The 72089-nt window shown below is 39.1% G+C and overlaps 1 protein-coding gene across 4 annotated transcripts; it reads left to right on the top strand.

Moving 5' to 3' along the window:
* The first annotated feature begins 19056 nt into the window (after nt 1-19056).
* AREG (amphiregulin) lies at nt 19057-28729 on the top strand. 4 transcript variants are annotated; one of them, XM_042251881.2, is made up of 7 exons: nt 19057-19342; nt 20617-20847; nt 21821-21871; nt 23498-23699; nt 24427-24582; nt 26532-26643; nt 28471-28729. In XM_042251881.2, the coding sequence occupies exons 1-6, from the start codon at nt 19060-19062 to the stop codon at nt 26623-26625; spliced, it is 1017 nt and encodes a 338-aa protein (XP_042107815.1). In that variant the 5' UTR covers nt 19057-19059; the 3' UTR covers nt 26626-26643; nt 28471-28729. The 4 variants fall into 4 exon arrangements, with proteins under 4 accessions (XP_042107815.1, XP_042107814.1, XP_012035554.3 ...); XM_042251880.2 differs by having other exon boundaries at nt 26532-26631; XM_012180164.5 differs by lacking the exon at nt 21821-21871.
* The last annotated feature ends 43360 nt before the right edge of the window (nt 28730-72089 follow it).

The raw sequence follows: 72089 nt of genomic DNA on the forward strand, positions 1-72089 counted from the left end.
GTATTTGTCTTTCTCTGTCTGATTTTTTCTACTTAGCATTATGCCCTCAACGTTCATTTATGTTGTTGCAAATGGCAGGATTTCCTTCTTTTTTGTTGGTGAGTAATATCCCATTGGGCTTGAGTATGTCTGTGTGCACAGAATTCTCTGGTGGCTCAGACTATAAAGAATCCGAGCACAATACAAGAGACCTGGGTTTGGTCCCTGGGTTGGGAAGATCTCCTGGAGGAGGGCATGGCAACCCACTCCAGTATTCTTGCCTGGAGAATTATAGACACAAGGAGCCTTGCAGGCTACAGTCTGTGGGGTCGCAAAAATTGGACACGAAATGGCAACCCACTCCAGTGTTCTTGCCTAGAGAATCCCAGGGACGGGGGAGCCTGGTGGGCTGCCGTCTATGGGGTCACACAGAGTCGGACACGACTGAAGTGACTTAGCAGCAGCAGAGTTACTAAGCACAGTGTACATGTGTATGTGATACACATATGCACACACAAACACACACACACATACCACATTTTTATCTACTCAGCCATCAAAAAATGGGCACTTAAGTTGTTTCTGCATCTTGGCTATTGTGAGTAATGCTGCATTGAACATGAAAAAGAGATTTTTTTTTTTTGTAAAATGGTGATTCTATTTCCTTCATATATATATACCCAGCAGTGGGAGTGTCAAGTCATATGGCAGTTTTACTTTTAATTTCTTGAGGAACCTCCATGCTATTTTCCATAGTGCCCTACCAATTTACATTCCCACCAGTAGTGCAAAATTGATCCCTTTCCTTCACATCCTTGATGACACTTATTGCTTGTGGTTTTTATACTGGGCATTCTAACCTGTGAAGCAATAGCTTGTTGCAGTTTTAAGTTGCATTTCACTGATTAACTATATTCTGTATTAGATGAATGTACATTAAAGAAATGTAAAGAGTATCAGTTCAGCTCAGTTCAGTTCAGTCGCTCAGTCGTGTCCGACTCTTTGTGACCGCATGAATCGCAGCACGCCAGGCCTCCCTGTCCATCACCATCTCCCGGAGTTCACTCAAACTTATGTCCATCGAGTCAGTGATGTCATCCAGCCATCTCATCCTCTGTAGTCCCCTTCTCCTCCTGCCCCTAGTCCCTTCCAGCATCAGAGTCTTTTCCAACGAGTCAAGTCTTTACCTGAGGTGGCCAAAGTATTACAGTTTCAGCTTTAGCATCATTCCTTCCAAAGAACATCCAGGGCTGATCTTTAGAATGGACTGGTTGGATCTCCTTGTCCCCTCTAAATTGTTAGATTCTCCTTTAAGAATCAAGATACCCCTTTTAAAACTAATTATTGTCTTCATCAACACTTTAGTAAAAACCTAAAGCTACACTCTAATAACATCAAAGAATTTTAAGAGAAAGTACCAGAGGCCACAGAATTCTAAGCCCACTGAAGACTGATCAAGTTTTTAAACCTGTGTTAAACATTACAATTGTCCACTGAATTTTGTCTTTCTTCATTTCCCTTATTTACATTTTGACACTGGGATAAAAGTCCTGGTTTTAAAAAGGTCTAATGCTCCAGCACAAGGCCATTTCCAGGCCACATAAGGAAAAGAAGCCAGTTCACAGAGTACTTAATGAGTCCCCAAGTTATTAAGAGCTGATTGTAATAAACTAAGAATAGCGTGTAACTCACTTCCAAGCCGTTGGTGTTAGCTCTATTGTGCTGACAACAGGGAAAGTAAACAGTCAACAAAATGATTATGACTCAGACGTAGTACACAGTAGGTTTATAGAAAGCTAAGTCTGGCTCTTTGTATCCCACATAGTTCCTCCTTATCTTGAGTTGCTTTTGAAGTCAGTTAAAGCCCTGAGATGGAAAGATATTAAGAGACATGTAGAAAGAAACCATAATATGATGGTCATTGGTTTAAATAACAATCATTTGTGGAAAAAAATCATTGCATCTAATCAGGAATGCATCTCAAATCATCTCCTAACGTCACACAGGTGACACTCAACTATATCAAAACTAGAAAATGGATACAATACCAAAGTGTTAACAATTCCTGTTAAAAGAGAATGCTGATCTTCTTTTTGATTTATAAACAATATCTCAAGTCTATAACAAAATGTCCTAAGAGAAAAATCCTGACAGCCACAGAGACAAACAAAAGGTGTCCTAAAAGGCATGAGAGTCAGACTGATGATGGTGACCCTCTCGGCAGCAGCACGGGGCATAGGAAGGCAATGGGCAGCATCTATAATGTTCAGAATAGAATTATTTTGAAATTGGAATTTGATACACAGCTAACAGCCAAATGGAAAAGAAAATACATTTTAAGATGTATAAGAATGTGGACAACTAACAGCTCACACACCCATCAGAAAGTTTGAGTTGAAAGAGACTCACAGACTTATAAAATGAACTTAAGGTTACCGAAGGGAAGGGACAGTTAGGGAGTTTGGGATGGTCATGTACACACTGCTATATTAAAATGGATAACCAACAAGGACCTACTGTATAGCACACGGACCTCTGCTCATTGTTATGTGGCAGCCTGGTGGGGGGGGGCGTGGATTTAGGGGAGAATGGAGGTACGTGTATGGTTGAGTCCCTTCAATGTTCACCTGAAACTGTTGCAGCATTGTTAATTGGCTATAGCACAGTATGAAATAAAAAGTTCAAAAGAAAAAATGCAGAAGTTTAGTTGAAAAGATATTTCAGGGAAAGAAAAAGCTAAATAAGGAGAACATGAAAGAGGATGATATGCCACTCAAGAAAGAGTAACAGCTGATTGTAACCTATAAGAAGAGAAGAAAACTGAAGACTGCTTTTTTTTTTTTTTTTTTGGTGGGTAAACATATTTTTTTAAACTTTATTTTACTTTACAATACTATACTGGTTTTGCCATACATCAACATGAATCCACCACAGGTGTATACGTGTTCCCAATCCTGAAACCCCCCTCCCAGCTCCCTCCCCATACCATCTTTCTGGGTCATCCCGGTGCACCAGCCCCAAGCATCCTGTACTCTGCATCGAACCTAGACTGGCAATTCATTTCTTATATGATATTATACATGTTTCAATGCCATTCTCAAATCATCCCACCCTCTCCCTCTCCCACAGAGCCCAAAAGACTGTTCTATACATCTGTGTCTCTTTTGCTGTCTTGCATACAGGGTTATCGTTACCATCTTTCTAAATTCCATATATATGCGTTAGTATACTGTATTGGTGTTTTTCTTTCTGGCTTACTTCACTCTGTATAATAAGCTCCAGTTTCATCCACCTCATTAGAACTGATTCAAATGTATTCTTTTTAATGGCTGAGTAATACTCCATTGTATATATATACCACAGCTTTCTTATCCATTCATCTGCTGATGGGCATCTAGGTTGCTTCCATGTCCTGGCTATTATAAACAGTGCTGCGATGAACATTGGGGTACATGTGTCTCTTTCTATTCTGGTTTCCTCAGTGTGTATGCCCAGGAGTGGGATTGCTGGGTCATAAGTTGCCAGGGTCCTGCCCCGGTGGATCCAGGGTAATTCGAAGGGGGGACAGAGTCGGCGAGGAGAGATTTATTTATCTATAAATTTAAAGAGAGATTAGGGAAGAATAATGTAGTGAAAAAAGAGGAGAAAAGAGGCTGATATTCCTTGGTTTACAAGGAAAGCTAATAAAGTTTCAAGACAAGAAACTTGCACCGTCTACATTAGGTCACAGGCGCCCACTTGAATAGCAGAGGGTGCCCCGCCTTGGGCTCCCTCTCACATGGGTCTTAGAAGCCCGGGCAAATAAGTAGACACGGGGAATCTCCGCATTCCAAGGGATCAGCCTGAAAAAGAGAGGGAGGGAGAGGGAGAAAGAGAGAGAGAGTCGACACGGGGGAGGCCAAGCTTGTGCAAAAACCTCCATAACTTTATTTTCAAAAGGTGCTTATATACCCTAAGTTTTACATAATGGAAGAAACTGAGTCATGCAGGGGCAGCAGTCCTGACCCTTTCTGTATATCTTTTTGTGTACAAAAGCTCTCAGGTGATTTACATTATCTTTTGGCCAAGAGGCCTGTTAACAATTTATGGCTCTCTTCCTTAATAAATGTTAATCTCATTTCCCCGGAAGTGTTTTTCTTTAATCTGCATCATCCTCAAAGCACTAAAGTTACATCCCCACAGAACAAAGGTGCAGTGGGTTAAAACAAAGAAGGTACTTAACTCAGTTGCTACTTGCTTTTTTTCTATATACCAACTATATCAACAAATAAAAGATATGAAAATTTGGCAGCAAATATTGGCTCAACAAATGAAACCCTTAATGAGTCCTATTCTAATGATTTTGACTCCTCGGAAGCCCCTACACTCCTAGGATGTTTTGAGCTTCCTGTGCCTCTTGCGGGAGGCCGCAAACAATCACATGTGCAGCTGTAAGAGTCCGGCGGGCAGGCTAGAAAGCCATCAGAGGGGTTTTTGGATTGAAACACTCTTATTATGCCCAGGAGACTTATTATCTAAAAGCTCTAAATTAACTTTTTCCAGAAAAAGGTGGTGGGGGGACAGCCCCTGTTAATGTCAGAAGCATAAGCAAAAAGCATAATGCAGCATGGCAGGCAGACTCTGGTTTTGGGGGTAGATGCTCGAGAAAATCTAGCAAGCCTTCCTTAAGGCCAGACTCACCTTTGCCTGTCGGACCCCTTAACCTCATGACCTTATCCACGGGCGGGACTCCTTGTGCTGGCTCCTGGCAATAAGGCAGTTCTATCTCCAGCTTTTTAAGGAATCTCCACACTGTTCTCCATCGTGGCTGTACTAGTTTGCATTCTCACCAACAGTGTAAGAGGGTTCCTTTTCTCCACACCCTCTCCAGCATTTATTGCTTGTAGACTTTTGGATTGCAGCCATTCTGACTGGTGTGAAATGGTACCTCATTGTGGCTTTGATTTGCATTTCTCTGATGAGTGATGTTGAGCATCTTTTCATGTGTTTGTTAGCCATCTATAAGTCTTCTTTGGAGAAATGTCTATTTAGTTCTTTGGCCCATTTTATGATTGGTTCATTTATTTTTCTAGGATTGAGCTGCAGGAGTTGCTTGTATATTTTTGAGATTAGTTGTTTGTCAGTTGCTTCATTTGCTATTATTTTCTCCCATTCAGAAGGCTGTCTTTTCACCTTGCTTATAGTTTCCTTCTTCAAGAAGCTTTTAATTTTAATTAGATCCCATTTGTTTATGTTTGCTTTTATCTCCAATATTCTGGGAGGTGGGTCATAGAGGATCCTGCTGTGATTTATGTCAAAGACACTTTGAGATAGACTGACAGATGCTAGGAAAGTCCTCTTTGGAGAGGCGAAATTCAAACGACATCTCTTCCTCTGTAGATGTAACATATTGCTCAGTTCAATAATGTCCCAAATACTATGTATTTATTTTCAGTTTTAAGTCATCTATATAAACATTCAAAATGACACTAACTATAGTAACAGAATAGGACCTCAAATTTATAAAATGGGGTAAGCTTAAACAATGATCATTGGAAGGAGCCTAAGAAGTGAAAAGTGAAAAAAGAGTAAAGTGAGCACATTTCAATTTTTTACTTGAAAGGAGTCAGTATTCTCTATGTAAAGTCAAATCCTAAACAGTGTTTTAAGAATGTTGTAAAGTCATGAAGGCAACTGATAAAGTACAACTACAATGTAACTTAAAAGAATTGAGGGCCAAATGGGCTTGGGAGATAGTGTGAAATATTACATTTCTTTTCCTTCGCTGGAGAACTAAACAATACCTAAAACTAACAAGTCAAGAATAGAGCGAATACTGTAATACATAAAGCTATAAAAACCACCAGCAGAGCCAAAAACCAAGACACTAGTAATATCAGAGACATGGCATGAGGAATTGGTAGTGGAGACAGAAGGCCTTTCTGAATTATTTTATTCACATTTTTATTCTTGATTTGATCTAGCCACCTCCCATAATTACTTTGAAAATTTAGCAGTGAGATGAATGAGACAACTTGTTTTAAATTCTGTCATTGTCAGTTATTTTTAATTCATTGACATTCCAAAAAAAAATTAAGATGGCTCACTCAGTTCTGTGTGTGGTTTTTTTTTTTGTTTTATTTTATTAAAATGTGTTTTTTCTTTCATACATAAATTTATTTTTTTTCCCCAAGATACAGTCTGGACATCTTGAGTATATAAGAGGTTGAATGAAATATTCTTAAAACAAATCCATGAAGACATGTTACAGATTTAGGAGACAATCACAGAATCTCATTCTCATTATCCACCACTCTGCTCCTTGTGTTGAGAAGAACACAGGTCAATATAAAATAGCACAGAAGTAAGCTTTCATAGGTAGGGTATGTCGATATTCCCTATTTGCTGTACTATTTTCAATACTATTCTATGCTAAAATTCACCTTTATCATGTTGAAATCCTAAAGAATGCACTGTGAAAGCCAATGTTTGATCCCTCCTCCATTTTACAGAACCATATCTGAGGCTTCCAAGAGCAGGTTCCAAACCCCTGAACTCTGTGTTGTTTGCAAACAGGACACAAACTGAGATCTCTTCAATGAAGAGTGCTGCACTTGTGAAGGTGTCCAGAATGACTCATGTTTAATAGAACTGCCACGGCAACGGTTCCACAGTCTGTCTCTAAACACGAGGAAACAAAGCCAGATGATGTCATAGAGGATCAAGTCCAGAGGAGTGCCGCTGACTTCTGGGCTTTGGCTTCCTGTCTGTTTATGTAGCTGGGGTAAAAGAAAAGAGGTCAGAGAAGAAGCGTATTTGTTGTTATAAGGATGAAACATCAAATATGTCTCAGGTGATCTATTTCATCTCATGTCGTAAGGCTGCTGACACGGGCCCAGGCAGATAGAGCTGTCAGTACCTAATGCCTGGGTCCCAGTGAGACACTGGCTTTTGAGAGTGCTGTGACCTTTGCCTGGAACACTAGCATTCTTCTCACCCTCACCCTCATTCCCACAACAGACTTAATCTACACAATCACCTACTCTTCAGTTAACGAGGCCAATTCATTCTTCCCAGATATCATTTCTCCCAGGATGCCTTGCTACAGCTCTTAAGTCTAGGCTACCTTCCCATACTTCCTAGGTCTCAGAGTGCCATGTCTTTTCCTTAGTATCATGCCACTTACCACAATGCATTATAGTCATCTCCTTCTCATCTGTATCCATCTGCTGCACTGTAAACTCTTTAGAAGAATCGTTTTTCATTTTTACATTCCTATCACAGTTCTTGGGATATAGGCAATGCAGAATAACACATAATAGGTAATAATACATAATAGGCAATATATAATATGTAACAGGTAATACATAATAGGTTGAATGAATGAATGACTTACACATTCAGAACACCATCATGGCCATTTTTGAAGGATAAATCTGACTTTCAGAGGTAGTGTAACCAGACTTGCACAGAGTGAAGTAGAAATCCAGATGTCAAGTTAATAATTTCCAGTGAGAATTGTGATTGCTGATCTTCTGACCTGCAATGACCTTGGACAACCTACGAAGACAAATTCTAATCAGAGATCACTCAGGCATTAGACTGAGTGAAATAGATATATCTATTTTTTCAGTAATGATGTGTCAGCTGTCAGAATGAAAGAGATGAACTCCTTGGGCCAGAAAAAATCCTTCCTGGAAATGTGTTCCAATGGAGAGAGCCAACTTTAACGTTCTTATGTCACCCTTCTGATTGGCACATTTGTCTTTCAGTTTTACTAAAACAGTAAATGTAGTCCTAAGAGGTTTTTTGGATTTTTTAGATTTTTGTGGGCCTTTGGGTTTTTTTTAGTTATTTTTAGTTATTTTAGAGTTATTTTATATGTTTTCTCTCTGCTCTATCAGTTAGAAAAATTTTAAAGTCAATTTATTTCTAGGTTCTTTTACACTATGATATCACCAGTGTTTGGTTTACCAAGCAAGTCACTTTAAAAACATTTGTTGAGGACTTCTCTCATGGTTCAGTGGTGAAGTAGGAATCCACCTGCCAGTGCAGGGGACATGGGTTTGATCCCTGGTCTGGGAAGATTCCGTATGCTGTGGGCCAACTAAATCTGTGTGCGCAACTACTGAGCCCATGCACTGCAACTAGCAAAGCCCACACTCTAGAACCTGTGAGAGTGTTCTGTAATAGGAGGGGCCACTGCACCGAGAGGCCCATACACTGTAACTAGAGAGAACCCCCTGCTCACCACAACTAAAGAACGTCCATGCGTGGCAATGAAGACCAAGCACAGCCAAAAATAAAAACTGATTTAAAAAAAAGGAAACGATCATCTACCATATGCCTAGTGCTATGCTGACCGTGATATATAATAATGATTAAATGCATGAGCTTTAAGTCAAAGAGATCTTGGTTGGAATCCCACTTCTATCAAATAAAAGTGCAACCTTCTAGCAAGTTATTTGAAACTTTGATTTTCTCAGCTGTTGTGTGGGGATGATAACACACACTTTAAAGGATTTTATGAAGACCAAATGGCATGAAATCTAAAATGTACTTAAGAGTATAAACACTCAATACTTGTTATCTAAATTATATGATAATATTTACAGCTTAAATGTACTCTTTCCTGTCAGAGGCACCTATAAAGGAAATGGAAACCTAAACTGAGAGTTTCAGTTTTTTAGCATAGGAAACACCTAATGGATTCTGTTCTTATCTCAAGACCTCTATATAATGTTAAATATTTGCTGAGAACATACAATGCATATAAACTTGTGCTAGGATTTAAGAGTGGTGAACAGATGGGGAGAATACATCCCTGCCCCTGTCCTCACATATTACCCGTGTTGGATATGGTAATTCTCATTCTTGGTATCTTTTCAAGTGTCTCTCATTTAGCTTTAGTAACCGTGTTGATCTAGTCCTTATGCAGCTTTCTTATGTGAAAAAATTTATTTAAAAAATGATGTAAATGTATCCAAATGTTACCTAAGTCACTGTAAAATAAAAATAGTAACTGGAGGTTCTTAATTTGTTTACTAAACACTTGTTGGAGAAGGCGATGGCACCCCACTCCAGTACTCTTGCCTGGAAAATCCCATGGATGGAGGAGCCTGGTAGGCTGCAGTCCATTGGGTCACCAAGAGTCGGACACGACTGAAGCGACTTAGCAGCAGCAGTACACACTTGTTAATTCACTCAGTTCATTCAACCAACAGTTGAGACCTTAACCCACACCAACTATTATTACAGGTGACAAAGAAAAAGGCAGCCCCTGACATCCAGGAGCTGGCCTGGTACTCTCACCTTGGCCTTGATGTTCTCCTGAACATTAAAAATTTCACACAACAGCAACATCAAATAAGGTCACTGTATGACTATCATGGATTATGGCAAAATCAAGACCATCTCATAATCACACCTGAACATAGACAAGACATGAACGTGGTTCAAGCCACAGCAGTGACCACACATCCTCTTATCCTGATTACTATGGGTGACTGTGGATGCCTTCACAATTAACAGATTTAGCCTTGCTGCTTCTATGGAAGACCAAGATATCCAACCATAGAATTATGCCCACTTCCTGACAGCTTCCAATTCAGAGAAAAATGTCCTCCCCTAAATTACTTAACACAAGCCCAGATCCTCTCTGTTCTTTCTAAAACTTACTCGACACCATCTCTTACTGATATACCCACATACCCGGGTGCACATTCCCGCTCCCTTCAGCTGTGCTCCTGTGGTCTTTAGCTTGAGGACATTGCGATGGAAGGGAATACTGCTATAAATATGAGAGTGTCTGATTACCAAATCATTTCATATTGGGCTCAGAAAACCACACACCAGAAAACCTTAAATAACAGCAACTTAATCAAGATAGAAGGTTTTCTCTTCTAAGGTAAAGAGTACAGAGGTGGTGCAGCAGCTCCAAATCAGGGATTCAGGCTCTTTCTGTCTTTCCCACCACTCTAGCACATGCCTTCCAATTCAGGGTCAGTTCATGGTTCCGTACAATTCTGGGGGATGCTGCCAAGAGTCCATATTCCAGGCAACGGAAGGAATAAAGAAAGACCAATAAAAGTGTGGTTCCTAACTTCACCAAATTCCTTCAAGAAGCCTTCCCAGAAATTCTACCCATACTTCTGCTTACAGTTCACCAGACATGACTTGCAGAACCTAGTCGCATCATCAGCACTGTTTTCAAGGAAACCTGGGAAATGTTCTATTTAAGTGGTACATATTGCCATCTGAATAACATTAGGGTTCTATTACTAAGGAAAGAGATAGGAATGGATACTGAGTAATGTCTAGGACAAAATTATTGATGTGGTAGTCAGTATTGAAAAATTGCTCAGTTGGGTTAGTTTATGTGAAAAAAGAAATTTCACCAACAAACAATGTACTCAGCAGAAATGGCCTGATTTTGCTGTGAAATCATGGTATCGTGGTATGAAGACTTCATATAGTAGGAAAATATTGCACAGCTGAAAAACAGAGTTTGCATGTTTAAAAACAAGTAATGCTCTGGAAAGGGCTTCCCAGTTGGCGTTAGTGGTAAGCAATTCACTTTCCAAATGCAGGAGACACAAGAAACAAGGGTTCAATCCCTGGGTTGGAAGATGCCCTGGAGTAGGAACTGGCAACCCACTCCAGTATCCTTGCCTGGACAATTCCATGAACAGAGGAGCCTTGTGGGCTACAGTCCATGGGGTCTCACAGAGTCAGACACGACAGCACACACATTCATTCTTCCAATGCTCTGGAATGTCACACATCTGAAGTCAGCAGTGCAAGCTATTTGCAATAGGACCTTAATAACAGGGCTCACTCATGTTGCTTTCATCATTCTAAAAAAGTTTTGAATCCTTAAAGACTTATCTGTCACAATAAGCAGAGGTTCTCAAGTTATGAAATCAGTTAGAACAGTGTTTAGTTATTTATCCCCATCCACAAATAGGCGTTGAAATTTTTTCACTGGATTCTCCAGTACATTTTTCATTTGTATCAATATTAATCATAAGAAAAATACAAAAGATCTTTGAGAAATTATGAAAGGTCAGATACTGTTCCAAGTGTCTTACGTGCATTATCACATTTAAACATCACAACAATCCTATGATTAAGGTGTGGTTATCATCATCTCCTTTTTTAGAGATTAGAAAGCTAAATCCACAAAAGCATTTAAATCATTTGACCCATTGGTAAGAAATAGATGTAGAGCAGCGAAACATATACATCATCGTGTGTAAAACAGCTAGCTAGTGGGAATTTGCTGTATGATACATGGAGCTCAACTTGATGCTCTGTGACAGCCTAGAGGGATGGGAGGAGGAAGGCAGATTCAAGAGAGAGGGGACATATGTATACCTATGGCTGATTCATGTTGATGTAGGGCAGAAACCAAAACAACATTGTACAGCAATTATCTTTCAATTAAACATAAATTTTAAAAAGAAGATAGTACTTAAATCCAGTAGTTTCAGCTTCAAACGTTACAGTCCTAACCTCTTCACTCTGCCTCCTGGATTCCACCCAGCAAAGGACAGCACAAATGTAGGAGCAACTGTTTAAGGGTAAGGAAGAATGGGGAAAAGCAGCCAGCTTCAGTGCTCACTGTCTTTCAAAACTGACATCCTAACTGGAGAAAACAAAATAATTGATCATAGAAATCATGTCAAACCTGTTTGCTTGGACAATCATTCTCTTGCCTTGGGTTGGAGTTTTTAATTTAAAAAACAAAAAAGAAGTAATATTTGATCTTTGCACACATATTTATAACATACAGAGAAGCAATCAATTCCTTAACCAGACTAACATTGTTGACATTCTTTCTATATCCTTTCAGAATGTTTCTGTTCATGTATATCTACATGTACTTATTTATATAGGATATGTACATTAATATTTGTAAATATATTATTAAATGTTTCATACTGAACACGCTGCTTTATTAATGTTTTATATAAAAATGTTAATATATCTATAAAACTTTTTCTTGGTTTTACTCTTATAAGTAATGGACTTTTAAAAAAATGTAGACTTACACTCTTCTTTTCTCTTTCCTCTTATATGTGCTACCTCCCCAAATCTATGAATGCAGAAATAAAGCCACAATACTTGTTTAGTTTTTTCCCAGTAAAATACCATTATAGTAATCCTTTTGTGCAGATTGTAATATTGTAAGAAAAAAAATGAAGCAAATTTTATAAACATATATAGACGTATTTTCAAATCTCCAAATTAGCAAAACTGAGAAACATAAAATTTTACATAGTTAATTTTTAAGTTATTATATCCTTAACTATCTGGCAGTTAAAGTAACTTTTAAAAGTGCAGACTACATGCGTTTCTTCAAATAAGTAATTTTAGGCAAAACATATCTTCAAAGTCTTGGTTTTTTTTTTGTTTCTATTTCAATAAATGTAAGAATTTTAGTAAATACCTATTTTTAAGATGGAAACATTTGATCACATTTATATTTCTTAAAAACATTCTTAAAAAATTTTTGCTGTCATGTAACATTTCCCCACTATTATATTAGCTTTGCTCAGGCCAATTGTACTGTTGGAACGTCAAATATATTTTTTATAGTCACATAAGATAGTGCTTGAGAATCTCAAAATTGTCTAGAAATTTGATATTAAAAGTATCTTCTTGGAATGTCTGCTACTGCTACCTTAAGAAGTAACCAAAACTAATGATTTTTAGAGTTTCTGTGGAAGAAAAGAAATCTAGGAGTGAAATTGTATTGTATCCTCTGCAAATGGCAAAATCACCTGGGAGTACATAAATCCAGGCGTGCTCAGTCATGTCCAGCTCTTTGCAGTCCCACGGACTATAGCCACCAAGCTCCTCTGTCCATGGAATTTTCTAGGCAAGAATACTGGAGTGGGGTGCCATTTGCTACTCCAGGGACTCTTCCCTGCCCAGGGATCAAAGCCACTTCTATCGCCTCACTTGCTTTGGCAGGAGGATTCTTTACCACTAGTGCCACCTGGGAAGCCCAAAATCCAGATTTAGGATGAAGATATTGATTTCAGGAAGATTACTAAAAATGCACTTAATGTTTATAAAATGTATGGCTATATTTTCAATTCTTCCTTATCCATGAGTTCCACGCGTGTATGTATTTTTCCATATTACCTTCTTCTTATTCTGGTCACATAAATTCAGGGCATACATTCAGAAAGCTTTGGGAAGTATGACATACAAAGGTCATTTTATTTGTGATTTAATCTGTCTCTGCCTAGGACAGACTGTACATGAGTGGTCTACTCAACAAAATAGTCTTTTCTTCACTTATGATCTTTAAAAACTGCTATTGTTACTGAACTCAGGGGAAAAAAAGCCTGTTGTGATCATGGGAAAATACAACAAAATCTACATGTAATATAACATAGCTTTGCTAAAAATGCATGACTGCTTAGAGAGACTATCTAAAGTGGTAAAAGAAACATCAAATATGTATCATTAATAATATTGCCATTGAGTTGCTAAATGTATGCATATGTTGTCAATTTTTAAGTAAAAGAAGGCAAGTAACAGTCAATCATAAAGGAAATCAACCTTTCTAATCAATATTCATTGGAAGGACAGATGCTGAAGCTGAAGCTCCAATACTTTGACCACCTGATGTGAAGAGCTACTCATTAAGACCCTGATGCTGGGAAAGTTTGAAGGCAGGAGCAGAAGGGGATGACAGAGGATGAGATGGTTGGATGACATCACTGACTCAATGGACATGAGTTTGAGCAAGCTTGGGGAGATGGTTCTGAGCAAGCTTGGGGAGATGGTGAAGGACAGGCAAGCCTGGCGTGCTGCAGTCCATGGGGCTGCAAAGAGTTGGACACGACTAAGCAACTGAACAACAACAACAAGAGTTTCACATCTATGAAAAAGTGGTCAGCATACAATATTGAATTTTTGATAACTGGAATAATAATATCTAAAATAAAATGCAAGAAGCTAAGGAAAGTAGATGCATTAAAGGAAGATTAAGCACACACAACATTTTTTAATTTTGGAAAAAATGAATTAAGGATATCATTATTTATTGACTAAAATTGGTAAATTATAAAAATCTTCTATAGGACTCTAATATACTTCGACCATTTGACCTCAATATATTTTTAAGAAATAATAAAATGTCAAATCTTGTCCTAAAATCCTAAATTCATAAAGGAATAACAGCACACTGAAATTATACATGCTTCTTAACTCAGTGTATGATGATGGTTATGGACATCTAGTTTTCTGATCTTACAATCAGAATTGAGTTAGTGAGAACCCATAATAATTTGGTGTAGATGTGACTCCATTCTTGTGAGAAACTGAGTCTTGAAGGACTATATGCAAAGTGGATTTTTTCTTTTTCATATATTCAGACATATTTTGTTACATTAAAATAGTTCCCTATTTATTACTAAATTAAAAGTATCTAAATCAATTAGTAGGATGAGTTTCTTCGATATAAGATAAATGTCTTCATCACACTTACATGCTTCCTGTTGAAATTCATTTCTCCATCCTTCATGTTTCAAACAAATCTTCCATCTCTATGAATATGCAGCCTTACTGTTTTATAATCTCTCTGAATGTACCTTGATTTTTTTTGCCTATATTCCCTAGCAGAGTAGTTCTTAATCAGAGGTACACACCAGAATTTTCCTGCAAGTTTTTTTTTTTTAATACACAGGCCAGGTACTCACATCAGACATACTGAATCAAGAGAGGAAAATGGAGAGTACATTTTGTAAAGGTTCTCAGATGATTCCGATCAGCTAACCTTTGCTTAAGAACTAAAGACAGCTCTTGTCTAGCACTGATAAGAAAGGTGTTTAAGAAATGATTAGTGGAATAGACTCTTCTACAATGTCCTAAAATAGTCTACGTTTGAGGTCCAATTTAAGGCCTCTGTATTCCTCATTCTTCTTGTATACGCCTGTGTCTGTTGTTCACTGCTGCTTATGTCTATCTATCTCTGTGTGTGTATGCGCTAAGTCGCTTCAGTGGTGTCCGACTCTTTGCAGCTCCATGGACTATGGCCCTCCAGGCTCCTCTGTCCATGGGGTTCTCCAGGTAAGAATACTGGAATGGGCTGCCATTTCCTTCTCCATAGGGTTTTCCTGACCCAGAGATCGAACCTGCGTCTCTTAGGTCTCCCGCATCGGCAGGTAGGTTCTTTACCACTAGCGCCACCTGGGAAGCCTGCTGCTCTATCTCTGCTCTTGGATACTGTTATTATCATTCTATAGGATAATCCTCCCCCTTTTATCCTGCCATGTTTCCTCTAGGGAGAAAATATAAAATACTTAAATGTAGGCGCTACCTTGTATTTCTTCATATTATCTTCTTCCACCATTCAAGTTCTCTATATTATACATTCTATTTCCTTTCTAGCACTTTTCTCTACCTAAATTTATTTGGTGTATCGTTTCCTTGGTTACTATGTGTTTCTCTTTAATAGAATGTAAAGACTTTAAAAATAAGGACACTATGACTAATTTAAAGTTCTAACCTAATATCTAGTTCTCAAAATATACTTGATGAATAAATGAACTACCTAGAGGACTGATTTTTGCACAAATAGTAATGTATATTGTGTTTACTTAGTTCCCACTGTATCAAATCATTTATGACTTTCAGTCCCATCTTCTGATCCTTGCTCTGGAAGAGTCATCATGTGAAGGATACAAAGAACAAGAAATTTTATTTCATTCTGTCAAATTAAAACAATCAAGTTCATTTAAGGTCTCTTTTTGAAAGAACTAGAAATTACATACTCTTTAGAGTGGATATTTCCAAGATGAAAAGTAGAAAATTATAGACATCTAAGTGGAGCTAATGCATCTGTTAATAATATGTGAACTGTTGCTTATATTTTAGAGAATTTCTTAATCTTAGTTTGAGAGTTCATATGTTGACTCATAAAAATGACCATGATGTAATATTTACTCAGACCCTGACGCTATTTGTAAAATTTCAAGATCAGCTATATGAACAGAAACTAAGTCTACTGTGGGTTCTATAGAATATCTTTTAGCAGAGTCAAAGTGACTTTCTTTCCACCCTACATATAAAATGTCATCAGGCTCTAGAGACTAGGCACCAAGAGAGTGTGTGACTGGCTAGGAACATTTGCCTTTGGGGCTGCCTTTAATATCAAACCAATGAGGGAATTGTGAATTTATTAGGATAAAAAGAGTTGCTTCTCTACTTGAATTTTTTTGAAATTGCTCCTCCTGGTCTCAACTTAGCAATCAGAATGTAAAGAATCCCACACTTATATGGGGCTGATTTCCCTCTCATGCATGTATTCCTGAACGCCATGAGTCATCTAGGGGTGCTGCCTTTGTGATGCAACTATTATGACACCCCATGATATCCTGTGATGCACCATAATGCCAAAATGCTTAATCTTAATGTGAAGTGGGTACAAAGTTCATTGCTTGAAAGTATTGGAAGAGATTACTGATCACTTACTCTGTGAGTAGCTACATTTCTAAGGGTCACTTAGTTCTTCAGTGTAATTAATATAATGTAACTATCACAATGTTAAGGTTAATAATATTTAATAACAGTCAAGTTTATTAATTTATTGTGTACTCACTACAAGTAGGATCTGTGCTATTGTTTATGTATCTTACCTAATCTGCTTTACAGCACGTGGGTATCTTTATTCTTATTTTCAGATGAGGAATCCAGAGTCTTTCAGATATTAAGTAATTTTCTATATGGTGGAATTTGTATATGAAAACTCAATTGGTTTGAATCTCAAGTTCATACTAAGCACTCAGTCCCTATGATGCTATGTTATGTTCCACACCAATGTAAATTATCACCCTCTAAATTTCCAACTGGAGAAAAGACAAAACAACTTCCAATGTAAAGAGCCCACTTTCACTTAAATGTGAAACACTTTCAATGATAGGTGTGCACAACTTGCCTTCACCTCAATAAGAAGAAGGGCTTCCCTGGTGGCTCAGCTGGTAAAGAATCCGCCTGCAATGCAGGAGACCTGAGTTTGATCCCTGGGTTGGGAAGATCCCTGGGTTGGGAAGATCCCCTGGAGAAGGGAAAGGCTACCCACTCCAGCGTTCTGGCCTGGAGAATTCCATGGACTGTAGAGTCCATGGGGTCACAAAGAGTCAGACGTGACTGAGCTACTTCCACTTTCACTTTCAATAAGAAGAAAGAGGAAGAAGGAAAAGAAGGATGAGAACAGAATCAAAACCTATGACAGCAGAAAGATATACCAGCCTAGGCAACAATCTGCACACTAAACAAAATCTCCACCATCTTTTGAAATCTGCTGGTAAGAATGTGAGTCTGTCTGAATCACAGTCACCTCATCCACCAAAAGAGATGACCATGCAGGCCCCTGCTTCACCCTGGAATGGGCAGGGTCATCTTTCTCATCTGATTTTCCACTCTCGGTCACACCTTGTCTTCAGGTATTCTTTTCATTTACACTTGCTTCGGGGAAGACCATTGAGTGACCTCTCCATCTTTCCACAATGCTTTCCATGATACACAGAACAAAACTAAACTGCATCCTGGTTTTTCATGGCACTGAATCCTTCTTATCTGATATAACAGACCTACTTTACTCTGTATCTGACTTTCACCTCCTTGAGCTACTGGCAACTGGTCATCATTTAATTATCTCCCTGCATAAAATGGAAAACAGGTGAAATATACAAAATATTGTCTCAACAAACGTCCAATAGGAGCAAAGACATGAGTCATGACTGTTTATTTTATCCTACTAAATGTAAGGTACTATTTAGCCTCCATTATTATGACATGTCATTAAAAAACACGCAACTTTAAAAAAAGTTTCCCAGAATTAGGACACATGCCACTGTGACCCACATTCCTAAAAAGAACTGTTTTACTGGAACAGTCACGGAAGAGACAGATACCTTCAGGACAAAGAAATACTTAGAACAATGCTTTTTTCTCTTCTTCAAGTCATGAAAAATCAAGTTATGGAGTTGTCTCCACATCGAAGTTAGTCAAATTAATCAACTCTCTCCCTCTCTCTGCACTTTATCTACTTGTCATGATTAAAATGCTCTACTAGGTTCTAAATGGACTCTCAAAGCTGGCCCATTCTGTCTTGGGATTCCAGAAGCAAAATTTTGGTCACCACTCTTCATCCAATGCCAATATGCTATCAGCAGAGATTATTCCTTTAGGTTAAATATTATTTAACCTAGAAATTCTCTTTTCAAAGAGAAGTTTAGTCTAAATCCTTTTATCAGAGTGGGAAGAGAGTTTAAGAGTGAGATGAGGTTGAAGATGAATCTATCTGGCTCCTGCCATGACCAGCTGTGTGAAGTCCTCCCTGCCTTGTAAAGCTGACATTTGTCCCTCTTGTAAAACAGGGGAAATGATACTTAGACCTCCCTAGGTTTTGAGTGAGGTGGTATTGGTAATATTTTTAGTGTATTGTTCTGCCAAAAAAAAAAAAAAAATCAATAAATAACTTTGACAAGGACGGGTCCCTGGGCCACAAAAAGACATTGGACGGGAGGTGGTTGGAAATTCTGACCACTTCACCGTAGTGGGTGGGGAAGGGCCCCCGGGTGAGATAAGGTAAATAAAGCAGCTTCTCATTAGGAGGTGGGCTCTGTAGTCATATTATGACCGTTATTGTTAAAGACATCGGGCCATTGTTAAGTCACTCCTGATCTTAAGTTCCTTTAACATTTTAAAATGGATTTTTTTTCTAGTTAATTCCTGTCTGTGGTAACACTAAGATCAACCAAAGTATATTCCGAGGATTTTCAGATGGGTTGAAAGTTCGGGACTTTTGACTGTCAGCTCCTAGCTCCGAAACTCCACTCCCGGCCCTTGTATGGATCTGGTAATTTATTTTTGATTTTTCAGCTTGCAGCGAGAGGTTTAATTTTCACTTCCTTCCAGCGGCTCTCTGCGCTCCGGGGAGGTGGGGCGCCTGGCATCCGTGTGTGGTTTTCGGGTAGTAACTTCTTCCCGGGAGGCCGCCCGCCTCCACCCTCCGCGGCGGCGTGACGTCACGGGAGATGACCGGCATATAAAGCGGCAGGTGCGCGCAGCACCTCCGGAATGTTCGCACACCTGGCGCCCGAGCCTGAGCCCAGGGAACCTGAGCCCAGACATCCCGAGACGAGCTCCAGGAGCTGCCTCCAGCGCCCCAGGCTGGCCGGGCCTGCGAGCTCGGCCACGCGGCTCCCCGCGTCCCAGCTCTCGGCCACCACCGCCTCTTCCCGCCCGCAGCTCCCGGCCGAGTTGCCCCAGAGACCGCGACGCCGCCGCTCCGAGGGACCAATGAGAGCCCCGCTGCTGCCGCCGGCGCCCGTGGTGCTGTCGCTCCTCATCTTCGGCTCAGGTGAGGACATCCCGGCTCTGAGCTGCCCGCAGCTTCTCCCACCGAGGGCAAACAGGTCTCCTCTTGGATTTTGCTGCTGCTTCTCAAAAAAAAAAAAAAAAAAAAGAAAAAAAAAAAAAGAAAAGCCGCCTCTGGGTGTCCCCCGACTCTGTCCGGTGGAAAGTAATCGACATACCGGCCCCTCCTATGGAGGTAGAGAAAAGAGGCCGGGTGTCTGCCAGCAGGAGGGTGCCTGAGAATCTTTGTACTCTCACTTTAGTCCAGAGGGAAGGAGAGCTTAGAGATCCTGTGATCCAGACCCTTTCTTTTACAGATAAAGAAACAGAGGTCCAGAGCGGTAAAGTGATTTCCAGAGATCTTGGAGGAGAGTAGTTAAGTCCCAGACCAAGGAGTTCTACCTCCTACCTAGATTCTCCGTCTCCTCTGTCAAGTGATTTTGTTTTTACCATTCTAGAGGGCCTGGCATCGTCCCAGGGAGAAGTTCTACTTAAAAGCACCTCTCTAACACTGTTTTGAGACCTAAAAAAATCCGCCTGCCAAGCAGGAGACGCGGGTTCAAGCCCTAGGTTGGGAAGATCCCCTGGAGAAGGAAATGATAATTCACTCCAGGATTGTTGCCTGGAAAATTCCTTGAACAGAGGAGGCTGGCTTGCTACAGTCCATGGGGTCGCAAAATAGTCCTACACGATTTAGCCGCTAAGCAACAAACGATAAAGCAGGGGCTTGAAACTGGCCCCCAAGTCTTACTTAGTCCCTAGTTTCTTCTCTATGTGAGGGCAATAATAAGAGACAATGACAGTAAGAAAATTTATTACCAGCTACTATTCATATTACTTTTCACATTTGATATGCATACTCTTTTTAAAAAGGTAAGCATGTGTTAAAAAGATATTGGATTTATCTCTAGAATCTGTTTATTAAAATGGAACAGGTAACATTCTATTGTATATATGTATATGAAGTTATAGTCATATTGTTACCTCTCAAATAATTATATTACATTAATTTGCCTATTTGGCAGGTTTTTTATGTGGAAATTAATGTAGACTATCTGTGGAAAAGAAAACCTAAATGAAAGAAGCTCTGTAATTGGGACAGTTGAGTTTGCTTGTTGGCAGAGTATGAAGGAGCTTTCATAAGTGACTCAATCACAAACAATAACACATGTGCAGTCACTGCTTTGAAGATAAACATTCCTTCCGAACAGAATTGACTGGAGAGAAAAGGCACCCCGCTTTACTTTTTCTTTTCTCCTCTTATTCTCACTCTCATAGCCCATTATACTGCTGGATTAGATGTCAATGACACCTACTCTGGAAAAGGAGAACCATTTTCTGGGGACCACAGTGCTGACAGATTTGAGGTGACCTTAAGAAGTGAGATTTCCTCTGCAAGTGAAACGCCTCCTGGTGGCGAACTGTCCTCGGCGTTCGACTATGACTATGCAGAAGAGTATGATAATGAACCACAGATATCTGGCTATATTGTAGATGATTCAGTCAGAGGTGAGTAGAGGAGAAGGTGACAGTATAGCCTATAAGATATGTGGTTTGTATGAGCAAAGCTGCTTCAAAAGAAAAGCCTCTCCAAGATCTTCCAGTGGCTTTCTTGTGTGTGACTGTTGTGCATCCCACTAGTTAAGCTGGAAACTGAGATAGAAAGAGCTTTTAGTGGGCACAACCTTTGTGTATGGAGCTCTAACAAGCGTTTCATATCTGGGAAGTCTAATCTTCACAACTTTATGAGGTAGGAATTGTTACATTTTACAGCTGTGATAACTGAAGCTTAAGAAGGTTAAGCATTTTGCCCAAAGTTCCACAGCCAGAATGAGAAACTCCAATCTGTTGGATTTCAGATACTCTGCCAGATGACCACTCCCCCATGTGAGAAATCAATATAGACATCAACCAATCCCATATACTTTATATCTCAGCTTTTATAGCCACTCCCCACCACCATTTTTCTCTAAATTACTGCAGTTGAACACAAATAGGGCTTCCCTCATAGCTCAGTTGGTAAAGAATTTGCCTGCAGTGCTGGAGACTCAGGTAAGGGAACAGAAAGATGTAATGGGAAAAGAATGATTGGATCTTAGCCACTGTGTATTGTGCTGCGACACTGGTAATAATAATAGTAATGTCACTTTCTGGAAATATTAAAGAACAAATATGCATGGATTTTATGTCACTAAAATCTCTGTTTAACCCCAAATCTCATTTGTCAGTTAAATAATAGTGACCTATAATTTCTTCTCTTCTGCTGTTAACTGATTTTTCAAAAAGAGCATTTACTTAAAATGAGGGTACCAGAGAAAGAGGTCACTGTTGTTCATTACTCTCATATTACTTTGGAGTTTGAGGGCAGACGAGATCATCAGTAAATCAGATCTAAATATCCTAGGAGCATCCATTATGAAGGCAAGGTTTAAAGCGTCTTCTTTCCTGATCTTAGTTTCCCTGACTCCTCCTCTCTGTCTAGCTCCCAGAACTGGTGAAGGAATAGCAAGTGATAACATGAAGACAATGACAGGTGGGAAGAGTTTTATCAAACACTCCATTTTCCTCCCTTGCTCCACACCTCCTTTATGTGCTTTTACATAAGGTGGGAAAGGGGTCCATCTATAATTCTTATTTTGGGAGGGGAATGAGATGAGACCATTTAGAAATTTTGCTCTTAAAGATGTTTCAAGTTAGCATTTCATAAGGCCAAATGAATTGATGATGATGAATGAAAATGGTTAGGGGCCAAAATTACAATGCACTGTAAAATACAGTGAAAATTGATCCATGAAGATAATGTCTATTGGAATACTTCAGCATAGTGACTATCTCTGTTTAAAATTTGTAATGTATCTGTAAAGTGCTGTAATATCGATTTAAAATGTTTCTGTTAGAGGAACTGTTCTAATTTGGGGTACTTTTCTTATCATCAGAGGGAAGTTTCAACACAAAAATTGCATAGCCACCTATTAAACATTGCTCCTAATTTGACTATTGTTAATGTTGATATAATGACTGCTAAAACACTCAAAGTACTTTATTGTTTATTACCTTAACCACAGGGCTCCAGCTTTGCTACCCTTCCTTATGTTTCTAGAGTTCTCTATTTACCGGGCACTGCAGAACCATTATGACTAACTTTATTATGACTTTATGACTCTTTTCTCTGGGCTCACTAAATACTTGCTCAGATAAACTTTTGCAGAGATTAGTAAAACAAAATGCACAGCTCTAACATAGAAACTCCTCCTTCCTATATTTAATGTGTGGGTAAATTATACCCTGCATAGCTATAACACTGAACAAAGGTTTCTGTGAATCTGAAGAGTTAGGATGAACCCATGAAGCGTCAAGTACAAATATTTATGGACTTCTGTTTTTCAAATAGATTGGTCACAGAAATTAGCCCCCAGAAAGTATCAGTTAATTATAATCTGTTGTAATCTGGGAGTTGAAGAAAGTTAACTCTAATGTATAATTCTGTTTTCTCCACCTCAGGTAATACACACCAATTCCCAACTATGATAGCACAAGACTGATATGAGTAAAGAAAATCACCAAATGTACTCAAACCCCACTTTAACTAATGGAACTGAGCTTTTCCCAGAGAAAACATAATAAAATTGGGTATTAATAGGTTTTAACATCCCAGCACTGCCATTTTCTAGCTACTGTCTTAGTGCAATTTACTTGTCTTTACTCGACTCTACTTTTTCTCATCTGTATCATGTAGATAGTAATAATACATTCAAGTGTGATTTGGGTTTAATTAAATTAATGCTTGTTACCAAGAGCCTGGTATGTATTAAAGTAAAAACAAATGTTTAAAATATTTCATGGATTTTCTTAGACAAGTAACTCCTATTATTCCTGTTATCAGTAATAATAATGCTGATACAAATAAATCAAAATATGTTTTTAAGCTAATAAAATAACAAATGTGTTCAAATTCTAAGTGCCACATAGTACAGATATTGTCTTTGTTCAATTAGGTATATGAGTTGTGTTAAAAAATGTGACTGATAAGGCTGTTACCCTGTGAACTTTCACTGCTAGGACATTTTTCTCTCATGTCTTCAAAATGGTGTTCCACATAAAGAGAGAAATAAAGATTTATTTGTCAATAAATCTTTTCTTTTCTGTTTTATTTTTTTAGTTGAACAGGTAGTTAAGCCTAAGAAAAACAAAACGGAAAGTGAAAAGACTTCAGATAAACCCAAAAGAAAGAAAAAGGGAGGCAAAAATGGAAAAAATAGAAGAAACAGAAAGAGGAAAAATCTGTGTGATACAGAATTTCAAAATTTCTGCATTCATGGAAAATGCACATTTTTAGAGCAACTGGAAACAGTATCATGCCAGTAAGTTGCCTTAAATCATATGGAATTCTATATTTCTAACACTGTGTATGAAACCCTTAGTTGCAAAAAACCATTTTTTTTTCAATATATAAACCAATAGTTGGCAAACTTCCTTAAAGAAGCAGATATGAAATATTTTGGGTGTTGTGGGTCAAGATTATGTACGGTTATCATATAACCAATTAAAACATGGCCATTTAAAACTGTAAAAAAAAAAAACAAAACCATTTTTCAGCTTACGTGCTATAAAAGACCTAGCAAATGGCCAGATTTGACCTGTGGGCAATAGTTTGCTGAACCCTGGTGGAAATCATCATTTTGCAATATATATTTTACAAAACCTCTTGATAAAAAAGGAACTAAGGTAGTTTTCACTTAATGTTCTTGCTTCCTTCCCTCTAAAAGCTGCTAGCACATTAAATGGTAGTAGAATGTATTAGGTGCATAACAAGCCACTGAATTCATCAGTTGGTCATATAAGGAGCACAAAGAATGAAAAGGCGTGTCCTCTTGGAATATCACACCCAGACTAATCTCAACTTGTTCTTATACTAATAGACCTTAGGCCCGAGTGCGTTCTACAGCTCATCATTTTGAAATACAAATAAATGCCTGGACTGATTTTTTGAATGCTAGAATTAATGATGGTTTGTGATCAGGAAAGTAAATGTAAAATTTATTGGAATCTTTTCAGTGATTATAATTTTAAAATGTGGGTTATTTGCAGATGTTATCCAGAGTACTTTGGTGAACGATGTGGGGAAAAGTCCATGAAGACTCAGAGCATGGTCGACAGTGATTTATCAAAAATTGCTTTAGCAGCTATAGCTGCTTTCGTCTCCGCCATGACCTTCACAGCTATTGCTGTTGTTATTACAATCCTGTAAGTAAGGCATGTCTTTAAAATCCCTAATAAAGTAATGCCAGGTTGATTTTTTTCAGGATTTCTATCTTAATGTGGTATCATATTTTACGTGAGTTATTCTATTAGTGGTACGTGATATTTGGCCATATCTTTACATTTTATTGACAATTCACAGAATATGGTTAAGTGCATTCCTTTGGCCACCATTGAAGCTTAACATATGAACCCCTTTCTTGAACTTAAAAATTGATGGTTTTGTGTCATGTTATATGTCTACTCATGGCTACTTCTGAATCTCAGATTGTTGATATCGTCTATTAGTATATTAAGCTTAAGCAAACTTCCCAGAAGCTAATTAAGAATTAGGTTGTCAGAGACATTGCTTTGATACTAAAAATTAACAAAGAGCCTCAAACCAGGAGCCAAGAAAAGATGTCTTCTGCTTCTGTCAGAATGCAAAATTCTGAGTTAGGAATTTGATAGCATGGTACTGACTTATTAGAGCTTATGCCTATTTTGTTATTGTCAAATGCAATATGGGAATTCAATTACTAAAAAACAAAACAAAACATTTCCTCCATATGGCATGGCGTAGGAAGCAGGGACAATTCTATTACTGTTTCACTCTAGCAGTATCTTCCCTGTGCTCATAAAAACAGATCACTTACTTCACTTCATGACCAATGAATGTTAGAACTAAACTGTCCTAGGTAGTAGCCACTGGTGGGTATGTAAAAATGGCATTGTCTGTCAAACAAAAGTCAGTAGATTAAGGAGCTTCGGGGAGGGTGTGAATGGCTCTGTAATGACTCATGTGCTACTGGAGCTTGGGAAAAGCAAGACTCATTATTCTAATTTTAGGTCTTGGTAAATTACTTTTAACAACTGGATTGTATACATGATCTACTACTCCTGCCATTCAGGAAACAAGGAATTATGTTCTGTCATTGTTTACTATTAGTTTAAACTCAGATCAGCTAATGATAAAATGCTAGGTAAAACACAATTTTATGATGCACTTAAAGTTTGATGTGTGGTTTAAATTTGTTTTGCACATCGGAGAAATTATTTCGGTCTGTTGGTACCTCAAGCCCGATATGATATGCAAATGTGTTTAGGAAAAATACACTCAGACACCATTATTATTTGACGTAGAATTACAGAAGAAGAAACTGCCAGTTAGGGAAGATGTTTTAAAAGAATTATTCAAAAACTCATAATTACTCAAGTTGAAATATTTAATAACCCTTTGGAAAAGTATGGAAAAACTTTGTCATGCTTTCCTTTTCTTTTGTATTCTCCCCTGTATTTGAAACACATTGCAAATACCAGCCTAAGACAGAGTTGCTGCTTTTTCATAACTGAAATCAGTTTTTTCCCAAACATCAGAACTAAAGTTCTTAAGATTTTAATAATAACATTTAGTAGATAAAAAAGCTAATAAAAATTGAATTGCTTGAACAACACTAAAACATTTCAGACCATTGAGTGTTTTGGTAATAGGTAGAGATAAAATTAGAAATATTTATTATATTTAGAAATAAAATCAATTGGTTTTTAAGCCTGTATAAAAAACCAAAACCTAAGCATTTACATTAGTTTGTGCAAACATACAGCCCTTCTGTGGTAAAACTATACTATCTTTTTCCAGTTGTGCCTGCAATCGTGCTATTTTGGGGAAAGATATGGATATGTTTCATGCCTTCTAAAAGTTTGCATCCCAATGCACATTTGTTTAAATCTCAGTACTCTGGGAATATGTTTATATAAAATCAGCATAAAGATTCCCTTAAAAGAACATCGGTGATACTTTTTAGCTGGCTTTAGTTTTGGGTTTGGTGGAATGGTCCGTAAGTGTATAGTGGTCCCTAAGGACTCATGAAAGAAATTCCCTGTGCTCATGAAACCCCAGTCAATGTATAAATGAATAGAACTTTGATGACAGTAGAATATCTTGTTCTCTGAAGGCTTCGAAGACGATACCTCAGGGGATATGAAGGTGTCGCTGAAGAACGAAAGAAACTTCGACAAGAAAATGGAAATGGACATGCCGTAGCGTAACTGAAGGTATTATTGCAGGTTGGAGTTTTAAAAGATGTCTTTAAATAATATTTTACAATTTGAAAAACATAACGTCTGTTGTCTGAAGAAAAATGAGAAAAGCAAGTTTTCTTAATGGTACACTATGAACTTTGGCTACACAAAAGTGTTATTCTTTCAGCTTGAGTCGCAGTTCTATATTGAGAATGGACCATGTCCTTACTATTCTAAGGGATAGAAAAATGAAGGAGACACAAATTCTGTTCTCAAAGAGCTTAGTGTTTTGAAGATAGAAAAAAATGCAAGAAACGAGAATATCAGGGGGAGTAAAATATATGTCATATAAAAGGAACTAATGGAATATGAGGAGTTTCCAGTGAAGGAGGGATAGAATCCAGTGGGCTGCATTTAGGGAGCAGAAAAAGATGCAATAGAGGATGGCTTTGGAAGTGAGCCTCAAAGAACTGATGAGACTGGGACAAGTGATTATAAGTGGAAAGGAAGATCAATAGTGTGAGATGGGCTAGATTATTTTAGAAAGGTTTGAAAGATGACCTAGATCAAATGGTGTTGGAGAAGATAAGGTTGAATTGATAGGCTGAGCTCGTATGGTGGAGAGCCAACATCAGGGCACCTGCACTACAAATGTGAGGAAGTAGAAACAGCAGTGGGATATCCTTGCACAGAAAAGAAGTAGGAATGGAGAGGGGCTCACACTTGGTTAGTGTACAGACTATAGTTCCTATTTTTTTTTTTTTTAATTTTTGTAAAGAGAGAAAGCTGAACATGTTGAATGGAGAAAATATGGAGAGGGATATTTTGTTGATAACTAAAGTCAACAGCTGATGAAACAGACTTCCACAGGAAGGGGGAGGCAAGGAGATCAAGGACGCTCTTAACGTCAGTCCAAAGAAGGAACTCCATTCCTCAGACATTTTGGAAACATCCTCAAGTTATTGGGTTGGCCAAAAAATATGTTAGGATTTTTCCTTACAATCTTACAGAAAAACTCGAATGCACTTTTTGGCCAGCCCAATATTATTTTTTGCCTTCAATTGCTTTAAGAATTACTTGAGATACTTGCTAAATATGCATATTTTTAAGCCAAATCCTAAATCTACTAAATATGCAGTTCCATTTTTTATTAACATTCCAAATGCTTGGAGAACACTATCTTTAGCATTGGTTAAGTACAGGCATTGTGTTCTGAGCTTATTACAGAATTAGCTCAGTAAGTCACAAAATAGATAATTATCCATGCCGATGCTATACTCAATACTTATTCATCAAAAGTTATTAATGAATTGGCTTAATGTTCTGAAGCTAAAGTCACCAGCATGAATAAGAGTTTATTTTTGGTTGTTTAGTGCAATTGAAATTTCTCAAAGGAGGTCTGGAATGACTTTAGGAAAAGGAATATGCTGTGTTGGCACATTGTGGCTGCCTATTAACTGGTAGCTACTATTATTATGCCCTTGGTACTAATTATCCTAAATTAACTGTATATCATAAATATACTGAGCCACTTAATCTTTGTTTTTAATTATGTCCGCTTCATAGATTTGGTTAGGAAAACTATTTCTCATCACTATTCTCAGTGCTGTAATTTTAATAAACAGAATTTGATGAAACAGGTTTGAACACAGTCTTCTACCCAAGTATGCATATAACCGAAGCAGATGTGAAAGACAGATTCAAGTCAGAAGGGCTAGTTTGTCTCTGAAAAGCTTTTAGCACTTTCCACAAGACATCCTAGGGGGGAAAACAAGATTGGCAGAAATTCTGATTGATGATTATTCTTTGACCTTATCTCAAAGCTATTTTGGAATTGGGCTGTCTCTAACAGTTCGATTTATTTTCCAACAGGGTATCAGATCGGAATCACTGCCAAGTCACAGCTGCAAGTGATACATGGGTTCTTCTTTTCAGCAAATCCTAAGAAAACGGAACCTTTTTGTTCTGATGGTTTTAAACTTTCAATTGTCACTTTTTAATGCTAAGTCTTATTTCTGTACATAAAGATGCATGGAGATAAAAACTATTTTTTCAAGTTGTAAATAAGTTATTTAATATTTAATGGAAGTGTATTTATTTTACAGTTCATTAAACTTTTTTTTTAATCAAACAGATTGAGAGTTTGAATGTGACTTTTGAGACTGTAAGACTTTAGGGTATTTGTCTAACATTTAAATGATCAATTTAAAAGGAGTTCCTTCCCCCCACCCCGCCGTTTTTTTTTTTTTTTTTTTTACTGTTTTGATGTTTATTTTCAAAACTTAACTGTTTTTTAAAGAAGTATTCTTAATGAGAAAATTATTAACTAGAGTCACTTAGTCCTCTCACAGATACTGATGTCCCAAACTGTTCTTTCTTATTCCACATAGAACTTGCAAGTCCAATAAATTATAAAAGCTTCTAAAATCAACATGTGGCATAGCTTCTCTGGTACAGTAGACACAGATATTATAAAAGAGAGAAAATATATTGCCCATCATTATCATCACCATAAACAAGAAAGGAATAAGGTTTGAACATGGCCTTTTGCATGAACCAGGAAGTATTTAGATTTGAGACTTCTTTCCCTAATATCATGACATAAAGGTATAAAGCATTTAAAATGCACTCTTCTTTTTCTCCACTTGCTACTCTTTTCTTACATTATTTTAAACAAATACATGTGTATTTCTGGTGAATGTTCTTTCAAAAGCATTAAGGTTGTGGAATGATTCACAGTCATCCCTGACTGGTCAACTAAGTGACTTGGGTGAAAAACAAAATAACCTTTCTGTTGTGCAGGATATATTTTGAGAATATTCACCAGTAATAAGCATATTCCCAGCAATCATCTCATGGAATTTTATGGATGAAAGGTGCCTCAAATATCAACACTTCCATCTGTCTCTAACATGCATGTGGTTGCTCAGTCGTGTCCTACTCTTTGTGACCCTTTGGACTGTAGCCCTCTAGGCTCCTCTGTGCATGGAATTTTTCAGGCAAGAATGCTAGAGTGTGTTGCCATTTCCTCCTCTGGGTAATCTTCCTGACCCAGGGATTGAACCCATGCCTCCTGCAACTCTGGAATTACAGGCGGATGGATTCTACACCTACTGAGCCACTGGGATTTCCAAATTCTTGCCCAGTGACCATCTAACCAATTGGCTTCCAGTCTCACACATTATTAATTGAGTTTTAAATCTCAAAGTGGCAATCCTCATCCCAACCCTGACACTCTCCTCACAGTTTCTGACTTAAATGGTCAGGGGTGGGTCATTGGTCTCTGTATTTTTTAAAGATTCCTATTTACAGTCAGTGTTGAGAACCTCTGGTTCACCTCTGTGTGCACATCTAAAGTATACATTGTCCTCAGCATCAGTTACTGATTCTTTATTGTAGATGACTCAAATATAGTGCTAGGGATATAAGACAAAAAAGCCTTTATTTTGGGACATTTACCACCAAACTGGTGGGAGAGTATGTCTTGTCAATACAGTGCAGTAAATAGCTGGATTAAGATATGTACCAGAATTCATAGGATTTAGAGGAGCTCTTATCCAGACCAGGCTGACTGGGACAGGAAGGGTTTCTTGACGAGGGCCCATCTGAGATAATCTTTGAAGGGTGAGTAGAAGTTATGTAGAGAAACCATTAGAGTCACAAGTAAATTACAAAGTCATCAAAGAGTATGCCTCAAAAAGGAAAATATATAAAATAGTTCAGGATTACTGAAACAAAGGGTAAAGTCAAGAGAGTCTATAAAAAGGAAGTTGGAGTGGTCAGAGCAGGGGCACACAGGGCACTTAACTTACACTGTAAGTTAAATGAGGAACCACTGAAGCCAGCTGATCAAGGATAGTACTGATCATTTGTATTTCAAGTAGGTTAGCAGTCAACCATATGGTGAAGGTAAAGTCCAAAGCCAGAGTAGGAACATTAGCTTGGAAGCAGTTGAAATATTCCAAGAGTGAAAAGAAAAACAGTTGAAGTTGGGAAGTTAAGGGAGGGAATGAGAAACCCAACATGTATTTGGAGATGTTTTTGTAGCTTGAAAAAGCAAAAATAAGGTGATGTATTATTGCAAACAAAGCAGAGGGAACAAGATAGTGAGAGGAGAGAAGAAATCTGGCGTGGCCTTCAGGTTCCTGGCTTTAGTGGCTAGGAAGATAGTGACACAATTTTAAGTAGCCATCACTTGAACTAGCTTATTGAATATTCTAAAAGAAAAGCATGGCTTTTTAGTTACACTTGAATGAAGAATGTCTCTTCTCTATTTCATAAAATCACCCTTTCTAGTTTTTAATGGATTTGTGAAGAAATGAGTACCAGCCTGAACAATCAGTCAACTGAATCAACACTGGCCCTCACCTCCTAGCTGAAATTGAGCAGATGAGAGGAAAAACTAGGTCTACAAGTGTGATAATAAATGCAGCTTTGGATCTGTCGAGTTTGAGATATCAGGAGATATCTATTAACAGGAAGCAGTTGGATATACAAGTTTGAAATCCAGTGAGGTGAAGAATTATACATTGAGAGTTGTCAAAATATATATGTTGTAACTGAAGCCACAAAATGCTCAAGATTACCAAATGAAGTGCTAATGAGTTTGCAGAAAAGTACATTTGAATTGACAAATCTCAGTTGTTACCAAACACTGGGAAGGATGACTCAGGCTACTATAGTCACTGTGAAGGTTCTAGGCAATTTCCTATTATTCCGTGTAATTTCTTAGTCCTTAAAACAAAATAAAAGTTTATTGAACCATTACAGGAGAAGATGGAAAAGCACTATAAAGTCAGCAAAAACAAGACCTAGAGCTGACTGTGGCTCAGATCATGAGCTCTTTACTGCAAAATTCAGACTTAAATTGAAGAAAGTAGGGAAAACCACTAGGCCATTCAGGTATGACTTAAATCAAATCTCTTATGATTATGCAGTGGAAGTGACAAATAGATTCAAGGGATTAGATCTGATAGACCAAGTGTCTGAAGACTATAGATAGAGGTTTGTAACACTGTACAGGAGGCAGTGACCAAAACCATCCCCAAGAAAGAGAAATGCAAAAGGCAAAACCGTTGTCTGAGGAAGCCTTACAGATAGCAGAGTAAAGAAGAGAAGCAAAAGGCAAAGGAGAAAAAAAGAGACATACCCATCTGAATGCAGAGTTCCAAAGAACAGCAAGGAGAAATAAGAAAGCCTTCTTTAGTGATCAATGCAAAGGAATAGAAGGAAACAATAGAATGGGAAGGACTAGCAATCTTAAGAAAGTTAGAGATACCAAGGGAACATTTCATGCAAAGATGAGCACAAAAAGGACAAAAATGATATGGACCTAACAGAAGCAGAAGATTTTAAGTGACAAGAATACACAGAACTATACAAAAAAGGTCTTAATGATCCAGATAATCACAATGTGGTGATCATTCACCTAGAGCCAAACATCCTGGAATGTAAAGTCAAGAGGGAAGTATTATTACAAACAAAGCTAGTGGAGGTAATGGAATTCCAGCTGAGCTATTTTAAATCCTAAAACATGATGCTGTGAAAGTGCTCCAGTCAATATGCCAGCAAATCTGGAAAACTCAGCAGTGGCCACAGGACTGGAAAAGGTCAGTTTTCATTCCAATCTTGAAGAAGGGCAATGCCAAAGAATGTTCAAAGTACCGCACAATTGCACTCATCTCACACACTAACAAGTCATGCTCAAAATCCTTCAAGCTAGGCTTCAACAGTATGTGAACTGAGGACTTTCAGATATGCAAGCTGGATTTAGAAAAGGCAGAGGAACCAGAGAACAAATTGCCAACATCCGTTGGATCATAGGGAAAAGCAAGAGAGTTCCAGAAAAACATCCACTTTTGCTTTATTGACTACACCAAAGCCTTTGACTGTGTGTATCATGACAAACTGTGGGAAATTCTTCAAGAGATGGGAATACCAGACCTCATGACCTGCCTCCTGAGAAATCTGTATGCAGGTCAAAAAGCATCAGTTAAAACTAGACATGGAACAATAGTTCAGTTCAGTCGCTCAGTCGTGTCTGACTCTTTGCGACCCCATGAACCACAGCATGCCAGGCCTCCCTGTCTATTACCAACTCCCGGGGTTCACCCAAACCCATGTCCATCGAGTTGGTGATGCCATCCAACCATCTCACCCTCTGTCGTCCCCTTCTCCTCCTGTCCTCAATCTATCCCAGCATCAGCGTCTTTTCAAATGGGTCAGTTCTTCGCATCAGGTGACCAAAGTATTGGAGTTTCAGCTTCAACATCAGTCCTATCAATGAATACCGAGGACTGATCTCCTTTAGGATACACTGGTTCGATCTCCTTGCAGTCCAAGGACAACAGACTGGTTCCAAATTGGGAAAGGAGTGAGTCAAGGCTGTATATTGTCACCCTGCTTATTTAACTTATATGCAGAGTACATTATGTAAAATGCCAGACTGGGTGAAGCACAAGCTGGAATCAAGACTGCTGGGAGAAATATCAATAACCTCAGATATACAGATGACACCACCCTTATGGCATAAAACAACGAGCAGCTAAAGAGTCTCCTGATGAAGGAGAAAGAGGAAAGTGGAAAAACTGGCTTAAAACTCAACATTCAGAAAACTGAGATCATGGCATCTGGTCCCATCACTTCATGGCAAATAGATGGGGAAACAATGACAGACTTTTTTTTCTTGGGCTCCAAAATCACTGCAGACAGTGACTGTAGCCATGCAATTAAAAGACATGTGATCCCTAGAAGCAAAGTTATGACAAACCCAGCAACATATTAAAAAGCAGAGACATCACTTTGCCAAGAAAGATCCATATAGTCAAAGCTGTGGTTTTTCCAGTTGTCTTAAAAAGATGTGAAAATTGGACCATAAGGCTGAGTGCTGAAAAATTGATGCTTTTGAACTGTGGTGCGGGAGAATAATCTTAATGAGAGTCTCTTGGACAACAAAAAGATCAAACCAGTCCATTCTAATCAACCCAGAACATTTATTGGAAGAACTATTGCCGAAGCTGAAGTTCCAATACTTTGGCCACTTGATGCGAAGAGTGGGCTCATTGGAAAAGGTCCTAATTTTGGGAAAGATTGAATTCAAGAGGAGAAGGGGGTGACAGAGCATGAGATGGTTGGATGGCATCACCGATTCAATGGACATGAATTTGAGCAAACTACAGGAGAGAGTGAGGGACAGTGAAACTTGGTGGGCTGCAGTCCACAGGGTCACAAAGGGGTGCCTGGTGGGCTGCACTCCATGGGGCTGCAAAGAGTCAGACATGACTGAGTGACTAATATAAAAGTAATGACACTTATTTTCTTCTGTGACTCAGAAATCAACATAATCCTTTAGGAATATTTTGTGTGAATATTATCACCTTAACCTCTAATCTCTCAAAACACACACATGCAAACATATCTATACTATGTTCATTTAATCATTAATGTAATAAATATTTACTGCTGCTGCTGCTGCTGCTAAGTCTCTTCAGTCGTGTCCAACTCTATGCGACCCCATAGATGGAGGCCCACCAGCCTCCCCTGTCCCTGGGATTTTACAGGCAAGAACACTGGAATGGATTGTCATTTCCTGCTCCAATGCATGAAAGTGAAAAGTGAAAGTGAAGTCACTCAGTCTTGTCCAACTCTTAGCGACCCCATGGACTGCAGCCTACCAGGCTCCTCCGTCCATGGGATTTTCCAGGCAAGAGTACTGGAGTGGTTTGCCATATTTACTGAGCATCTGCTATAACCATAGTGATGGTTTGCACAGGGCAATCCAAGCTTCCTCCAGGACTCTCTAGAGAGACCAAGTGTATCATAAACAGCTCTGGATATATGTGTGTGCACGCTGATAGTGAGGTGGTTGGCAGCTTAGATCATTGTGTAATACAATTAGAACCTTTTTTTAAAGGATAACAAAAACTGTTTTATGCCTGGACACTAACATAAAAATTCTTCAGTTTAAAAATGATCTTAAAGAAGATTTCAAAATGCTTAGAATCTAATGAAAATGTTTTGTTTTACAAAATTTGTGAGGCATAGCTAAAATAGTACTTAATAGACAGTTTGTAGATTTAAAGTATATTTATTAGAAAATAAGAAAATCTTTAAAGGGACACAACTTAAGTTAAATATTTAACTCAAAATTTAGAAAAAGATCAGTAGAATAAACCCAAGGAACGTAAGAATAAAAATATTTAAATAAGGGCAGAAACAAATTTTCAGTATTCGTGTACAAATGTGAGAGTTGAACCATAAAGAAGGCTGCGTGCCAAAGAATTGATGCTTATGAATGTCACTTTTTTGCAAAAATAGAAAGATGGATAATGTTGGCAACCAGTTAAACATTACTGGTTGGAGATTAGCCTGGAACTGCCATTATAATAATACTTGACCAGATTAAAAATAAATATACCCTGTTACCCAGAGAGAACATATTTCTGAGACATGGAGGCCCACAAAGGAACCTGCATGAAGATGTTCATTGTTGTGTTGTTTATGATAGTGGGGAATTAGAAGCAATCTAGGTGTCTATTACTTGATAATGGAAAAGTCAAATGTGGGTGCACCCTGGAATTTTCAGTGCAGCTATGAGAAACATGAGGTACCCTCCTAGTAGTAGGGGTAGATTTTTTTTTAATGTAAAATTTTTTTTAAAGATAACGCTCAAGCAAACAAGATATAAACCAAGACAGTTCACATTTCTTTATGTTAATTAAATACACATTTTACAAATGTCACAGATTATATTAATATTCATGTTAATTAGAAATAAAAGGTCACATGAAGCATAAGAATGGTTACCTAGCAGGGAAAGGTGAATAGGAGCAGGGAAGTTACACTATGCCGTGCTGTCTTAGGCACAATACTGGAAGGGAGAGAGGACAGACATTAGCAGCCTTCACTTCTGGTTAATGCAAAAGCTGTATTTCTGAAGTTATTAAATTTATTTCCACAGGGCCCAATGAAAAGTGGATTGTGAGTGATGTACACCTCATTCATTCCCTGTTATCTGGGAACCTTACTCCCATATCACATTGCCACAGTGGCAAAGTGACTTCCCCTCTGTATTGTAATTTTTCCGCTTTTTTTTTTTTTTTTTGCCTTCTTATTTGATTCTCCCTCAGATAAGATGTCAAATGTGATGACTTACCTACTTGGTGAATTAATAGTAGGCAAAAATCCCTTGGCCCTTGGTTATCAAAGTGAAAGTGTGAGTCACTCAGTAGTGTCCAACTCTTTGCAAACCCATGTACTGCAGCCCACCAGACTCCTCTGCCCATGGAATTCTCCAGGCAAGAATACTGGAGTGGGTACCCATTTCTTTCTCCAGGGGATCTTCCCAATCCAGGGACTGAACCCAGGTCTCCCACATTCAGACAGATTATTTACCATCTGAGCCACCAGGGAAGCCCTTGGTTGTTAAAACTGTTGTCACTGACTTGCAAAGATGAGGCTCCCATACCTGCCAACCTTTACTCTCTTCCTTCTCCTGTTATGACTGTGAGCAAGCAGGCTGAACTTCATTCAGTTTCTCTGCCTACGAATAGGCCAGCTGTGTCCATATCTTTAGTCCTACCTTTCTTTAATTAATAAAGGAGGAAGCAGAAAGCCCCATTTGAGGCTCAGATGCTACTACCATTGTTCAGAAGGTTTACCATTAATTCTCTGGGCCAATTTGACTACCCTTTTCTATTTTCAGTTGTTAAGGAGCCTGAAGGGAGGAGGAAAGAATGATGGGAATCTCAAATCTCCATTTGCTAAATTTTTCCCTGTAAAAGGTTAACTATGGGACCCTTTGGGATCACAAAATCTTGTGAAAATAAATAAAAGGTTTCCACATCCATTCATACTTTTTTGTTGTTTCCATTTACACGGGACCCACATAATCTGTCAAACTAATTTTTTAACCATGCAAGAGTCCATGGATGAGGATTAAGACACTCTGGGTTTAAATACTTTAAAAGGTCCTATGTTCCTCAATATTTTTAACTCTCCAATGCACTCAAAAGTTGTCTGGTATTCTCAAAAACTCAACTCTGATTCTAGGGGTTTGTAAGCAAATAAAAACTCCTTTAACCCTAGTCCTAACCCTTCTGCAGAACATGAGAATGCTTAGTGCAACCACAAGAGGCAGGTTTCTCCATTTATGGGGAGAGAGTTGGAGGAAATTGCCAAGACTAGGGAAAAAGTAAATGAGTCTAGCAGTTTAGAGTGCCAAGAAAGGAATGATGTGAAGGAGGAAATAAATGCAGAAAGATGGGCAGGATAAGAATGATGCTGGACTCAGGAACCATAGAGAAGCTCTTCCTTTTATTAAATACTACTGAAAATGTGCAAAGTACCTTGTTGTGAAGAGTAACAGGGATGGGCAAACAACCAGAGATCAGGAGGGCCAACTTGAACCCTTGTAGAGGCCCCAAACAAAGGCCCTTTGAAGTTCTGTATGAATCAATAAGTTCTTTCTACATCCATGCTTCTCTTTTCCAATTTATTTGGTGCCTATTCTTATCAGGTAGAAAGAATTCCTGAACATTTTTTTTTCCTTCAGTCAGCTTGAAAGGGACTTCCCTGATGGCTCAGACAGTAAAGAATCTGCCTGCAATGCAAGAGATCCAGGTTTGATCCCTGGGTTTGGGAAAATCCCCTGGAAAAGGGAATGGCAATCCACTCCAGTATTCTTGCCTGGAGAATCCCATGGACAGAGCTTGGCAGTCTACAGTCCTTAGGGTCACAAAGAGTTAGACACGACTAAGCGACTAACACTTTCTTTCACTTTTTTTTTCTTGAAGACTTCTTATTTTACTGCCTGAAGATTTAGTGGAAATCATACTTCACTTTGATAACTGGATATACACCTAGATAGAATGAATTTATGAAAAAAATATTGCTTATACAGATATGGTACTATTTAAAGAACATTGTACGTTATATGAGTTTAGCATCACACTTACATGAATATAGCATGAACATTCATACACATACCAATTACTGGGACTCACTTTATCTCAGAAATATTAATATGTGCTATAGGATAAGGCACTGTATAGCTATGTGATCTTTACCCATGAAGGGGTAGGACACATCAACAAAGGCCTTATTTCAGAACATTGGCTCCTATGGGCTCTACCTACGATCTATGTAAATAGTAATTAAAACAAGTAATTAATTAAAATATTCTGGGATTCCAAGAATGGCCTGATATTGGTGAGGCACTAATTCTCAGGTATTTCTCTTAGTCAGAGTTACTGCAAATGACTTGGCAGACTGTTGGATTCCTTAGCACATGACTCATTCCATGAAGGCTTTTAGAGCTAATAGCCTCAGTGCAGGAGACAAGGACCAGAGCCGGGGCTCATTCAGTAGCCTTCAATGAGAAACAGATAGAAAGAATAGGCTTCTGAACATGGGGAGAGGGGAGGAGAGGGAAAGAGTATGGAAAGAGTAACATGGAAACTTACATTACCATATGTAAAATAGATAGCCAATGGGAATTTGTTGTACGGCTTAGAAAACTCAAACAGGGGCTCTGTATCAACCTAGAGGGGTAGGATGGGGCAAGAGATGGGAGGGAGGTTCAAAAGGGAGGGGATATATGTATACTTATGGCTGATTCATGTTGAGGTTTGACAGAAAACAGCAAAATTCTGTAAAACAATTATCCTTCAATACAAAATAAATTAATTTTTAAAAAAGTAAAGAGACAATCTGAACTGGGGCAGGATTTGATTAGAGACAAATTGTGGGCAAGGGAAATGAAATACTACCTAATTCAATCCCAATCAGCTGATCTGTCTCTCAGGTCTTCAGAGGACTTCCCAGAGGCCGAGCTGCTGAGTGTGCTGAGCCCTACAGGTATAGCGGCACCTGTGCTCACTGAAGGAGTCAGTGTGGCGAGAAGGGGCTTTAGGGAGCTTGAGTCCATTGTCTGGTCTGGATCTGCTGTGTGACTTCATACGCCTCTCTTCTGCATGCTATTTCCCCCTCGTTTACAAAGGTTCATGCCCCTCCACTGAGAGAAGATAACTCTACTTTAAAAATACTCTGAACTTAGCTGAAAGGAATGCTGGAAGGAGCACAGAACTCTGAGTTAGAGGCCGTTGGTCTGGTAAAGAGACTGTTTGCCATGTCCTGAGCTATAGGACCTCAGACAGGTATGTCAACACTTAACCTTGGCCTCACCTGAAAACAGAAGTGCTGTCTGGGACCTCTCTACTAGTACTGAAATGGTTCCTTGGGCACAAGTTTAGTTTATTATTCACAAAGGAGGCTTATACAAATTTTAGAAATCTGGTTTTATTTTGGCCTTCCCAGTTAGTTGATCAAGTTCTTGTTTCTTTCCAAAAGGCAATTCCTACAGCTAAGTAAGTTAGAATGCTATGGAGCTGGTGCTATGCCTAGAACTCATGGTAAATACTCAATACACTTTAATTATTTTTTGGCTGAACCATGCAGTATGTGGGATCTTAGTTCCCAGACCAGGATTGAACCCATGCCCCTTGCAGTGGAAGCATGGAGTCTTAACCACTGGATCACCAGGGAAGTCTTTACACTTTACTGTTAATATATGAATAAATAAATAAATGAGGGCTTCTTAACCCATGTAGAGAAAACAAATGACTTCTTTACAATGAGAAACATGTTACAATAAAGTTTTGCTGCAGTTGGACTGACAGAAAAATACAGTGAAGTGAGCACTCAGTTTGCCCAGCTGTGAGGCCTAAATGGTCTTTGGCAAGGCAGGTGGCTTTTTTAAGCCTCAGTTTTCTTAAGTGCAAATTGATAATAGTACCCATCCTATAAGCCCCAGAGGATTCTAAGAGTCAGATAATATCTGTAAATGCTTTTCAGACAGTGGTATTACAAAAATATTCGATGCTGTAAAACCCTGAATAGTATGATTACCAGTGCTAATGGATTACTTCTCCTTTATATTTCTTTCAATATTGTCCATTTATTTCACTAGAAAGGTACTTAAACTCATAAATTAAGCAGAAAAAGTTTCCTATGAAAGTTTATCTGTTGTTTCCAACAAAAATATAAATGATACCTGCTCTGACATGCATTTTAATCTAATGAATAATGTATATGCGTGTTAGTTGCTCAGTCGTGTCCAGCTCTTTGCAATCCCATGGACTATAGACTACCAGGCTCCTCTGTCCACAGGATTCTCCAGGCAAGAATACTGGAATGGGTTGCCATTCCCTTCTCTAGAGGAACTTTCCTACCCAAGGACTGAACCTGGGTCACCCATATTGTAGGCAGGTTTTTCACTATCTGAATCACCAGGAAAGATAACCAATGTATATGAGCACATTACAATTGTATCAATATCTGAACATATTTTGTTCCTAGAGTCTTCTTAGGGACCTTCTGAGAGAAGTTTAGGGAACTTAGATACTTACCCTTAATTCCTTTTCTGAAACTGCTAAGTCTAAAAATCTCCAATAACTCTTTTGGTAGTTTTTATTTATTTATTCCAGTTAGTAAAAATATTTACTCATTTCATTGGAAAAATATCAAGGAGTATGATTTCCATGTTGCCCATTCACAGATGGAGATATTATAAAATATATGGGATATATAAAGTATTACCTTCCTCAAACCAGAAAAATTCTAAATTTCATAGCACATTGACTTCAAACATTTCTGATAAGGGATTATAGGGCTATTCTATCATAAGAAAAGGATGAAATCATAACAACAGCTCAAGCACATTGAAAATTATTTTTTTTCCCTTGGGAATACATCAGGACTTAACTACTAAAGCCCATGTTGGCCCACTGGGAAGCTCTATTCTCAGCCCATTAATACTCAAACTTTCCACTGAAATTATCCTTATAGATGGTATCACATTCCTGTGAAAATCCTCAGGGATGGCAAATATTCATAGTTTTGTGTGGATTACATTCTTGGAAGCAATCCAAACAAAAAGAAAATCTGATGAATAAAGCGGTCATTTAAGCTGGGAAATATGTTGTCATTTTTATCATTGTAAAAATATATACATATGTGTGTGTGCGTGTGTACAGAAACATTGAAAAGTGGAAGCCAATAAAATAGATTGTAATTAAACACAACACAAATTTTCACAACTAGCAGAATCTCTCAGAGTTTATAAATTCTAATTTATAAGACTAGGTGACTATTAGGTTTTATGGAAGAGTTCTCCATAAGCAATAGGATCATGGAAAAATAAATGTAAAACATTATGACTTGGATATGAGAAGTTTTGCATTTTGGAATGGCAGAACTTCCCATGACAAAATTATCTATTTGTTCCTGAATTATAGGAAGAATTTAATTTTCAGACATGATTTCCTAACTAGGGCTAAACTTGTGCTGTTAACAAGTAAAAATTAAAAACCAATACTTTTCAAATTATGGACAATAGACAATTCAGAATTTTGATCCTTGAGAAAAGGAGAGCAAATGTGGTAGGCTTTATTACTAGCCTGAATTTCTACCTGAGGGTCGTGTCCCAGCACGGGGAGAGGAAACCTAAGCAGAGCATGGGAGTCTCACCAAGTTAAGAAAACATACATTTTAGTACAGGGTGTCTCCGACAGCTGAGGCAAATTGGAAGTGGTCAAACAAGAGATGGTGAGGGTGAACGTCGACATTCTAGGAATCATCCAACTAAAATGGACTGGAATGGGTGAATTTAACTCAGATGACCATTATATCTACTACTGCAGGCAGGAATCCCTCAGAAGAAATGAAGTAGCCATCATGGTTAACAAAAGAGTCCAAAATGCAGTACTTGGATGCAATCTCAAAAATGACAGAATGATCTCTGTTTGTCTCCAAGGCAAACCATTCAGTATCACAGTTATCCAAGTCTATGCCCCAACCAGTAATGCTGAAGAAACTGAAGTTGAATGGTTTTATGAAGACCTACAAGACCTTTTAGAACTAACACCCAAAAAGATGTCCTTTTCATTCTAGGGGACTGGAATGCAAAAGTAGGAAGTCAGGAAACACCTGGAGTAACAGGCAAATTTGGCCTTGGAATGTGGAATGAAGCAGGGCAAAGACTAATAGAGTTTTGCCAAGAAAATGCACTGGTCATAGCAAACACCCTCTTCCAACAACACAAGAGAAGACTCTGCACATGGACATCACCAGATGGTCAACAGCGAAATCAGATTGATCATATTCTTTGCAGCCAAAGATGGAGAAGATCTATACAGTCAACAAAAACAAGACCAGGAGCTGACTGTGGCTCAGATCATGAACACCTTATTACCAAATTCAGACTCAAATTGAAGAAAGTAGGGGAAACCGCTAGACCATTCAGGTATGACCTAAGTCAAATCCCTTATGATTATACAGTGGAAGTGAGAAATAGATTTAAGGGCCAAGATCTGATAGAGTGCCTGATGATCTATGGAATGAGGTTCGTGACATTGTACAGGAGACAGGGATCAAGACCATCCCCATGGAAAAGAAATGCAAAAAAGCAAAATGGCTGTCTGGGGAGGCCTTACAAATAGCTGTGAAAAGAAGAGAGGCGAAAAGCAAAGGAGAAAAGGAAAGATATAAGCATCTGAATGCAGAGTTCCAAAGAATAGCAAGAAGAGATAAGAAAGCCTTCTTCAGTGATCAATGCAAAGAAATAGAGGAAAATAACAGAATGGGAAAGACTAGAGATCTCGTCAAGAAAATTAGAGACACCTAGGGAACATTTCATGCAAAGATGAGCTCGATAAAGGACAGAAATGGTCTGGACCTAACAGAAGCAGAAGATATTAAGAAGAGGTGGCAAGAATACACAGAAGAATTGTACAAAAAAGATCTTCACAACCCAGATAATCATGATGATGTGATCACTAACCTAGAGCCAGACATCTTGGAAAGTGAAGTCAAGTGGGCCTTAGAAAGCATCACTACGAACAAAGCTAGTGGAGGTGATGGAATTCCAGTGGAGCTGTTTCAAATCCTGAAAGATGATGCTGTGAAAGCGCTGCACTCAATATGCCAGCAAATTTGGAACACTCAGCAGTGGCCACAGGACTGGAAAAGGTCAGTTTTCATTCCAATCCCAAAGAAAGGCAATGACAAAAGAATGCTCAAACTACCGCACAATTGCACTCAACTCACATGCTAGTAAAGTAATGCTCAAAATTCTCCAAGTCAGGCTTCAGCATATGTGAACCGTGAACTCCCTGATGTTCAAGCTGGTTTTAGAAATGGCAGAGGAACCAGAGATCAAATTGCCAACATCCGCTGGATCATTGAAAAAGCAAGAGAGTTCCAGAAAAACATCTATTTCTGTTTTATTAACTATGCCAAAGCCTTTGACTGTGTGGATCACAACAAACTGTGGAAAATTCTGAAAGAGATGGGAATACCAGACCACCTGACCTGCCTCTTGAGAAATCTGTATGCAGGTCAGGAAGCAACAGTTAGAAGTGGACATGGAACAACAGACTGGTTCCAAATAGGAAAAGGAGTACATCCAGGCTGTATATTGTCACCCTGCTTATTTAACTTCTATGCAGAGTACATCATGAGAAACACTGGACTGGAAGAAACACAAGCTGGAATCAAGATTGCCGGGAGAAATATCAGTAACCTTAGATATGCAGATGATATCACCCTTATGGCAGAAAGTGAAGAGGAACTAAAAAGCCTCTTGATGAAAGTGAAAGAGGAGAGTGAAAAAGTCGGCTTAAAGCTTAACATTCAGAAAACGAAGATCATGGCATCTGGTCCCATCACTTCATGGGAAATAGATGTAGAAACAGTGGAAACAGTGTCAGACTTTATTTTTTTGGGCTCCAAAATCACGGCAGATAATGACTGCAGCCATGAAATTAAAAGACGCTTACTCCTTGGAAGAACAGTTATGACCAACCTAGATAGCATATTCAAAAGCTGAGACATTACTTTGCTGACTAATGTCCATCTAGTCAAGGCTATGGTTTTTCCTGTGGTCATGTATGGATGTGAGAGTTGGACTGTGAAGAAGGCTGAGCGGTGAAGAATTGATGCTTTTGAACTGTGGTGTTGGAGAAGACTCTTGAGAATCCCTTGGACTGCGAGGAGATCCAACCAGTCCACTCTGAAGGAGATCAACCCTGGGATTTCTTTGGAAGGAATGATGCTAAAGCTGAAGCTCCAGTACTTTGGCCACCTCATGCGAAGAGCTGACTCATTGGAAAAGACTCTGATGCTGGGAGGGATTGGGGGCAGGAGGAGAAGGGGATGACTGAGGATGAGATGGCTGGATGGCATCACTGACTCTATGGACGTGAGTCTGAGTGAATTCCAGGAGTTGGTGATGGACAGGGAGGCCTGGCGTGCTGCGATTCATGGAGTTGCAAAGAGTTGGACATGACTGAGCAATTGAACTGAACTGCACTGAGACAGCTGAAACTTATGGGACAGAATAGCATGGAGATAAAACATATGCAGAGAAAGAGGTATAGAAGTTTGCACAGAGGTCTCAAACTTTTGATTAAATATTAAGCTCTGCATAGTTAGAGCAAAATTCCACAATGCTATGCAAAGAACAACTACTGGATATGTGTGAGTGGAAAATTTCCAGGGCTCTAGCAGGATTAGAAGATGTTCAATGTCATACCATTTATTGTGGCAAGACCTCACTGAATACATGAAACATTCAATAGAGACTTTGTAGAGTCACGTCATTACTAAACTAGAAGTCACTCTAAAAAACTCAAATAAAGCTGAAGAACAAGTTAAAAATGCATCAGATTGATCTGAACTAATGTATCTCTCAATACTTTGGCCACCTAATGCAAAGAGCTGACTCATGGGGAAAGACCCTAATGCTGGGAAAGATTGAGGGCAGGAGGAGAAGAGGACAACAGAGGATAAGATGGTTGGATGGCATCACTGACTGAATGGACATGAGTTTGAGCAAATGCCCGGAGATAGTGAAGGACAGGGAAGACTGGAATGCTGCAGTTCCTGGGGTCACAAAGAGTTGGACATGACTTAGTCAGGTATGAAAAATTTACCTCTGTACCAAAAAAAAAAAAAAAAAAAAAAAAATTAAAGGAAGGCAATAAAATCCAGACACTCAATAACATGATATTAGAATGTCTAACACCCAACTGAAATCTTCTGGACATTTAGAGCACCATTATTTTATTCACACTCCAATGAATAAAAGACCAAGTGTGTTCTCTTAATTTCTGTCTATCACTTATATATAGACTTTTCCTTTTAGTCCAGCATAAACTTTTATCTTAAACTAAAATGAATCCTTTAGCTGCCTTGTCATAGTTAACAGCCCATGCGAATGGATGATACCTTGACAAAATTTTAGCATTTTTCTAGATTATCAGGTGCCTGAAGAGTAAGGCATAACTACACGTGGTCAGGCATGCATTGCCATGGTCATCAGCTCATTTCAACACACAGTGTGACTCCCTCAAACTCTTATTTTTGATGGTACTTTCTTTCAAAGAGTTTAACTTACATACCTCAAAGATTAATCTGACCCCACTCAAAGCTAATTAGAAGACTGTGCTTTAAATAATATTCATTTCTACCAAACCATGAAGCACCATGCTCTGTTTTTCTTTTTGCTGTTATTTCAACCTTCAAGGCTTCTGTTGAAGCATAGTGGGACTACAGGTTGAAGCATCATGCAAAATGTCACAGATGTGGTCATTCATTGTATACACTACCAAAGACTGGAGACATTAGCTTCCATTTGTTTGTTTTCTAGTTTCACTTCAAATAAAATGACAATAAGTACATCCCACGTTCCATTAATACAATATGCAAAGAATAAATTACCTAGCAGTCCTATAAAAATGCATAAAAGTACATTTTATTCAACTCATTTTAAGAAACATATACTGATTATCTACTATATGCCAGATGCCCTGATAGATAGTAAAATTGTACAAAAGCAATAAGGAGCTTAATTTTCCATTTTATTAAGGCAGTCCTAAATTTCCATGATGCCTCTAGTGGTAAACAATCTGCCTGCCAATGCAGGAGACACAGGAGATGAAGCTTTGAACCCTGGTTTAGGAAGATCTCCTGGAGAAGGAAATGGCAATGCACTCCAGTATTCTTGCTTGGGAAATTCCATGGACAGAGGAGCCTGGTGGGGTATAGTCCACGGGGTCATAAAGAGTTGGACATGACTGAGTGAGCACTCCCACACATAAACTTCCATGCATTTAATTTTCAACTTCTAGTTTCATGCATTATACATTTACATATATTAAGCTTACATAGATTTTAATAAATCTTATTTGAACATTTATGCATTAATTTATGCACATTTCAAGTCACGGCATGGCAGACTTCCTGTCAACCAAGAATTCACTTTGGAGTTTATTTGTCCCTGTTGTTAGTATGGCAACTTTTTTTTGTACCATCATTTAAACATTTTATTGTAGTGGTATTTGAACACAAAAGTAGGATGTGCCTCAGAATTATCTTCTGAGGGGAATTCCATAAGGCTCTATAACCTCAGCTCCCATTTTGATCAGGAATCTCTGCTTCCATTTCTGTATTGAATGGCTTTCTCAAGAGGTCTATGTTTGAATATAGCCTTCTGCAGCTGGGGGCTTTCCTGATGGCCCATTTGGTAAAGAATCTACCTACAATGTGGGAGACCTGGGTTTGATCCCTGGGTTGGGAAGATCCCCTGGAGAAGGGAAAGGCTACCTAGTCCACTATTCTGTCCTGGAGAATTCCATGGAGTCACAAAGAGTTGAACATGACTGAGCAACTATCACTTTCACTTTTATGCCACTTTAAAAAAATTAAAATTACTAATATTTTGCATTTTTATCAGTAATTCACATGATAAATGGCATATAGAAAGACCAAAGTGCCAATAACTTAATATAACTAAGTCAAAGATATGCAAATTTTAGACTACCAAGTGACAAATTTTTAACCCTGGACAGAATCAGGTATATTGTCTTCATTTGAGAAGAAAAAGAATGAAATTAATAAATGCCATCAAAATTTTTGAAAGTAGAGGCATAATTATGAATTTTGAGATGTATTTTCATTTTCTGGGAATAAAACCCTTCCCATATAGATTTTAAGTCCTTTTTAAACTTTGGCTCCTTCAAACTTCTATATTTCCTTTAAAGAAAAAGTAGAGAATACTTATACCAGGAAATTTAAAAAATGAATTAAAACTATCTTTATTGAAAGTTTGTCTTCTTCTTGGTTAGAAAGAAATAAATCACTTTTTCTAAGAAATGCTGCCCCAAGAGAACTTTTTCTCAGGGTTCACCCAATTGTGATCAGATTGAGAAACTCAGCGGTAATCAACACACCTCTACGGGGAAGAAGAGCTGTAGGAGACAGGTGAGAGGAAAAAGTCTGGAGATCTAGCAGACATTTCAGGGAAAGGTGCTGTTTAAACTTGTTCTGGGAGGGCCCAGCTGATTAGTTAGATTACCTTTCCAAACACAACAAAAGCTCTTCAGGGTAGAACTGAAGTCCCTGAGTGGAAAGCTTCCTATTTAAAAGCAGAGATTGCCAGTGGCACTGGGGCACACCCACGTCCTCTGACAACTCCTGTATCAATGGTTTCAAGGCCTGAGGAGGTAACAACACAAAATGGGACCGAGACAAGCAGATTAGACCAAAATTATGGAACCATCAGCAACAGCCACGAAGGTAGAAGGGGCTGTAGAGAGAGGAAGGAGGTGGGGGGTGGGAAAGGAAGAAGTGAGAGGAAAGAGATCAACTCGGAAGGAGGGTTGAGTTTAAAGAAAGATCTGACCAACTTAAACCAAACTTGTCCAAAGAAACCACTTCAGTTCCAATGATTTGTGTAGGTTCATTGACTTTCTAGTCTTCTTTTCTCTCCCTGTTTTCCTTGGGATAACAATGGGAGAGTATAGACTGGGTTTTTAAAGGGATGATTTCTACCAAGAAGTTACAACAAACAATAGTTCTTTTTCTCAGATCTAAAATATCATATCAAATTTGACCCCTTTCCAGCTAAGTGACCTACGTTAGTCCAGTAACTTCCCTTTGAAAACAAAGGAAATGATGGTTACCACCCAAGATGGTTGTGATTAAACTCCATGCATACAATGGATACTCAATAAGTAGTAGTGAACTCACTGAACCCCTAAGCCATGGTCTGGCTGAACAGGTTTAAATTATAATTACTAGCTATATGATCATGGATAAGATATAATACTTTATTCCCAGCTAGAAAATGGGAAAGTTATAAAATGGTCAAGTACCCACTTCATGAGGTTATTGCGAGATTAACTGGGAAGAAACACTTGTGAAAAAGTTATAAAATATTTAAATATGTTTCCCTGGACCTGGCACTTTAGCAAATGTTAGCTCTTATTATGCCTTTTCTGTACAAATGACTGCTGATGCAGTATTCTTATTAAAGACTCAATTCTTATCCTTTGAATAATATAATAAATAGGATTGACTAAGTAGCATGTTACATCACAATATGTGATCAAACCACACGAATGGAAATAATGGCCAGAGGAGAGAAGATGAGAAAGCTTCCATGTTTCATGATACTTGCCACCTTGAGGTAGCCCAAATTGAAGGTAAGAATGGACACATATGAAATCTTACTGTATTGGTATCAAGATTAAAAAAAAGTAAGATCATGGCATCTGATCCCATCACTTTATGGCAAATATAAAGGAGAAAAGTGGAAGCAATGATGGATTTTTTTTCCTTGGGCTCCAAAATCACTGCAGATGGTGACTGCAGCCATGAAATTAAAAGACAGTTGTTCTTTAGAAGGAAAGATATAATGAACCTAGACAGCCTATTTTAAAAAAGAGAGAGAGAGAGACATTAGTTTGCTCACAAAGCTATGGTGTTTCCAGTAGTCATGTATGGATGTGGGAGTTCATAAAGAAGACTGAACACTGAAGAACTGATGCTTCCAAATTGTGGTGCTGGAGAAGACACTTGAGAGTCCCTTGGACCACAAGGAGATCAAACCAGTCAATCCTAAAGGAAATCAGTCCTGAATATTTATTGAAAGTACTGATGCTGAAGCTCCAATACTTTGGCCACCTAATGCAAAGAGCCAAATCATTGAAAAAGCCCCTGATGCTGGGAAAGATTGAAGCCAAAAGGAGAAGGGAGCTGCAGAGGATGAGACAGTTAGACGGCATCACCGACTCAGAGGACGTGAATTTGAGCAAATTCCAGGAGATTGTGGAGGACAGAGGAGTCTGGCGGGCTGCAGTCCATGGTGTTGCGAAGAGTTGGACATGACTTAGTGACTGAACAACAACAACAAACATGGTTCAAATTTCAGCTGTTCCCAAATCCTTAATTTATTTAAAAATCAAACATAAATTACAGGGTAACATCTTTATGAAGCATTTTAGTGATTGTAAAAAGAGCAAGATTTCTTGAAATATGGAAACTAAAAGACAATGGCTGCAATATTTGCAAAGTTGAACTATTTTCTGATTTTAAATGATAATAATTCCAAATGTTTATTAAAGAGAAATTTTCTGTACTTAAATCATTACTGATTAAGAACGGAAGCATATGTTGTATATTTGGGGGATGGGTAGGGTGGTGAGTATCTTTTTATAAAAAGAATCCAGACAGATACAGAAGACACTAAGAATCAGGCAGAAGTGCTTAGGCTTTTAGCAGAGAGCTTCTGAGCACTGAATGTGATGGTAGGTATTACAGAGGCAGATACAAATGAGATTCTCTCCAGAAACCTCCCCACTGCCCTTTCAGCATTTTAAGAAAATAATAATGTATAATGAATAAAATTATTTTAAACCTTAGAAAGAAAATGGCTAAGTACAAACAAGATTTTAACTGGTTGTATGTACTTTTCTATAAGAATTTCATTTAAAAGTAGTAAGCTAATTACTTTTAAATTACGTTAAATGACTAGCTGTAAATAATAAAATGAAGGCTCAAAAGCTCAGCTTAACAATAACAATAAACAATAAACAGTCACTGTTCTCCATTATGGGCCAGACATTTTATTTAGTGGGAGAGAAAGGCTGGTACACAACTAACTATAATTCTAATGCTCATTGTTCAGTGTTTGACCTTGGCACCTGAGAGCTAGTTAGGCACACAGAATGTCAGGGCCCACTCCAGATATGATGAATAAAAATCTGCATTCTGACAAGATCTCCAGGGAAGTGGTGCTCACATTGTGTTTAAGAGGCACTGCTCTTGCTTACCCTATCCCTGCCCTAAGTTATATCACTGTGCAAGTCACCAACATTGCCGGACTCCCGACACACGGAGTCCATACTACCTAATGGACCAATCACATACTACATAATGTCATGTTACATAATTAGTCTAAGGAATTAAAAGAATTAAAGTCTTTCCCAGGCACTGCTTCTGACTCTCCTTCTAGCATATACCCCCTCCACCATTGCCCCCATCACCATTGTGTTGAAACCCTTTTCTTCTGAGTGCACTCTACTGACTAGACTTGGCTTGAGCACTTTCAGGGTCCCTAGATCATTTACAAAGCTGAGGCTGCTTCCTCTCTGAGCCACAGATACATAGCTTTTTTCCATGGACCAAGTTGTTCTGCTCATTGATCTGCTGGATGAACAGAGTCATGCTGACTGAGGCATGCTGGGAATCAGACAGGGTAAAGGGAATCAGAGAGGGTAAAGGGAATCCGCTGAAACTAAGTTGTCCTAAAGGGGCTGGACAGGCTCTGGGAGAAGCTTGCCGTCTACCTTCAGGTCTGGTCTCAATATCCCTGTCTGCAGCTCTATTAGAAGATGAGCAGGGTTGAGAAAATTTGGAATGTTTCTTATTTTCAGCATTAGATGAGATTTTGACCAATTACCCAAGGAGGTATTGGTTTGAGGTGATTATAAGAGAAACAGAGATTCAGGTCCTGTCCAGACCACACTTCCCTTAGAGTCAGGGAAGCAGACACAGGGTGAAATATATGTTCAGCAGACAAGCCACATGATAACATGGTTAGAGAGAAAGGCTGCTCCCTGATCAATGGGCAAGAGAGGACTGAGTTGGTCCTCAAGCTTAAGGAAAGACGAGAAACAGACTATCCCCTGTTTTCAGAGACTAGAAACAAGCTCTCTTTTTGTGGGTGGGGCTAAGTTCACATCTAGAGCAAAACTGGGAGGAGGCCAGCACTGGGCAGCACCCCGCTCACCCTTGGTCAATCTTCAGGAAGCTTCTGAGCAATCTGCCTTCTCTTCCAGATACACAACCTCAGTGCCCCACAGTCTTACTTTGAAAGGAAACCAGAAGTTTCTGCATCCAGCTCCATAAATCTTCTGGTTCTCTTCATTTCTTTGTCTTTGGTTTAATATTTTCGTGGGGAACATATTCCCTCAACTCTAGATTTGGGTCTATTTATTTTGATTTTTTTTTTTTCAGAACATAGACCATCTCTGAAAATACTTGAGCTTCTTCACTGGAATCTCTCCAATTCTCCACATTCTTTTTCTTCGGAATTGGCTCTATCCCTCCAAGTTACCCAGCTTACCTCAGACTCTCACTGCTGTCTTCTCTGGGTTGAGGGGGGAAAAGGGTCACCTCATCACTCTAATTCTTTTTTTGTGTCAAATCCTCCTTATACCTTGATGCTGGGATGCTGGGATGGCATCTCAACCAGTATTTCCCAAAGAGAACCAGTCACCTTTATTCCTAAGACTGCTGTTTTCCTTATTCTGTCCACCACTTACTTCATCCTCTGTTTTCTCCTTTTTTTGTTGTTGTTCAGTTGCTAAGTTGTGTGTGACTCTTTGCAACCCCAGGGACTGTAGCACTCCAGGTTCCTTTGTCCTCCACTATCTCCCAGAATTTGTTCAAATTCATGTCCATTGAGTCAGTGATGCTATTTAACCATCTCATCCTCTATCAGCCCGTTTTCCTCCTGCCTTCAATCTTTCCCAGCATCAGGGTCTTTTTCAATGAGTCAGCTCTTGGCATCAGGTGGCCAAAGTATTGGAGCGTTAACTTCAGCATCAGTCTTTCCAATGAATATTCAGGACTGATTTCCTTTAGAATTGACTGGTTTGATCTCCTTGAAGACCAAAGGACTCTCTAGAGTCTTCTCCAGCACCACAATTCGAAAGCATCAATTCTTCGGCATTCCACCTTCTTTATGGTCAACTCTCACATCTGTACATGGCTACTGGAAAAACCATAGCTTTGACTATATGAACCTTTGTTGGCAAACTGACTCTCTGCTTTTTTAATGCACTATATAGGTTTGTTATAGCTTTCCTTCCAAGGAGCAAGTGTCTTTTAATTTCACCGTCCACAGTGATTTTGGGCCCAAGAAAATGAAATCATTCATTGCTTTCGCTTTTTCCCTTCATTTAGCCAATAAAACTTTCTACGTCCTTTCTGTATTTTTCAGCCCAACTTTTTTTGTGTAGCACTACTCATCTCTTGTTTAAGATAGTCACAAAGTCTTCCAACGAATTTCCTGCATCTCAATCATTTATTGTCCCTCTCCGCAATTAATCTATCATAGAACTGCTTGGTTAGTATGACTGGAACAAATCACTGCTCATATAATTGCCCTGTTTAAATATCCAATGCTACTATTCTCTATTATTTCTTAAATGACTACCTATTCCTTCATAGTCATTATCTGCCTGAAAACCTTAAATGGAAAAGATATAACCCTGAGAGTATCCTCCAGTATCATTTCTGGGACTCACTCTCTTACTTTCCTATAGATGCAGTCCACCACTGCTGCCACTCTACAGCACAGCAACTTCTACCCAGCAAGGATAATAGTAAGTTTTTCAGTTGAGGCCAACATCCTCATCCTCAGCTACTTCAATGTGATCAGGATAATCTGGCTTCTGGAATCAAAACAATGCTTAATCATGCCTGGATTATTCTTCCTTTAGATGACGGTTTTTCAAGACAGGTGTGGGCTGGACAGTAATGCTGGATCAATGTGAGAAATTAGCTTCAGACTGTCTAGGCAGCATCCCTTCAAGGTGTCACATCAGGATTGCAATTTTAATAAAAAATCCAGAATTTTCTAAGATCCCATTTTAATATGAGATCTGGTTCTAGGTACAGTCAAGCAGCCTCACCCTTCTCCAGGAAGTATTGTCTTTGTGAGTACTTACCAGTTCCAATGAAAGGAGTATTCCCACACTATCAGGCAGTGACTCATGAAAGGAACCAAATTTCCTTTCTTTAGCTGTACTCCAACCAGAACCTGGTATTCATAGCTCAGCCTACTGGTACATTTTCAACCCTTATTTAGAACAGTTATACGGGAATTGGAGGAAATGCATTGGTAAAACTGGGAGGTGGTTGATGCAGAGACAGAGAAAAAGTCCTATGATCTCTATACCTTTATATCTGTAATTAAGACTCATTTCAATCTAGGCAACTTGCCCGCTTAGGTTGATCTCTTCACCTTTGCCAGCTAAAATGCTCTGCAATTCTACTTGAGTTGTTGACAGGTTGTTAAAACAGGGCAACGTGCCCTCATGTAACCCGCCTCAACTAGAGTTTTGCTCATGGCTCTGAGTCCTTGGCCTTGCCAGGGGAAGGTGTGGTTTTGAAAGAGTGCACCAGGTTCACAGTCTTGAAGTCATAGACCACAAGTCATCAAAGGGGCCGGGCTCCTGGGACAGGCACAAAAAGCAGGGCCTGGCATCAGTAGATAAGAGATATTCCACCCACAAACAGCTACAAAAGGAGGATGTCAAAGAGGGGAAAAAAGCAGGTCAGAAGCCCTGGAAGCTTGACTTTATATATTTGGGTATATTTACGTATGTTTGTGCAGTGAAGGTCACTCTGGGCTAAGAACCATTCAACTCTAGCAGGCTTTGCTCTGGTTCAGTTATCATTTAATCTGAGGGGCACATATAGTCCTGGCTTGATGAGCTTTGTTGGTACAGTGGTGATAGGCTTACTGTAATAAGGTGGGGACCCATGTGATAATATTTTGAACATAAACAGGACAGCAGAAAAGAGAAAACAAAACAATAATTAAGATCACTTTCTTTTTTCTAAACAAAACAGAAGTAAACAAGAACTGTGTTTCAAATCCCCTTTCTGCTGGTACCAGGAACATGCAGTATATAAATATATTTTAAGGCTTTACCCTAGAATTTTGTATAGTCATGTAAGTTAACATCATAAGAAACAGTATAAGATGCATATGTAATCTGAATATTCTCAAGCTCCAAATGAAATTGCATGGACATCAATATTCACCAGCTACATAATTTGTGGAGCCCAGTGCCACATGAAAATGAGACACTCCTTTTTCAAAAAGCAGGAAAATAGTACCATTAAAGGAACTGAGATACAGTTTTTCATTACTTCTGCAATCTTTCTTTTGACCTATCATGGCGTTTTTAAGTGTCTAAGTAAAACAAAATTTAAAATTATATATTACTAGCTTGGATTTTACCATTCATGCTTGTATTGTGCAATGCTAATTTTTAAAATCAAATATAGTTGTACTTCATTATTTGCTGAGTCACTGAAATTGTACACTTTTTCTGTACACACATATGTAATTCTTTGTTTCCAGGATAGGAGAAACATCAGGCCAGAATAACTCAACTCTGTTTATTTCACTCCTTGTTATGCTCACATTCTGTCAACACTCTACTTTCAGTGCACAGTTGAATAAGGAAGGACTGAGACAAAGAACTATGGCTGGCCCTATCTTTCATTTTTGGTCCATGTCAATATGTTCAGTGTGAGCAGTTGGCTAATACAAAGAATTACACAAGAACAAAAGGATGTTATACTTTGTGATGAGTTCCTTGGGATTCAAAGGTCTCCATGAATCAGCAGTCTAGTTACAATTAAAGAAACCAAAACAAGAGTTCAGGTAACACAGTGATGGGACAAGTTTCACAAGTTAGTATGTTAAGAAGGCAGTAAAAACAGCTACACAATTTCAGAGGAGGGATAGAAAATCAAGTTGGGGACTTCCTGTTGGCTCAGTGATAAAGAATCTGCCTGTCAATGCAGGAGACACAGATTCGATTGATTTTGGGTCTTGTGGGAAGACCAAAAGCCGTGGAGGAACTAAGCTCAGGCACCACAACTATTAAGCCTGTGCTCCAGAGCCTGAGAGCCGAAACTGCTGAGGCCACGTGCCACAGCTACTGAAGCCTGCATGCTCTAGATCCTGTGTCCACAATAAAAGAAAACTCTGCAATGAAAAGTCCATGCGCTGCAACTGGAGAGTAGCCCCTACTCGCCACAACTAGAGATAAATCCATGCAGCCATAAATAAAAAAATAAAACTAAAAAAAAGAAGAGAACAGAAAAAATAAACTAAAAAATAGAAAAATCAACAACATCAGTAACATCATCCTCGTCAAATTTGTAACAAGAAGAAATAATAATCTCTTGGATGAAAAAAACAAATCATGTTTGGGATTAGAAAAGTAAAGATGGTAAAAGAAAAGCTAATAGTGGAGCCAAGGTGTTGAAAAACTAAGATAGAAAGATAGGCCTGGAGTAGAGTGAAAAACATTAGCTAAAGCATTTCAGCTGTACTACTATAACCATTGTTATTATTAATCAGAAAATAAGAAGAGCTACCCATCTGGTGATTCCCCACAACTGTCACCATCTTTATAAGAATTAACCCACTCCTTTAATCTTCAGGGCAAGACATGAGTTAGGTACTATGAATTAGATTCATTTTTACAGAAGAGGAAGTTATGTTAATAACTTGCTCATGGCCCCACAGCTGGCAAAGAGAAGTGCCAAAGAGTTTGAGGATAAATACTTGGAGCTTTGAGAAGGAGAGAATGACAGGATGAGACACAGCAGAATCTGCCAATCTCGGGAAGCACCCATCACGGCGGGGTTCTCTGGGGGCCATTGTTAAAGACAATATTGAAATACATGCATGCAAAATTTTAAAATTATGGACTATAGAGGTGCAATGGATGTGGGAAAGGAAAAGAAAGGTGTGTGAGAAAATGCAATGGCATAATCAAGAACTTCCCTGGTGGTCCAGTGATTAAGACTTTGCCTTCCAATCCAAAGGATACAGGTTTGCTCCCTGGTCAGGGAGTTAAGAGCCCACATGCCTCCTGCCAAAAAAAAAAAAAAATACATTGTAACAAAATTTCAATAAAGATTTTAAAAATGGTTGACATCAAGAAATGTTAAAAAAAAAAAAGAAAAGAAAAATCAATAAGTTTGAGGGCTGGATATATCACAAGCTGAAAGATAGCTGAGAATCAAAGATTATCATATACCCAGAGGTATATGAAACCCAAACCTGTCATATTTTGTGAATGAAAGGACTGACCAGCGATTTAGTGATCTACGGAATTTATGCTGAAGCATAATATTTAGTCTAAAATTTGTTCACATCTTCATTTATTTAAAAAGTATTTATCAAGTGTTGTACAAGATACTGAAACAACCAATATTTATACCAACATTATTTTAGGGACCACTTAAAATTTTCTAGGTACTAGAGCTACAGCAGTGAATGAGGTGAATAAAGCCTCTGTTTTCAAGAAGCTTACAGACTATCATAGAAGAAATAAAAAAGAAACAAATAAGATAGGAAAAAATGAAGATAACCACCAGTCCCCCACAAAATGATATCAGAATGTTAAAAAAAATAAGCAATATGAAATAAAAAATCAAATGATGCCAGAAAACATAGATGCTATGAAGAAAATCAAACAGTTATAAAACAGAGTAATAATATGATTGAGAGTGGTTAGGAAGTAGCATCTTTAGCTAAGAATGATCAGAGTCACCTGAGGAGGTGACAGTTGAGTTGAAATTTGAATGTTGAGAGGTGGCCGTGGTGGTAAATAGCTTTGGTGTAAAGGGCCCAACAGATGAAAGAAGCTTGGTATGTTTGAGAAACAGAAAGACCAGTTTGGCGGGAGGTGGTGCCAGGCCATGCTCAGTAGTTCAGTCATTTCTGACTCTTTGCAAACTCATGGATTGTAGCCTGCCAAGCTCCTCTGTCCATGGAATTTTCCAGGCAAGAATACTGGAGCGGGTTGCCATCTCCTCCAGAGGAGATGGTTAACAAGAGGGAAAGCTGTGTGAGTTAAGCTTGGAGACTAGGACAGTGGCCAGGTCATACAAAACGGAAAGACCCAATTTCTCTGTTCAAGTAACTCAGAGTCTAGTGGGAAGGCAGACTTGTAAACAAATGTTGACTTTACCCTACAGCATGATAAATGCTCTGATAGCACAGGTGATAAGTGAGCACAGAAGACCTGTTTTACCTCCTGAAACTTATCAGGGGTCTGCGATCTTCCCCAACATGGACGATCACTATACCCACAGTGCCTTATTCAGTTTGGTTCCAAGACAACCACCGCCAATTTTTCCAAGCGCCCCTCCAAACTGGCAAGCAAAGCACTGGGCTTGTTGCTGATAAACCACTTGGAGCCCTTGGGAAGAGAGGCACTCAGTAAACAAAGCTGGGATTATCTCACTGCTTTATGAGATCAAAGCACTTTACAAACATTAACTAATTGAGCATATCGTGTTGCAGAGTGTCAGTGTTGTAATGAGGCTCTGTTTAAGCTCTTTATTCTTTCTAAAATGCCTGCGTACTCTTGGAAGGTATGAGTTCCACACTGACTTCATGGACAGAAAGCCTTTATATGTCCCTCCTTCTCCACTGCTAGAGAACTTTGTCTCAGTTCGGGGAGCGGGGGAGTTTGGTGAGACTGGCATTTGACAGAATGTGAAATTCCTTACTTCACAGCCCATTTGAGAACACTTCAGTAGACACCTCTGTTACTGAAATTAATTCTCTAAAATCTAACACTGTGGGGACCTGTACTCTTCGGCATGTTCTGGGAACTCAATGATGCCTCTAATCTTGGCCAAATATTTCAGAAATATATTTCTTACAAGAGAGACTTGGAAAGAAAGCACAGATAGATCTAAGCTTCAGAATCACTTGTTGGCTTGTTGAAAATAAAGGTCTCTGGAATCTTTTCAAGAGCGTATGAAGCAAAATTCCAGAAATTTCCATTTTAATAAACTCCTGATTTGCTTCTTACACACATGCAATTCATAACTACTGCAGAAAAGCAGACTCAAATCTCAGGTCAATTCAAGTCCACTCAGTACATTTTTATTAAACATCTACCAAGTATAATGCAGCAACAGAGACAAGGAAGATCTAGCTTTAGCTCAAGAAATCTATATTCCAGGAGGAGGGGGAAGAAAAGAAGACAGGTGATTTTAATTCAAAACAGAGCATAACAGGGATACACAGAATATTATGATGGTTCAGGGGCTTCCCAGGTGGTGCCAGTAAAGAAGCCACCTGCAGGAGAAAGAAATACAGGTTTGATCGCTGGGTCCAGAAGATCCCTTAGAGGAGGGCATGGCAACCCATCCCAGTATCCTTGCCTAGAGAATCCTATGGACAGAGGAGCCAGGTCCATGTGTCACAAAAAGCTGGACACAGCTGAAGCAATTTAGCACGCATGCAGGCATAATGGTTCAGACAGAGTAGGCAGGAATGATATCCTTTTGGGGTCCCAGGAAAGAAAGGTACAGCCTCTTCAGTTGGACTTTGAGGGACGATAAAGATTTAAGTTGACTAAAGCCTAAAGATCAGGAGTATGGGCTTTGACATGAATTCTGATTATGTTTCTGCCACCTCCCTGTCTGATCTTGGGCAAGTAACCTATCACTCCTATGTTAGCTTATTCAGCTATAAAAAATGAGGTGGCTGGCAAGATGATTTGAGGTTCCTTCTAGTCAAAAACTTTATTACTCTGGCTTTATTTGCCTCAGTGATCTGAGGGTAAAGTGAAAGTGAAGTCGCTCAGTCATGTCCGACTCTTTGCGACCCGTGGACTGTAGCCCACCAAGCTCCTCTGTCCATGGGATTCTCCAGGCAAGAATACTGGAGTGGGTTGCCATTTCCTTCTCCAGGGGATCTTCCTGATCCAGGGATCGAACCCAGGTCTCTCACATTTTAGGCAGTCGCTTTAACCTCTGCACCACTAGGGAAGCCCTTAAATACAAGAATACAGTCTCTCAGAAAACCTCCTATAGAGACATAGAACTTCAGATCCAAGTACTAACATCAAAGATTTCAAGGGAGGAAAGGAAGCCAGGTTGAAAGAAGAAGGGGGAGGAGGCGGAAGAGGGGGGCAAAAGGGGTGGCCTTACAGACGTCTCCTGCCACCTATAGTAGGCATGCTGAGTTTTCAGACTGATGGGCTGAGAGGCGGAATGCTGTTGGCAGTGAGAACCATGTACCAGGTTGAGGGATGTGTTGAAGCCAGCACCCCCTTAGGCTGGGCTCCCAGACAGGTTTGGTGAGAAGGAGAAGTTTGGTTGCTTGTGTGGCGTCTGTCACTGCTAGTTTTAAGTTGTTTGCTTCTTTTTAAACGCTCACAGCAAGGAAAAAAAAAATACAGAGCTCTATAGCTATTGCCATCACACGATTAGTTCTCAAAATAAGCAGATTGAATCACAAGAAAGGGCAGGTAGGCCACCATAGTGAATACTGACCTAAGAGGAATGAAAAGATGGGGAGGAAACATTCTGAGTGGGACCTTTGTCCTGGGTGGACGTGGACCTTTAGGGGGATGGGGTTCAGGTTCACAAACATGAGTTTGCTGGGCCGTCTGTTTTCCTCCAAGTTCATCACCCAGATCATGGTGAGAAATATCTCTCTTCCTTCTTTCATTGATGGATGGAGGCTTTGTAGGACACAGTGAGGGTAAAAATTAGGCTAACAATTCTGGTGCTGCTTTTGAGCCTCCTGGGAAATGACCAGTGTCTTCTGGGACAAGCAATGTCTTCTTCCACCTAAGCAATTAATCTCTTCCTGTGTGACTGTTCTTTCTTAACAGAAGAGGAGAAGTCAGCGTTTTGAGTTTCTCAAGGCAAATGGGGTGGTTTGGAAGCCTTTGAACAACTTTCAAATTTTCTGGGTTAACACTTTGGAAAGGCTTTGGGACAGTGGTGTGCAGAGACATCTTTAATTGCCTGGTGGAGACTTGTTGTGTAGCATTTGCTGACTTTTCTGGTGTAAATCCTAAAAGATGATGCTGTGAAAGTGCTGCACTCAGTATGCCAGCAAATTTGGAAAACTCAGCAGTGGCCACAGGACTAGAAAAGGTCAATTTTCATTCAAATTCCAAAGAAAGGCAATGCCAAAGAATGCTCAAACTATGGCACAATTGCACTCATCTAACACGTTAGCAAAGTAATCCTCAAAATTCTCCAAGTCCGGCTTCAACAGTACATGAACAGTGAACTTCCAGATGTTCAAGCTGGTTTTAGAAAAGGCAGAGGAAGCAGAGATCAAATTGCCAACATCTGCTGGATCATCAAAATGTCAAGAGAATCTACTTCTGCTTGACTGACTATGCCAAAGCCTTTGACTGTGTGGATCACAACACACCATGGAAAATTCTTCAAGAGATGATAATACCAGACCATCTGACCTGCTTCTTGAGAAATCTGTATGCAGGTCAGGAAGCAACAGTTAAAACTGGACATGGAACAACAGACTGGTTCCAAATAGGGAAAGGAGTGCATCAAGACTGTATATTGTCACCCTGCTTATTTAACATATACAGAGTACATCATGAGAAATGCTGGACTGGATGAAGTACAATCTGGAATCAAGATTGCTGGGAGAAATATCAATAACCTCAGATATGCAGATGACACCACCCTTATGGCAGAAAGCGAAGGAAAAAAAAGAGCCTCTTTATGAAAGTGAAAGAGGAGAGTGAAAAAGTTGGCTTAAAACTCAACATTCCAAAAACTAAGATCATGGTATCCGATCCCATAATTCCATGGCAAATAGATGGGGAAACAGTGGAAACAGTGTCAGACTTTATTTTTGGAGGCTCCAAAATCACTGCAGATGGTGGCTGTAGCCATGAAATTAAAAGACATTTACTCTTTGGAAGAAAAGTTATGACCAACCTAGACAGCCTATTAAAAAGCAGAGAGTTCCAGTAGTTATATATGGATGTGAGAGTTGGACTATAAAGAAAGCTGAGCACCAAAGAATTGATGCTTTTGAACTATGGTGTTGGAGAAGACTCTTGAGAGTCCCTTGGACTTCAAGGAGATCCAAACAGTCCATCCTAAAGGAAATCAGTCCTGAATATTCATTGGAGGGACTGATGTTGAAGCTGAAACTCCAATACTTTGGCCATCTGATGTGAAGAATTGGCTCACTGGAAAAGATCCTGATGCTGGGCAATATTGAAGGCAGGAGGAGAAGGGGATCACAGAAGATGAGATGATTGGATGTCATCACCTACTCAATGGACATGAGTTTGGGTAAACTTCGGGAGTTGATGATAGACAGGGAGGCCTGCCGTGCTGCAGTCCTTGGGATCATAAAGAGTCAGACACAACTGAGTGACTGAACTCTACTGAACTGATTACATATATATATTCTTTTTCAGATTCTTTTCAAGAGATAGAATATAGTTCCCTGTTATTTCTGTTTTTAATGTTTGTTTTGATGCTATACAAAAATGAGAGCATTGTATACATAGTTTAAACCTTGCATTTTTTCAGTTAACAGTATACATAATGGGTGTCTTCAATGAGTTCACTTAGCTCTATATAGTTCATTTTAATGGATGCTTAATATTCCAGGTAATAGTTTGGAAATGGTGCTAGTTAGGTGGTTTCATTTTTTTCACCCTATTACAAGTGTGTTGACTGAAATAAGCATCTTGATCAGGAGGAGGTAAGTGGTTAAGTTTGGCTATTTCTTGGGGGAGAGGTGTTTTGAGTTCAAATTCTGGCGTGCTACCTACTCTCTGTGTGACTTTAAGTTCTTTATCCTCTAAATGTCATAATCTGCAAATTAAGGTTGATAATAACAGCAGCTATTATTGTCATAAGGAATAATTAAATTAACATGCATGCTTAAAACAATACCTGGTACACAAAAAATGCTCAATAAATGTTAGCTCCCATTCTATGTACCTTTACACACTCAGAGTAGCTAGTTGATCAGTTTTCTAGACCCTAGACATGAGTCAAAATGCATACAATCAGCTCTGGGAAACGTCTGCCTACCTCCAACGCCCCCTGCTTGAAGGCATTCCTAGATCCATACCTAAAGTATGCATGCCTCACAGTTTGATAATGTCAAATTGCCCCCAAGCCTCAAGGTCATGCCATTTTGAATTCTAGCCAATACTAGAGATTGGCCATCTTTTTTTTTTTTTTTTAATTGGAGTATCATTATTTTACAACGTTGTATTAGTTTCTGTTGTAGCCCATGAATCAGCTGTGTGTGTGTGTGTGTGTGTGTGTGTGTGTGTGTGTGTGTGTATCCTCTCTCTTTGACCGCCCTTCCACCCACCCCTCCATCCCACCTACCCCTCCGTCCCACCTCTCTAGGTCACCACAGGGCACTGAGCTGAGCTCCCTGGGCTATACAGCAGCTTCCTACTGCTGCTGCTGCTGCTGCTAAGTCACTTCAGTCGTGTCCGACTCTGTGCGACCCCACAGACGGCAACCTACCAGGCTCCCCCATCCCTGGGATTCTCCAGGCAAGAACACTGGAATGGGTTACCATTTCCTTCTCCAATGCATGACAGTGAAAAGTGAAAGTGAAGCCACTCACTTGCGTCTGACTCTTAGCAACCTCATGGACTGCAGCCTACCAGGCTCCTCTGTCCATGGGATTTCCCAGGCAAGAGTACTGGAGTGGGGAGCCATCGCCTTCTCCGATAGCAGCTTCCTACTAGCTATCTATTTTACACATGGTATGTATTTATGTCAGTGCTACTGACCCAGTTCCTCCCTTCCTCCCCTTCCCCCTCTGTGTCTGCATGTCTGTTTTCTACATCTGCATCTCTACTCCTGTCCTGCTGATAGGTTCATCTGTACCATTTTTCTAGATCCCACATATATGTGTTAATATGCAATATTTATTCTTTTCTTCCTGAATTCCTTCAACTCTGTATGACAGACTCTAGGTCTATCCACATCGCTACAGATGACCTAATTTTGTTCCTTTTTATGACTGAGTAATATTCCATTGTAGATAGGTACCACTTTTAAAATGTTACTAGTTTATCATAATACCTATGATAAGGCTTGATTCAGCCAAAGAACAAGTCATCCAGGAACTAAAGGGAATTAAAAGAACCATGAAGAAAGGGGCAGGGGAAATGGAGATGAGAATCTCTCATGTCTCTTTTACAGAGATCTTCAACCCTGAGAAGGCAGATTGCCACTACCACACATTTAGGGTTTCTCTAGATAGGGTTTTCCAATAAGACACCTTTTTTCTCACATTCTTGTCTACAGTTGATGTACCTTGTCTAGAGGCAGAGACAAGGCACAAGTGGCTTGGGATGACTTTGATAGCACACCTGTATCACACGCATGCAGGTCGAGTCCATCCCACTAAGAGTTGACTCTGACAGGAGTAACTTGGTACCATCTCCTTCCCTACAGAGCAGATTGTGTTCTCCCAGGCACTTTTTTGCCAAGTTAGCTTGGCCTGTCACTCATCACACCTCCCACATGTATAACTTTTCACTTCCATTTTGTAAATAGAAGTGGTAACTGAAGCATCTTATCTTTCTTTGAGGTGCAGAATGACAGGGAAGAGTGAAGTCGCTCAGTCATGTCTGACTCTTTGCAACCCCATGGACTGTAACCTTCCAGGTTCCTCCATCCATGGGATTTTCCAGGCAAGAATACTGGAGTGGGTTGCCATTTCTTTCTCCAGGGAATCTTCCCACGCCAAGGATCGAACCCAGGTCTCCCACATTGCATGCAGACTCTTTACCACCGAAGCCACCAGGGAATCCCTGAAGCATAGAGAGAGAGAAAGAACTGTATTTCCCAGCATGTGCCTCAGAAAGTCTAAACTATGTTCACAGACCTAATCCCATGAGGTAGTGGTGCATTCAAACGCTTTTTGGAAATCCAGTATCACCCAAGAAAGAAGACTATGCTCTGCTGAGGTCAAGATATAGTTTGCAAAGTAAATGTGATCATTTGCCAGATAGTATAACCTACTTTCTCATAGGAATGTGGCAATATTGTTTTGGATAATATACAGCCTTAATACATCAAGTAAAAGGGTTAGTTGCTCAGTCGTGTCCGACTCATCGCAACACGATGGGTGTAAACTTCCAGGCTCCTCTCTCCATGGAATTCTCCAGGCAAGAATACTGGAGTGGGTTGCCATTTTCTTCTCCAGTGGATCTTCCCCACCCAGGGATCGAACCTACCACCTGAGAAGCTCAGATAATCTGTAGATTACAAATATAGGCAAAAATAAATATATTCTCTTTGTGGCCTAGATTATCTGTTATGCACTATAAGAACTAATTTGATTTTTTTTTAATCTAGAAAAATGGTACAGATGAACCTATTTGCAAAGCAGAAATAGAGACACAGACAGAGAGAACAAATGTATGGCTACTAAGGGAGGAAAGAGGGGCGGGGTGAATTGGAAGATTGGGATTGACATATATACACTACTGATGCTATGTATAAAATAGATCACCGAAAAGGATTTACTGTATAGCACAGGGAACTCTACTCAGTGCTCTGTAGTGACCTACAGAGGAAGGAAATTCAAAACAGAGAGCTTACATGTGTACAGATAGCTGATTCACTTTGCTATATAGCAGAAACTAACATAGCTATGTAAAGCAACTATACCTAATGTAATTTTTTAAAAATATCTGCACTGCATTTTCACACCAATAGCATTTGTATGAAACTGGCGACATGAGAACATATAATCAGGATAATGCTCCATTTCACACCCTCCAGAACAGAAAAAGGATGTGGTTGCTCCTCATGTTTCCATATTTTCCCCAGATGAATAATTGGACTCAGTGTCTCTTAAAAGTCATTGACTGTTCCGTAGCATACAAAGATTATCCTTGTTTTTAATATCATTCTGTATGTTCACAGGGAATTAAAAATAAGACAGAGGAGCAAATAAATCATTTAAAATTAAAAGGAGTAATCTCCTTCTGATTTGGGGAAATTCATTTCTGTAGGATAACAGAAAAGGATGCATTTATCAATATTTTGATACTTTGAGCCAGATTCTGGCTCAAAGCCAAATTCTGTGTAAAAACTCACAGAGACTCTTATTTTTAGGAAAAAAATTGAGGAACTTCTTACAACCCATGGCATCTAATGTTCCCCACCATGCTGTATTTATTTTTTCTCCAAAGTCCCCTTTGAAGTTCATTGTGACCCAGCACAAATAAGAGATAAAGTGAGGGGATAAGGACCCAGATTGAGATGAATGGTGAATGGCGGGCTCTGCCCCAGCCTCCGGTATCAGACAACCAGAAAAAAAACAAAGCTTTTCTAAGATTTACCAAAACTCAACAACACAAATGGAGGAAATGCCTGAGAAGAAGCAGAGCCAGAGCTGAGATTTCTTCAATGGTACAAGGTGTTATACAAAGATAAACATATCCCCTTGTTATTTTATGTTTATCTTTCTCTGGAGTCACTGAACATTGAGACAGTGGAGACTAGAAAACGAACACTTGAAGAATTCAAATATATGTGCAGATTCAATTTCAGAGAGGGTTCAAAGATCTCCGAGGAGTTCCAGGCATAATCCTGAGCCCTAGGGAATGAAATAGTGCATAAGTTACTTTCTTATTATAGAAGAAATAGATTCTACCAGGAGAAACAGAGATTCAAATCATTACAATTCAGTGCAAGATGCAGTTAAAACATCTAAAGTGCTAATTAATACCAATGTTTATGAGCTATGAAGTTAAAAATAAAGACTAATGCCCACTTAGAAAAGGTTTTGCCTTCCTTTTCTAAAGACAGAATCCCCAATTTTCGTGGTTTTGAATAGCTTTAATTGAACTCTGATTGTATGGAGCACACACTAATTGTTTGAAAAATTTAGGACATAGGATGGAAATAGCAGAATTCCCAGTTAAATCTTTGGCACAGGCCACAATCAAGATGTTAGGTTTAACTGAATTTACCATTGGGTGGTATTAACCACAAATATGAAACAAAGAGACTTTCCCAATGCAGGACCCAGAGAACATTGCTCTTCTCTTATGGGAGATCTAGTTGCAGCTCCTTACTTTCACCAGAGTGCTTGTTTTTCCTTTAAACCCCTGAGAAGTATGATGGCTGGAATGGCTTCCCTTTCTTGGTCCTGCTCGCTGCTACAGGCTCTCAGATGGCTGTGCGTAGTAATATGGCAAACAATCAGGGGAGATAGGCTGTCAGAGCTGTTCAGTGGTTGTTAGTCTGCATGTATGTTAAATAATGCCCATTGGTCTTTGTAACCTTGGAAACAAGCAAATAACACAAGAACTAAAGACCCTTACAGTTTCTCCACTTTAAGCAATACAAACATCTTTAATGAACATTTTTATTTTTCTTATTAAAACCCCAAGATGATATTCCTGCTTTCCTTTCACTTGGCCTCTGCATTTAAGTCTCTGTTTTAATAGAAAATATTCTATGATGGCCACAATTTGGCAAACACTCTCTGGGGACCTACTAAGTGCCAGAGATGGCTCAGATATAGGCACCATTGGGATAATAATTCATTGAGAATGGTCTTGAGTGGCTTGAGATTGAGAAGGACCCCCATCTAGTCTAAGGGCAGTATTTGGGAACTTGGGATAGGGTAATGCCAGTGTATTTGCTGAGATTAGTTTTTTGATTGTTTCTTTAGGAATTTTTGTTTTTTTGTTTTTGGCCACTTTCATCATAATTAATAGGCAAAGTCGAAACAAGAAAATTATACTCTAGTGAACTTCCAGATGTTCAAGCTGGTTTTAGAAAAGGCAGAGGAACCAGAGATCAAATTGCCAACATCCGCTGGATCATGGAAAAAGCAAGAGAGTTCCAGAAAAACATCTATTTCTGCTTTATTGACTATGCCAAAGCCTTGGACTGTGTGGATCACAACAAACCATGGAAAATTCTTCAAGAGATGATAATACCAGACCATCTGACCTGCTTCTTGAGAAATCTGTATGCAGGTCAGGAAGCAACAGTTAAAACTGGACATGAAACAACAGACTGGTTCCAAATAGGGAAAGGAGTACATCAAGGCTGTATACTGTCACCCTGCTTATTTAACTTATAGGCAGAGTACATCATAAGAAATGCTGGGCTGGAAGAAGCACAAGCTGGAATCAAGATTGCCGGGAGAAATATCAGTAACTTCAGATATGCAGATGACACCACCATTATGGCAGAAAGTGAAGAAGAAAAAAAGAGCCTCTTTATGAAAGTGAAAGAGGAGAGTGAAAAAGTTGGCTTAAAACTCAACATTCCAAAAACTAAGATCATGCCATTCGATCCCATCATTCCATGGCAAATAGATGGGGAAATAGTGGAAACAGTGTCAGACTTTAATTTTTTGGGCTCCAAAATCACTGCAGATGGTGATTGCAAGCATGAAATTAAAAGACACGTACTCTTTGGAAGAAAAGTTATGACCAACCTAGATAGCATATTCAAAAGCAGAGACATTACTTTGCCAACAAATGTCCGTGTAGTCAAGGCTATGGTTTTTCCAGTGGTCATGTATGGATGTGAGAGTTGGGCTGTGAATAAAGCTGAGCACCAAAGAATTGATGCTTTTGAACTGTGGTGTTGGAGAAGACTCTTGAGAGTCCCTTGGACTGCAAGGGGATCCAACCAGTCCATTCTAAAGGAGATCAGTCCTGGGTGTTCTTTGGAAGGAATGATGCTAAAGCTGAAACTCCAGTACTTTGGCCACCTCATGAGAAGAGTTGACTCATTGGAAAAGACTGTGATGCTGGGAGGCATTGGAGGCAGGAGGAGAAGGGGACGACAGAGGATGAGATGGCTGGATGGCATCACTGACTCGATGGACATGAGTCTAGGTGAACTTTGGGAGTTGGTGATGAACAGGGAGGCCTGGCGTGCTGCAATTCGTGGGGTCACAAAGAGTCGGACACGACTGAGTGACTGAACTGAACTGAGTGACTGAACTGAACTGAGTCTAAAAACATTTGTGCATTCATTCCTTGGTTCATTTGTTTATTTATGCATTCATCTTCAGATATTTCATGTTTATCTATTATAAATGAAGTAGAAAATATTAAAAGAAGAGAGAGGAATGAAATTATTCTGTGCAAGAAGAATAGAAGACACAATGCTTGCTCAGGAAGAATATATAATCTAATTAACATCAAGAGTGTGTGTGTGTGTGTGTGTATGTGTGTGTGTGTTGTGTGTATAGCAAGAGGAGAAAATAACTACAAGTTTCAGCAATTGTAGAATGATGGAGAAATTAATGTGGGACAGATTGTTATTGTTTAAAAATAGCATTATCCTACTCATAAGAGCTACTTCAGAGCTCACACTTGTTATGTAGGCTAGAAATGTCCAAGTGATGAACGCTGTAAAATTATAAAGACAAATGTACACAGGTACACCAGTAAATTGTGTGTATTATCAAAAACATTCTTCAAAATGACTTATTAATAACCTTAATTCTTCTTTTCCTTTTGTGCTTGGTGTACTATTCTTTACCTGCTTTCCTTGGTCTTTACATTCCTCACTAATACAAACAAAAAACAATCCTTGTTAACCCACATGTTGATAAATGCCCACTACTGTACCTAAGTCAACAAAGGATTATGTGAAGAAGGCTCAAATCCAGCTTGTGTTCATTGTTAATAAATGTAGCCAAGTTTCTCTATAATTCAATCTTATTGTGTTGCATAAAGCCAACTTTTTATTGATTGCTTTCCATAATTTTCTTGACAAAGACAAAATGGAAAATTATTGAGCCATGGAAAGATAACTTTTGTAAACAATCTAACTTTGTCCCCAGCCCTCTGTATAAATTCTTCCCTTAATGGTCAATTTCTGGATCCCTCCATTTATAGACATATAGGGTCTTGAGTAAACTATACATATATATATATATATATATATATATATATATATATATACACACACACACATACACACACATACACACACATGACTTCTCTGGTGGCTCAGATGGTAAAGCGTCTGCCTACAATGCCGGAGACCCGGGTTCAATCCCTGGGTCAGGAAGATCTCCTGGAGAAGGAAATGGCAACCCACTCCAGTATTCTTGCCTGGAGAACCCCAGGGATGGAGGAGCCTGGCAGGCTACAGTCCATGGGGTCGCAGAGTCAGACATGACTGAGCGATTTCATTCACTCACTCACTCATTCATATATACATACACACATATGTACATATTTGTATGCGCTGTGTGCTGTGCTTAGTTGCTCAGTCATGTCCGACTCTTTGTGACTCCATGGACTGAAGCCCACCAGCTTCCTCCATCCATGGGGGTTCTGCAGGCACAAATACTGGGGTGGGTTGCCATGCCCTCCTCCAGGGGATCTTCCCAACCCAGGGATCTAACCCTGCTCTCCTGCATTGCAGGTGGATTCTTTACCATCTAAGCCACCAGGGAACCCCAAGTATTTGTAAATACAAATATTCATGAGAAGAAAAGCCTGTAAATAGCACTCTCAACTTACGTGTGTGACTTTTATTGAACATTAAAGTTCTGCTGACAACATATATCATACATACTCTAATTTTCACCTTTGTCAATGTTTATTTCCATTAGTTAATTTATCTCTAATGCATTTTACTGTGATTTCCAAAATAGCCAAGCATTTGCCTCTGATTTGTTTTCTCTCAAAAATTAAATGCATGACATTTCTCTGGGGAAACAATATATATTTAAAACTCTTAGCTTGGATAACAGAAGTTTATACTGGAAATTCCTGGAAAACTACCTATGACTGGAGGGCATATATATATAAACTGAAGGACAGACAAATGCCCTATCTCTTGGAAATGTTTATTTCTGAACATAAACTTTGAAATTGAATCTGAGGGTGTACGTTGTAGTCATAGGTACCGGTGAAGGCAGAGCTGTCCCTTCTGCAAGATTATTTGGGTTACAACTAGGTCCATAAACCTGAAATGAGCCAATGATTTTCTTAACACATATCTCTATAGTCAGGAAGGATAGGAATAGGAAGGCTTCATCTTGCTGATCCTGGTGGCGGTTCTATTTTTTAACCTTGCTTTCTGGTCATTTTCCCAGTAAGCAGGTTCACATTGCTTTCTCTTGGCTCAACTCAGTTTGGAGTCACACGTGCATCTGACGGGGTTTTCCAAGTGGTGCTAGTGGTAAAGAATTTGGCTGAAATGCAAGAGACGTAAGAGATGCAGGTTTAATCCCTGAGTCAGGAAGTTCCTCTGGGAGAGGAAATGGCAACCCACTCCAGTATTCTTGCCTGGAGAGTTCCATGGACAGAGGAGCCTGGCGACTATAGTCCATGGGATCACAAAGAGTCAGACATGACTGAGGCAACTTAGCATGCATGATTCTGACAATTATTGAATTTACATTTGTACTGTTCAACAAATAAGGCTGTATTCATCCATCTATTCCTTCCTTTATTATTTGCCCATTCATTACACAAACATTTATTGAAGAATTTATGTTTTCCAGCATTGAACTAAATCTGAGCTTATAAACAAAATGAAGACATTTTTGAAGAAGTGGCTTTGAAATTTTAAAATTTTTCTCCTTTAAAATGTTTTGGTATTTTAGATGTGTTATTCAGTTTTATTATTTAGCATTTTATGCATCATTTGGCTATATAATTCAAAGCATTGTACTTCAGGTTGACTATTTTTGTGATTGTCTTAAAACTTGGACCCATAATGTAGTCAGTGTCTCCAAAAGATGAATTGATATTGACTGGCTACCATTTACTGAGCTTGGGATAGTACATTATCTCATTTAATCCTCACAACACTTAGGTGAGGTGGTTATTTATTATTATTTATTATCCCTGATGCCTCAAACAGTAAAGAATCCACCTGCAATGCAAGAGATGTAGGAGGGGCAGATTTGATCCTTGAGTAGGGAAGATCCCCTGGAAGATGAAATGACAAGCTATTCCAGTATTCTTGCCTGGGAAATCCCATAAACAGAAAAGCTTAGCAAGCTACAGTCCCTGGAATCACAAAGATTCAGACTGAGCACACTTGAATGCTTTATCTGTAGAATCTCTATTTCACAGATGAAAAGCAGAGATTCAGGGAGGTTAGTTAATTTGCTAATAATTAACAACTAATAATTGTCAGAGCTTGAGCTTAATTTTGGTCTATTGGACTCTAAAACGATCTCTTGGACCATATTACTAGATTCCAGAGTCAGTTACACTCGAGTCTTCAATATATTCAGGAAATTTATCAAAATGTTATTTTGAACCTCAACCAGCTTGGGAAGAATAAATTATTCCCACCTAAAGTTGGTGACAGACAGGGAGGCCTGGTGTGCTCCAGTTCATGGGGTTGCAAAGAGTCGGACACGACTGAGTGACTGAACTGAATTGAACTGAAACAATCTAAGCTGTTTTAACGGCACAAGAACAAGCAATGCGTGGTCTGTAGATCCTAAATATCCTCTGCCCCAAATGCCAAACAAAAAATCTCTACCAGATGGGAAACAAGGGAATTCTCATTTGAGTTTGCTAGACAGCATCATGTGAGGAGGAGAGGGAGCCTTTGGTGAGTCATTGGTAAGCCTTTGGTAAGCCTTGCCAAAGGAAAAAATAAAAAGCACTTGCCTTGTGAAAGGATGTTGATGCAACAGTTACAGCTAATTCATGTAGAAGTGGGTTCACTTAAATATTGTGTACAGCAATATTCAGAGTAGAACTATGGTAAGAACACAGACTCTGGAATTAGAAAAGCTTGCTTTCCAAAATAAGTGCTTTGTCACTTATTGGCCATGAAAGTGAAAATGGAAGTTACTCAGTCATGTCCAACTCTTTGCAACCCCATGGACTATACAGCCCGTGGAATTCTCTAGGCCAGAATACTTGAGCAGATAGTCTTTCCCTTCTTCAGGGGATCTTCTCACCCAGGGATCGAACCCAGGTGTTCAGCATTGCAGGCAGATTCTCTACCAGCTGAGCCACAAGGGAAGCCCAAGAATACTGGAGAGGGTTGCCTATCCCTTCTCCAGTGGATCGTCCCTACCAAGGAGTTGAACCGGGGTCTTCTGCATTGCAGGCAGATTCTTTACCAACTGATCCATCAGGGAAGCCTGAGGTGAATGTAAAATTTCCCATTCTCTGTCAGTTAAAACCCTTTCCTATCAGTATAATAAATAGCTACCTTATAGATTGTTGTGAAGATTAAATGAAATATGAACTGTAAAATTCCCAAAACATGGTGTAATACAGAGTGATCCCTCAACAGTGCTATTTCCATAGCTACTGATGTACTTAGTATTTTTGAGCATGGATCTACATTTTATTACTTGTCATCCCAGAAAGGATAATAATGCAATATCAGACGCTATGTGAGTGGTCCCCAGCTTCGTCTCATCTCCTTCTCACTATGCTTCAGCCTCCCTGGCCTTCTCACAGCTCTTCAAAGTTATCAGGGTCTCTCCCTCCTTAATTACCTCCCATAAGCCTGTTGCTTTCCATTCTTCACATCCTTTCCAGGCTCCTTGATTCTTCAGGCCTCAGCTGAAA

This window comes from Ovis aries, chromosome 6 (genome assembly GCF_016772045.2).
Source record: "Ovis aries strain OAR_USU_Benz2616 breed Rambouillet chromosome 6, ARS-UI_Ramb_v3.0, whole genome shotgun sequence".
NCBI classification, from domain to species: domain Eukaryota; kingdom Metazoa; phylum Chordata; class Mammalia; order Artiodactyla; family Bovidae; genus Ovis; species Ovis aries.

Coding starts and splice junctions, on each gene's coding strand:
- AREG (XM_042251881.2), top strand. CDS start 19,060: ATGTTCGCACACCTGGCGCCCGAGCCTGAGCCCAGGGAACCTGAGCCC. Junction 21,872..23,497: donor TAACATGAAGACAATGACAG/GTGGGAAGAGTT, acceptor TTATTTTTTTAG/TTGAACAGGTAGTTAAGCCT. Junction 24,583..26,531: donor GCTGTTGTTATTACAATCCT/GTAAGTAAGGCA, acceptor TGTTCTCTGAAG/GCTTCGAAGACGATACCTCA.